The 61,267-nt window shown below is 36.3% G+C and overlaps 1 protein-coding gene across 1 annotated transcript; it reads right to left on the minus strand.

Annotated features, from left to right (window-relative positions):
- Window positions 1-3,037: 3,037 nt before the first annotated feature.
- HSPA4L (heat shock protein family A (Hsp70) member 4 like) lies at window positions 3,038-55,297 on the minus strand. Its single transcript, XM_026014305.2, has 19 exons — window positions 54,560-55,297; window positions 41,861-41,918; window positions 40,153-40,293; window positions 37,630-37,752; window positions 33,346-33,445; window positions 32,827-32,960; window positions 30,834-31,078; window positions 30,614-30,690; window positions 29,623-29,774; window positions 29,076-29,182; window positions 26,019-26,152; window positions 23,936-24,135; window positions 18,039-18,137; window positions 16,689-16,826; window positions 13,450-13,575; window positions 12,824-12,931; window positions 10,501-10,620; window positions 6,389-6,550; window positions 3,038-4,343 (listed from the first exon to the last, which is right to left on the minus strand). Exons 1-19 carry the CDS (start codon window positions 54,664-54,666, stop codon window positions 4,152-4,154), a joined length of 2,523 nt encoding a protein of 840 aa, XP_025870090.1. The 5' UTR covers window positions 54,667-55,297; the 3' UTR covers window positions 3,038-4,151.
- Window positions 55,298-61,267: the final 5,970 nt, after the last annotated feature.

The raw sequence follows: 61,267 nt of genomic DNA on the forward strand, positions 1-61,267 counted from the left end.
CATTTCTATCTACAGTTTATACACATAAAAGAAAGACATACTGAATTTCACTTATCTTTGTACAGGATGGGTTATTTTTAGGTATCAATATGCTTAATAATCACCCTGTGACTTAGAACATGACAGTAAAACAAAGATTATACTGTTAATTTTTGTTATGGTTATGGACTTTGACCTGCTTGACAGGCTGAGTCAAGTGTTCATGATTCAATTATTAGTTTTTTTTCTTTGACTTGGATGTTCCCAGTCACTTATAACAACATATTTTAACAGATGTGCTTTTTCTTTTAGTACTTCTAATAATATGCTAGAAGTATCCTTGGGGATCTGGAAGACGAAAGAACCGTTACCACCTATTAGGTAACCTGACTGCTGCCATAGACATTTAAGTTTTCTTCTCCTAAACAGTTCCAGTTTAACATTCTAAGAATTCCAGGTGCCCTTTGGGTAAAACAAATACCCTTGAATTTAGTAAAAAAAAAAAAAAAAAAAAGTTTAAACATCTGGTTGTTTTATAAACCCAAAGCTGTTTTCTTAGGAAACCGGAGTATATAGAAGAACACTGATTTTAGTACATTTTAGAGATGTGAAAGCAAAATAGCTGAAGTCTTTTGTTTTGGTTAAGAGTTTTGGTCTTTTTGATTTGCATTACATTTGTCACTTTTGTATCAAAAGATAAAGAATTATATGCTTCCTGGGAACTTTTAAAATAAGACCTTGGATTAAATAAGACCTTGACAAAAAAACAAAAGGTAATTTTAAACCTTTTTCTTTTTTGATCGAAAAGTCTTCTGAAATTGACTGCTTTAAGATTAGAGTTTGCTAAATGATAGTTATAAAACACTGTAGAGTAAGAGGATAATAAAATATTAGAGGCACACTTTATAAGCATCCTCACTACTTCTGTCATTTGAAAAGTTATCAGTGGCTAACTTATCAATGCCATCAGATTTTAAGTATTCATACAATTAAATTATGCCTGTCATTAAATTTTATAGGATCAAATATCACAAAGCCAAATTCCACTTAAAACTTCCAGAGTTTAACCGCAAAATAATATGTACCTTAGACTTGAAGTTTTTGGTTGTAAATTTCTAGAAGGTGAGAGAGATGAAGTTCTATTTCTCATGTCATTTAATAGTCCCTTAAATGGTATGTAAGATCAATGCCAAGGTTTTAGTTGTTGTGAACTACTAAATATCAGCTATTAAAAACAAAACAAAATCCTGATGGGAAGGTTTATAGGTTTATCATTATAACTAAAATTTATGAAAATGAAGGAATGGTTCTATTTATTTTGGGTCAAACTGAAGTCAGGTTACTGGATTACTATATTTGAATGCTCATTGTCTTTTAAATCTTGATAATCTTTCAAAACAGTTCAAGATGTGCTAACTTGGATAAAATGCTTTAACACTTATCATTATATTGACAATTGAGCCCCAAAATTCATTTTAATATGGGCTTCTATCTAGGAAATAATCCTAAATGCACTAAAAATTGGCCAAGAAACTCTAAGAAATCTTTATTGCTTCTTAATGAAAGTCCAATTAAATTATACTCTTAAACTAAGATTATCTGTTTATTCCAAAAGCCCAATTCTTTGGTGTGCTGTTTCTAATTGTTTTAAAACGTAAGAATTCTGTATATTGCTAAGGACCTGAAACATCACAAACTTATTTAGCAATCTTTTTTTTTTTTTATAATCACAGTATGGGGTATCAGGAGTTGGATTCTGAAATCAAGTAATTTCTATTTTTCCAAAGTGTAGTAATCATCTTAGATATTTTTTACATATTCGGTTCATATTTGATCTTAAGAAAACATTCTAATTTTCTGTCTTTTAAAATAACTTCTAAAATAGTGGGCTTTTTATTTTGAAGAAAAGTTTTCTCATCTAGTCTTGCATATATTTCAGTGCAGATCAAAATTAAACTGAACCATATCTTCTACCCAAAACTGTATTAAGGAGAATGAATTTTCCTTTATTAACATATTCAATAAATAACCACATCATAAGGTTAAAGGGCTTTTGAAAATATCATTTTAGCTGAATGAGTAGGGAAAGTATACAAACTATCTTTGGATGTACTTAAGTAAAATGTTCTATAACTGCAAAAACTGGAATGTTATATATCTGACTAAAACACAGAACTATATAAACTAAAGAGAAGGAACAGAATATGTCAGGCATAATTAGACAATTCAGATGCAGAAAGGGTTATTTCCTCATTTGTTCACAATAAATTTTGGAACTATATAGCTCCTAACGAAGTGGGTAATTTTCTTGTTAACTCAAAAAAAGCTATAAACTCCCAATGTGTAGTATTGAAATATTCCTAACTTTGATGCACTTCCTGAAATGAACCTTTTTGTTCAACTTTTGAAGGAAAGTAACTGATGCTTCAAAGAAAACAAAAAGTACTTCATTACTAATGGATATGATTAGTTCACTTTTAGAGTATTCAGACAAGGTTAAATTTAAAGACTAGAAGACATTAAAAATATATTGGGTCTATAGGATTTTTTAATCCAAAAAATGGACATCTCCCTCAAAAGGGATGAATAAAAATCCCTGCAAATGCACCGCTCCATACTCTCCCCTTTCAGTGCAGACTACATTGTAGAAACAAAATCTCTCTTAAGAGAACTATTTGTGAGATATAATGACTATCCCTAAAGATACTCAACTCTCAATTTTTACTACTTAAGAAAAGTCAATAGTAATTGTTCTTAATATAAAGGTTTAGCTTTGGGGAAAAGTGAGCCTTTCAAAATTTTAACTTAGGTTTAATCTAGTTGATTGGCATGGAACACAAGTGCCCATGGCATTATCTATGCTTCTTGTAGGTTTGGAAAGTCATTTCAGTCTGCTCCCTTACTTAAATAGTTCCAAGCCTCTGAACTGAACAATGTGAACAAATCTGGTGATGAAGCACAGACTAAGTCCTTAAAATATCTTAATTTCACAGTCCCTTGTCCCATAAAATATATATAAGAAGCACCAAAACTGGAGCCAAGATCTGAACAGGTGATGTAACAGCAGGAACTATAATTTAATCACATCATATCATATTACACTTATGTAACATTCTATATTTTGCCTGTTGATATGTAACATAGTTAAGTTTATTACAAGCATTATTTCCTAAGACTTACGGTATAAGTACTTCTTTTCAAGTATTACCGCGTATTTAATAGTGTTTACCTATTTCTTAACATTAAGTAAATCAGTGATAAATGTATATAATGCGATACACATTGTGCCATTTCTCCCTACCCTGTGTTAAGATATTAACAAAATCAATTAAGAAAACCAAAACAACTATTGAAATTGAAACAAGGCTATCAACATCACAGATGCGTGTCGGAGTAGGTCAACAGCATTTCCCCCTTAACATGAAGGTATTTTCATCAAAAATGCTTCTTATCTTTAGGCTAGTATTACTTTAGCAGCAGCTGGTCTTCAGGACAAGTAGATCAGAAGTTTCAAGTGAAAATGACACTGAATTACTCTGAGAAAACATCAATCCACATTACTAATAAAAGATGCAAACTGCTGGTGTCACCGTAACATAAAAATTGTGTTTTCCCTTTTTTAACATGTGATTTAGTTCATTTATGTGATGACAACACTTTGAAGTTCTCATGGCACACCAATGAGATTATCTGTTTTAATATTTAAATTATAACTACAATAACTAGAAAAAAGTCAGTGCCTCAGTGGCTTTAAACCACATCAATCTCAATGTTTTTCAAAATGATGATGCAATTAAATCTATGCTTCTGCAACAATAGTGCAATACAGTATCCTCTCCTGAATACAGGAGTTGAGGTTTATCCAAGTAGAAGCTTTAAATAAGGTAGATTGTTGCCAAATACATATCAGTCTTGCATGTTTGATACAACATGTATTAGGAAAGCTAAAACTGACTTGTAAATCTATACTCAGCTAAAGCTTCACATAAGCAGCAATGGAAATGAACAGAGGTGCACTCAATATAAAACACTTTTCAAAACTACTGCAAAAAACAAATGACAAAAAGTGGTTAAGAACAACTGAACATATGTTGTGTGTACCACATGTAAAAGGAAGAATGGACCTTGTGGTTGCTTGCACTGTTTGAATTATGTGAAGGTGAAATTAAGACTTAGTCCACTTCCATCTCTCCAGAAGATTTAGTATGCTGGGAGCTGTCTTTTGTTGTATCTGGTTTAGTTTCAGTCCCACTCTGTCCATCCATTGGTCCATTGTGTTCACTATTAGCTTTTGCTTTGTCTTCAGCAACCTCTACTTTCGGTTTGGGCTTGTAAATGATGGGGTTACAAAAATTATCCAGGTCCTAAAGACATGAAGAAAAGTGATTATATTAAAAATACCACAAAACAGGTTACCATTAACTTTCTAAATTTCCACATTACTGTGACATTCCTGAACTTATGTTAGCTCAGTTAGATAACCAAGTTTCTTCAAATACGTCAATGAAGCATCACTTCTGGGTTAGTGCATGTTAGTGTTGACAGGGAACTCTTAAATCTTTAATAATAATACTTTGTATCTAATCTTCCTAAAAACTGGTTCCTTATAATGACAGTTTTCTTGGGCAGAAATAAGTTTTAATTTATTCCTTTAAATTATGCCATCAAAAAACACCTACTTTATAAATTGATATTTACATGAAAACAGCTTTAATAAGTGGAATTGTAGAACTACGTTGAAGGAAAATGTGAATTCATGAATGTGAATGTAATTTAATAATTTAAAGTAAATACAATGTATTTTTTTCTATCTTGGCTTATTTCTTTTTAACAAGGAAATAAAAGACCATTAAAATCCGTCAAGACCAGTGTCAAGAGATTGGCATAGGGATGGAAAGATAAGGAGTTAACATCCTGGGGGGATGTTTTAGTGGCAAACTGCTCTTACCACACCCTATATCTCATTTGATTAGGAGCAAACTATTACAGCTTCTTTGCAAAACCTTCTTGAAAGGAATATACTTTTATTTGATTAAAAAAAAAAACAACCCCAAAACCCTGAAAATACACCGAACTAGATTTTTTAAAAAAGCACCTGAAATTTCATCTTCTAGATTAACATTAACATTTTGGTGAGTATTCTTGTAGATATATGTCCATGCAGACACATACCTGCAAACCTACGAATCTATGAAGATACTTCCTAGATTTATTTATACAGCGAGAGAGCTGTACATTTAGATTCTGTAATCTTTCCTTTTTCACTCAGTATGTTGTACAAATCTATCTAAATAGATCTCTGTATCTAAAATTATGTAATGGTTGCAAAGTGTTGTATGGATGCTTCAATTTATCTAGTTTCTTACTGATAGGTTATTTGTTTATTGCAATTTTTTGCTAATTAATAAGCAAGGGTATTTATGTGCCTATACTTATCTAATGTTCAATTTATGATGAATTCCTAGAATTGTGATCTCTGGGTTAATGTGTACTTTATTTATTTTATTTATTTATTTTTTTAAAAGATTTTATTTATTCATGAGAGAGAGAAAGAGAGAGAGAGAGGCAGAGACACAGGCAGAGGGAGAAGCAGGCCCCATGCAGGGAGCCCGATGCGGGACTCGATCCCGGGTCTCCAGGGTCATACCCTGGGCTGAAGGCGGCGCTAAACCGCTGAGCCACCCGGGCTGCCCTGTGTACTTTCTTTAAATTTCTATACATATACAGACACAAAATATAATAAATTCAACTAAGTTGCTCAGGGAGAGCATCCATTTCTTCCCACCCTTGACAACTTAGGACAAAGACAATGTAAACACATAACCATGAATCAGATGAAAAAAAAAATGGGTGAGAAGAACCTGAGGAGGATGAACACCTTTTCATGTATTTATAGGACATGTATACCTTTTGTCCATTGCTTATCCAATGTCTTTATTCATTTTTCTACTTAGATGCTGATCTTTATTATTGTTCGTCTCCATATTTTTCATGGTGTTTTTTTCCTATGATAATCTTTAGACTGGGAAGTTTATCTCAGAAATAACTTTACCACAGAATTTTACAGTTTTCAAATAATGTCAAACATCTACACTGCAAAGTTTTACAACGGAGACTTAGAAGTCTTATCTAGTCTAGAAGTATGACATATTTAGCAGTAAGAAATTGTCATATTGCTTTATTTCATTCCATATTACACTTAAAATGTAAAAAACCAGCCTTGTGTATGTGACTAAATCAAGGAACAGGATGTCCCACCTAGAATCTTTTTTTTTTTTGCAAAATTAAAAATTAGCCTTAAATTTGTTTCTCTGAGTTTTTTTGAAAGTTGAATATTTCCCAAAGTATGGCTCCCATTAAAAATATTTAATGCTTGAACACATTAAACAGAATTTTATAAGTTACTTACCTTTGACTTTGCAACTATTTCTGAAACTTTCACCACAGGATCTTGAGTGAGACTTAGTTTGTTCTGTGCATTCATCTTACTGTTCAGCCAACTCATGGCTTCACTAATGTATTTTTCAACTTTTTCCACATCAGCAGGATCCAGATGATCATATCTTTCATCCTATTAAGTAACAGATTTATTTCAGTAAGCATCAATTAATAATTTCCTTTTAAGAGATTTAGATTCTTACTGAATGCATGCCTCACACGTACCCACGGAAATAAGCCACATACAAATTGCATAGAATTGAAGACTGGGAGAAAGAAAAAAATCAGTTCTCGATTTTTAAAAAGAAAGGTTTTCTGAAGAAGTCAGGTTTGCCAAGAAATGCCTAATGGACAATATTCAGGAGAACAGTTCTTAGCCAAGAAAGAAGCTGCATGGAATTGAATTTGTTAGAAAATAGAGAGAAATAAGGGAAGAAGGCATACTGCAAGCTAGACAGAAAATTCTCAATATACAGCAGAACAATATGGTAAGTTAAGGAGAATTACAGAGTAAGGTTCTGTCTGAAAAACTAACTGCAGCCACAACATACAGGAAACAATCTAAGGAGTCATGGTTTAGGATGGAAGTCACACAACCAGAATGATATGGCAATGCACCTACAGAAAGAGGATATCCTGATGGGTCACCTGCTGGATTACAGACTGGACATGGAAAATAAAGGGAAATGGAATGAAAGAGTACTCCAAAGCCAAGGAACCGGGAGAATGCGGTGTTTTAAAACTGCAAAGCTTAATCCCATATGCTTCCTTCTGCTTGTAGGATTACATATATGCATACTTGATCTTGAACTCAGTTTCTGGGTCTCCACATTTTCTTGAATCCCCTCCTACTTCATGGATCACATCTTAAATTCCTTCTCATTCATCCTTTTATATGCATGCTTTCAAAAAATGTAGCCTGAACCTCTTCCCTTAACTCCCAACTCTATATCCATCTTTCAATTTGAATTTCTATTTATAAAGACTGAAATGACCACCTACATTTCAAAGTCCTGATTATACCCCCACCTACTCTTCTCAGTTCCCCCCATCTTAGTAAATGGCTGATTTTATCCTCCCAGGCCATATCTCTAGAGTCATTTTTGACTCCTTGGTCACATTTACATAAAAATCTGTCACCAGATCTTACTAGGTCTGCCTTTAAAATATGAGCAAATATCTGACCCCTTCAATATCCAAGGTTCAAGCTTCTATCATTTATTATTCTAATATCCCAATTAATGTGTTTCTGTATCCTTTAAAAAAGTCAAATTATATCAGTTCTTTTTTTTTTTAAGATTTTATTTATTTATTCATGAGAGACAGAGACACAGGCAGAGGGAGAAGCAGGCTCCGTGCAGGGAACCCAACGTGGGACTCAAAACCGGGTCTCCAGGATCAGGCCCTGGGCTGAAGGCAGCGCTAAACCACTGAGCCACCCAGGCTGCCCCAAATTATATCAGTTCTATGGTCAAAAACCTCCAATGGATATCTCAAAGCCAAACTTCTACAACAGCCTAGTAGGCACTAGGCCCTTTACGATATGGCAACTGCTAATCCCGTTCCCATTGTTTTAAGCTACTCTGGCCTCCTTACTGTTCCTCCAACACATTCTCCCCTAGAGGTTTTTTTTTTTTTTTTTTTTTTTTAAATTTTTTCTTTATTTATGATAGTCACAGAGAGAGAGAGGGAGAGAGGCAGAGACACAGGCAGAGGGAGAAGCAGGCTCCATGCACCGGGAACCCGACGTGGGATTCGATCCCGGGTCTCCAGGATCGCGCCCTGGGCCAAAGGCAGGCGCCAAACCACTGTGCCACCCAGGGATCCCCTCCCCTAGAGGTTTTGTAACCACTTTCCCTTTTCTTTTATACTTAGGTTGTCTTGAGCCCTCACCTCCTTAATTCTTTCCTCACAGTATATCATCTTATTAGTCTGCCCTTCTGACAAATCTCCTCCACATTTGGTGACTTTTTCAATAGCCCTTTATCTCTATCTGACTACTTTATTATTATTTTTTTTTCTATCTGACTAATTTATTTACTGCCTACCTTTCCCTATTGCAGCATATTAGAAATGGGTTCAATGTCTTCTTTGATGCTTGTAGTTCGAGCACCTTGAACTGATGACAGCCTGGCACATAAGAAGAACTCAAAATCTTTGAATATAATTGAAGTCTTGTCTTGCTTTGGGTATCTAAAATCTGCACACTCGAAGACTACTAAAATCTGGGGAACAGGGCCATGTAATTGTATGTGGATCTCTAATGCCAGATTTCAAATATTCTTGTTTTCATTTGTCTGCTTCCTTCTTACCTTTCCATTATCCTTATATTCTCTCTTTGTACCTGTATGGACAATTTGGACACTGACAGTAGCGGGCATATTCACAGTCAGTACCTGGATTCTTTTCAGTTGGCTGGATTATGATCTTTACAAAATTCAAAATCTATTTGTAAAGTAAGTAACCTCTTTCCACATTGTGTAGCAAAAAGTAGTATAGCAGTTAGGAGTCTATATGTTAACTTCACACTGTTCAGGAATCCGAATTCCATCATTTACAACCAGTATAATCCTTGACAAGTACCTTAAGCACTGCAGTTTTCTTATATTCCTTGTGAGAATAAAGTGAGATAATCCATGAAATGTGTTTATATTCACTGTTTTATAAACAGTTTATTTTTTATTTTTTTTAAAGATTTTATTTATTTATTCATGAGAGACACACAGAGAGAGAGAGAGAGAGAGAGAGGCAGAGACACAGGCAGAGGGAGAAGCAGGCTCCATGCAGGGAGCCCGATGTGGGACTCGATCCCGGGACTCCAGGATCACGCCCCGGGCCAAAGGCAGATGCTTAACTGCTGAGCCACCCGGGCTGCCCTATAAACAGTTTTTAAGTTATTATGAAGATAACATGCCTGAATCTGGTGTTAGCCTCTCCTGTTTACTGATTTTAACACCAGTGGTAAAAACTGGAGAAATTATAGTGAATATTTAACGTAAGGGTCAGCAAACTTGTCCTGCAGGCCAAATCCAACTAGCTACTTTTTTTTTTTTTAAGGTTTTATTTATTTATAAGGGAAGGGGGAGAGAGAGAATCTCAGGCCGACTCGGAGCCTGTAAAGCCTAAAATATTTACTATTTGTTCATTTAAAGAAAAAGTCTGCTACTCTCAGGTTTAGAGGGAAAAAATGATAAGCTTAATTTTGTCAAATCTTACTGTTATGTCCAAAAGGAGAGATCATTTATATAAATATTTGAGGCTTAAAAACAGTGGAAAAGTTAAGGGTATAGATTTTAGTTTGTATATATGAGAGAATATAGGGTACAGGAGATTACAAATGTCCACTGGACTGGAGAACAAAGAGCAACCAAAAGCAAAAGAGGCCAAAGAACAAAATAAAGCCTAACAGAGTCCTGTCTCAAAGGAGGCCTGTGATAATACAAAGTCCAAGAAAACTTTTTTCACTGTGTCAATAATGAAATCCCTAAGAAAAAAATGGATTTAGTCACTGGATGAAAGTGTGATTTTAAGGAATTTTAAGATATTAAATTCACATAACTGTGTATTTTAAGGAAGTACCCTTTAACAATCATTTTCCAATAAAAAAAAAACAGGTTTTTTTGAGAGAGAGCACGTGGAATTTTAAGATATTAAATTCACATTAACTGTGTATTTTAAGGAAGTACCCTTTAACAATGATTTTCCAATAAAAAAAAAAAAACACAGGTTTTTTTTGAGAGAGAAAGAGCACGTGCCCATAAGCCAGAGGAGAGTGGAAGGCAGAGGCCAAAGGGGGAGAAAGGATCCCAAGCAGGCACCAAGTTCAGCATGGAGTCCAGCACAGGGCTCGATTCCAGGACCCTAAGACCATGACCTGAGGCGAAATCAAGAGTCACACTCAAATGATTGAACCACCCAGGCGCCCTTCCAATAAAAAAAAGTTTTAAGTTTGGTACACGAGGTTTCTGGAATTTGGTGGCACAACTACTATAGCTTTATAGCTGAGAACTTGCAGATTGACCCAGCACTACCATGTAACTATACACATGCCATCATCAGCAGTGGGCCTTGTGTCTTCTGTACCTTGTTTCTGTATGCTTCTATCACTTTCATAACAAGCTGAATCTTTTTTCCCAAGTCGTTTAAAGCTTTTGGTCTCTCTTCATGTTCCGTGTACCTCATCTGAATAGGCTGGCCGTATTTCTGTTACGAAATTTTTTTAAAAGAAAAAAGTGATTAACAGAAAACAATTTTTAACAAAAGACAACTTTTATTGGACCTTTACATGATGATGAATAGGAAAGAAAGCTGGCCAGATAAAAATAGGCCTCTCCTCTGTTTCCTTACATGAAAGTAAATTCCAGTAGTTATTTCCTTATGCAATCCTGAGATGCCTAACTAATGATTTGTATCTCTCATTTATTAAGACTATTTCTTGATTCCTGTCAAACACAAAGGCAACACTTTTAATTTCTTCAAAGTTAGGTGTTAAAAACTTACAGAAGTATTAAATAAGACCATAAGGACAATTTGGTACAGAATTCATGTATTTGAAACTTGGTTTCAAATATTTCTGTGTATAACTCTGGAAACAACATGATTACTGGGATTTCTGGATATACAGCTTCTGTAACTCTGAGGAGGGGATGCATTAGAACAATGAATACCTATTTTCTCTTATATTCTTTATACATTAAAAAAAAATCAGCTTTTTAGAATTTTAGATTTTCAGATAAGTTATAAAGGAAATAATAGAGCATCAAGTACCCCTCTCATTGCTATCCTCTAATGTTAACATCTTATTACATACACTTGTCAAAACTAAGAAATCAACACTGACACAGTACTATTAACTGAACTCCAGACCTCATGTGGACTTCATAATTTTCTGTTCCAGGATACCAAATTGCATTTAGTTTATTTACATCATATTTTTATTGTATTATATGTATTTTAAAGATTGTATTTATTTGATAGACCACAAAAGCAGGCGGAATGGCAGGCAGCGGGAGAGGGAGAAGCAGGGAGCTCTATACGATATTTGACCCTAGACCCTTGGGATTATGACCTGAGCCAAAGGCAGATGCTTGACTGAGCGAGCCACCTAGGCACTCCTTTTTGTAAATGTTTTTGAAAGAGGACCAAGGACTGTATTTTTTAACAGCCAACAACAACCACAACACAAAAGCCTGTGGGAACTTCTGTAACATTCACTTATGTGGTTACTTATATATTTGGGGTGAAATAATCTGAAGAGCTGCTGGGCTTTTCAGTTATTTCTACTGACCCCAGCTACCTGGCTGCTCCTAATGCCCAAAATATATACATTCTCTTAGGGACATGGGGAATAACACCACCTCCAAGATAAAATGTGATAAAACCTAGTTTCGTTATCATAAGTTTAGGTTTTCTAGTTGCTTTCTAATTATTCCATTTGGAAGTAATTTACTGGCATAAAGGCAATTTTAACCTTTGCAAGATATTAACACTTTTGCTTGTAAGTAACTTTTCTTACATTCCCTGCCTCCCCCAAGTCCTAAAGCTGCCTTTTTCCATAGTCTAGGAATCATTATCAATGTCATCTGTTTTTCCCTTGCTAGTCAGAATGGCTCAATGACCAGCAGCATCAGAATTTCTTGGAGGCTTGTTAAAAATGCAGATTAATGGGCCTACCACCTTCAGATATATATATTGAATCCTAGTCTGCATTTCAGCAAGAGCTCCTGGTAATTCATGTGAACATTAAAGTATTGCTATGATCTACATTAAGAAGAAAAGAAATTTCCTATCATCCTTGTAATCTGAACTTAGAAGTATTTTTTTCAAAGTAGACAAGCAGAAAGAAAAGAGTAATAATGGTCCTTTTTAAAAATCATACCATTGACCTAGAAAAGGAGACTTGGTGGCCAGATCTATTTCTTTGTGGAAGGATATTTAAGAGCAGGAAAACTATTTTTGAATTTCTTCACTGGTCAGGTGTCCATTACAGTTGCAATGTGAAAATACAAAAGGGCTGTATATTACTCTTCAAAATCTTAACAGTGAAGGGGGAGAGAAGCAGAGAAAGGGTGTATACTCTAATGGATAAGAAGGGATCAGGTTCACAAATCACTTCTTAATGACATTTCAGAAATACATGGCTAATGTAAAAGTAGTAACGCTCTAATCATCTGCTACGTATTCATATCTGAAAATCCTAACAAATATGAGTATACATTTGATTTCAATCTCATGTAGAATTACTGACCTCTAAAAATGCTTTTAAGATCAGAAAATAATTCTTTCTACATATATCTTTCTTTAGTATTTTGCAATATATTTATTAAAAATAGACTGCTTTTAAAGCATAATTTTTAGGAAAACTTAATGTTTTATTCAAAACTAACATGCACTTTAAAGAATTTACCTTTAGTTCCTGAAGCTTATCCACATAAATTTGTTTAGGTTGGTCCTCTCCTTCTTCATAAAGCCAATTTTCTGTGTCTTCCAATATTGCAGACAGTTTACTCAAGTCCTAATTATACATTTAAGAGACACTGACTGAAAAATGCTCTCCTTAGAAATAAAAGTTATCAAAGGAATGTTTTTCAAGTATAAAAGAGTAAATTTCAGATTTTCTGGTTTTGTATTCATAAACATGTTTTTCACCATAGTTCTACAATTAAGAGAAATAACTAAGAACCATTCCTAAAATGGCTCAAGGAGATTGGCAACAGTAACACATTTGGTATGTTTATTTACATAATTTGTATTAACATTGTCAAACAAGATTTTTTCAGTCGTTTTTTCAATATTCAATGTTTTTCCAATATTTTCAATATTTCAAACAAGAGAGAGTGGACTGGGAGGGGGCAGAGGGAGAGAGAGGGGAGGGAGGGGCAGAGGGAGAGAGAGAGAAGCAGACTCCCTATTGAGCATGGAGCCCATGAGATCATGACCTGAGCCAAAATCAAGGGTCAGATGCTTAACTGACTGAACCACCCAGGTGCCCCTCAAATAGTTCTAATAAAAAATTATAAAATTTAGACTTACTTCTTGAGTGATGAATTTTTCATAGACTGTGCCCAGCTTGTCTCTAAAATCATATACATATTCTTCAACAGCATTCTTAGCATCATTTCTTTCTTTCTCTAATTTATCTTGCATTATCATCTTCCCCTATTCAAAATGTTTAGATTAGTTGCTATTAAGACTATGCAGGAGAGTCATCAGGGAAATGCATATCAAAACCACAATGAGATATCACCTTATAACTGTAAAAATGGCTAGAATCAAGAAGACAAGAAATAACAAGTGTTGGTGAAGGTATGGAGAAAACCCCTCATGCAGTGTTGGTGGGAATGTAAATTGGTGCAGCCACTGTGGAAAACAGTATGGAGGTGGATCTAATAATTCCACTATTGGGTATTTTTCCAAAGAAAACAAAAATAATTAGATGTATTCACCCCCATGTTTATTGCAGCATGATTTACAATAGCCAAGAAACAGACACAATCCAAGTATCCACTGATAGATGAATGGATAAAGAGGGTGTGGGCCGTGTGTGGGTAATGGAGTATTAGTCATTATAAAGGATGAAATCTTGCTAATTGCAACAGTATAATGGACCTATGCTAAGTGAAACAAGTTAGACAGAAACAAATACCATGATTTCACTTATATGTGATCTAAAAAACAAAACAAATGAATAAACAAAGAGCAAAGATAGGCCCATAAATAGAAGGGATGATTGCCAGAGGGGAGATGGGTGGGCGGATGGGCAAAATAGGTGAAAAGGAGTGGAGAAACTGGAGATACAGGCTTAAAGTTATGGAATGAATAAGTCATGGGGATAAAAGGTACAGCATAGGGAATACAGTCAATGGTATGATAACAGTGCATAGTGAGAGATGAGAGCCACACTTGTGAGCATACCATGATGTATATATAGACTGGTTTATTGCTATGTTGTGTATCTGAAACTAAAGTAACATCGTGTATCAACTAGACCTCAGTTAAAAAATAATAATAATATGCATTAGGGAAATGCAAACCCAAACCCCTTCATACCTACTAGAATGACTATAATCAAAGACATGGATCATAAGAAATGGACAGTGTTAGGATGTGAAGAATTTTTAACCCTTGAAACACTGCTAATTGGGAATGTAAAATGCTATAGCTGTTATGTAAAACAATTTGTTGGTTCCTCAAAAAGCTACACAAAGAATTACAATATGACCGGCAATTTCACTTATAGGTATATAATCAAAGGAATTCAAAACAGCTATTTGTATGCTAATGCTCACAAAAGCATTATTCACAATTGCCAAAAGGTAAAAACGAATGGTTAAATAAAATGTATATATCCAGTGCAATATTATTCTATTATAAAAAGGTATAGAGTTCTGATACATGTTACAATACACATGAACTTTGAAAATACGATGCTAAGTGTACAAAACCAGACAACAAAGGACAAATATTTTATGATTACATTCATATGATTTATCTAGAATAGACAAATCCACAGAGACAGAAAGTGACCAGAGTTTATTGGGGGGAGAAGGGAAGAATAGTAAGTTATTAATGATTAAAGACTCTCTGGGGTTATGAAGAAGTTTTGGAAATAGGCAGTGGTGACAATTGCACAAAATTGTGAATTTAATAATGCCGCTGAATTGTTGTACACTTCAATGAAATAGTAAATTTCAGGTTATATACATTTTATTACAGTTTTAAATATTAGTAATGTGTAATATTACAAAGGCACTGAACTGTACACTTTATATGGGTGAACTGTAGGTTATGTGAATTGTATCTCAATAAAGCTATTTTGAAAACCCCACATAGACCATGTCATTGTACATACCAGGATTCAATTCCCTGGCTCCCCATTTACTAGTTTTGAGATCACAGGAAGGTCACTGAACCTCTAAGCCTCAGTTTTCTTATCCTAAAACAGAATACAACTAGCTATCTCTTAGGGCTGTTAGTAAGATGGACATATTTCACATAAAATTTTAGTATTGTGGCTAGCACATAACTCATCCCGAATAAATATTAGCTCTGGGAGAAGATATAATATAGTGGTTGTGATCTTGAGCTTTGAAACAGACTACCCAGATCCAACTCAAAGGTACTCTCTGGTCATGGATGATTTAGTCCACCTGTTCCTGTTTCCTCATCTGTAAAACATAAACCTCTAACAGTACTTATACCTCACAGGTTTGTTTTGAGGATTAAATGAGACATCAAAGTCTCATGTAAAGAGGCTAGAAAATATGATTATTGTTATAATTAAAGCAAAGAAAGAATCTGAGGATTGTAATACCCAAAATTTTCACTTTAACAGAAACATAATGTTTTAAACAGAAGACTACAGTGCACTGACATTTGGAATCTAAAATAGTGAGACATTTAAAACCTTAAGAAAGATTTTATACACAAAGTTTGCTACAGCAGCACTTGTCTACAATTTATTTTGGCATATTTGGGGAAATTAGTCTCAAAACAAATTCTGAATTACTCAGGTCTTCAGGAATGCTTGCTTTGCCTAAAATGCAGCAATGCATTTTATTAGTTAATAAATAGACAAAAAACTGTAAAGTCAAAATCTCTTGAAGAATTCCAAGAATAACGCACACACACCTATGGGAGAATATGGGGAACTTCAAAGAAAATTGACCTTCTTTAACGACAGCCAAGCCTGTAAAAATAACCACTGCTTAAATAAAACTTTTAAAAATAAAATTACTTTTTACACAACTGCTAGTCAAGCAACAAAACTCTTCCTCAAGAGACTGTAAAATTAAACACACAGACATGTAAAGAAAATTTCAAGAATGACAACAGATCTTAAGAAGTACTAAACCTAAGTCAGACAAACATTTTGAATAGAGCCTTATCTTTAAGAACAACACATTAGAAGAGGGGAGCTGTTAATACTTCACCTTAGACTGTGTTGGGTGTTAGCGTTAAACTCAGAGTAACAAGGGGGTAAGAATCAATAGTATTAGAATGGTCTTTCTTTATAGTGGAGAAAACGCATGTTTTTTCACATAGCTCTGATAAAAGCTACACTGTACATGACATTAATATAGCTCAGTATTTTGTCCAAAATAAAGTAGTTCAATGATTTATTTAATAATTCCTTAAGTTATGGACTAGTTCCCAAAATTGGCGGCGGTGGGGGGAGGGGGTGGGGGTGGTAGTGGTGAATAATCATTGACTTCTACAAAAATTTCAGAATACACTACCACTTATTTTAACATCACCTGAGATTTACATACCTCATTTTCAATGTAGCTGTTGAGAAGATCTTGGCCCAACTGTCTACACAGGCTGCTCTGAATAGGCAGATCAATACTCTTGACTTTTCCTTTTTTAATGGTCTGGTTTAATCGATCTTGTTTGTCTGAGGGAGCTGACTGCAGAGAGAAATCCAAGAGAAGTATAAATTTCTAAAGGCAGTCTGAAAATAGATTTAAGTGATTTCAAGATGAAACAAAAAAAAAATCAAAACTATTACCATCTATTTTACTTAATACTATTTTAATATGGGTAGTATTTTATACTCTGTGTACACTAAATCTTTTAATATAAAAACTACTGGGATGGAAATGCAAATTAAAGCCACAATGAGATGCCACTTCAAACCCATTAGGGACAACAATAACGAAAAAAAAAAAAAAAAAAGGAAAATAACAAGAGTTGGTAAGGAAATGGAGAAACTGGAACCCTCATAAATTGCTGACAAGATTATAAAATGTTGAAACCATCCTGGAAAACAGCCGGGCAGTTCCTGGGTGGTGAAACGCTGTAAAAATTATTGTAATAATAGTTGCAAAACTCTGTATTAAAAACCATTGAATTGTACACTTAAAATTGGTGGACTATATGGTGTGTAAACTGTATTTCAAGCTGTTAAACAATTAAAGCCAAAAATATCAAATAAAATTAAAAATCCAGAAAAATAGGTTTCAATTTTTAAGTTATTGGAGAGCCTAGGATTTGAAACTGAATTTTTATAACCTCTGAAGAAAATCTGTACTTCTAACCAATATAGATTCAATTCTGTTCAGGTTAGAAAAACCTGTTGAAGATGGTATTTAGAGCAGGAGCCACATTCATCTAGGTCATTGGGTTGGGGTCTCTCCCTTTTATTGGCAAGGACTGTCTCAATAAAATAATGACTTTCAATGAAAGAGTTATCCTTTAAAGTTTTACTTTCAAAAATATTTTTGCACAAAGGAAAATGTTTTATGATATGCAGCAAAATGCTTAGTTAATTTTGAGATGAAAGAAAAAAATTTACTGTCAATTTAAGTTTTCTTCACTTAGCTTATTCCATTTCCTATTTTTCTGGGATTACATTGTTTTTGATGAAACAAAAAATTACTGAAAAATGCATTTTTTTTCCTACCAAGGAGATAATTTTACTTATATTATTAGGGTTCATTCTTTTTAAAAATCCTCTATAATTCCCTGAATTGTATTTATTCTGGTTATAGGTTTCTATACTTTTCCACATTACTAAGATTTAAAATATCAACTCTATTAAAAGCATGCAATATAAAGTAAATATATTACTCAAAACATCAATCTCTAAAAGACACAATCATAAAAATAGTAAAACATACCTTTGTTTTGGTTCCTGTATGATCGATTTCCTCTTCTGGGGTATGTTCAGCATGGCATTTTTGCTGCCCTCCTTCTTCTTGGTCAACTTGCATTTTATCCTGGATAGAAAATACGTAATTGCAAATATTTGTACAGTGTCTTCCTTTTTTTTTTTTTAATAAGCAGCATCTTAGTGTTAAAAACTGCTTTGTAATATGTGAACATAGTACAGTAGAAGGTTTTCTTTTTTTTTCTTTTTTTAAAAAACTTTACTCTTTTTTTTTTTTTTAAGATTTATTTATTTATTTATGATAGTCACAGACAGAGAGAGAGAGAGAGAGGCAGAGATACAGGCAGAGGGAGAAGCAGGCTCCATGCACCGGGAGCCCGACGTGGGACTCGATCCCGAGTCTCCAGGATCGCGCCTTGCGCCAAAGGCAGGCGCTAAACCGCTGAGCCACCCAGGGATCCCAGAAGGTTGTTTTTCAAATGAGAATACCAATAAACAGATTAAGGAAAAGAAAAAGATCTATTTGATGCTATGTGAATAAATGGTTTCATTCAGCTGTGGCCAAATAACTGCAAAAAAAAAAAAAAAAAAAAAGGAAAACTGTTCTCAAGTTAAATTCAACAACCTAAATTCACAAGGATAAGCTTATGAAAAAAAATAACATTAAATTTGACAAATGTTTATAAAGAACTTAATGTGGGAAAATAAGATACAAAATATGTGTATTACATAAATTCGGTATTTTTTAAATGTAGTAAAATACTCAGTACATCCAAACTTTCAAAGCAGATGTCTCTGTATTATTAAAATGTAAACTTCAAAGATTTTTTAATGTCTACAGGACAAACTTTCAATCAATAAGACTATTAAAATAGATTCTACTTGGTAAATAATCACAAGTAATAGATTTTCCTGGTCTTTCTTAACCCTATTTATGACCATCCTCCTAAAAAGAAGCAAGCTTGGAATTCAGCAATCAGTATAATTTGTCTTCTAATATATTCAGATTATAATATATAAAATATAAACTACCTTGGAGGCTATCATGAATAGTACTTATTTGTGCCAGAGAGAAAAATAAGTTAGACGATAATTTACACCAGTGTTCTTTGTAGTTAAAGGGTCAATTATTTCCAGGATGCCTGGGTAGCTCAGTTGGGTAAGCAGCTGACTCTCGGTTTTGGCTCAGATCATGCTCTCAGGCTCCTGGGATGGAGTCCTGCGTTGGGCTCCACCCTCAGTGGGAAGTCTGCTGGAGGATTCTCTCTCTCCTTCTGCCCCTCTCCCTGCACGCTAATACATAAATAAATCTTTGAAAATATTTTTTAAAAAAACAAGTGTTTCTGATATTCCACTCCTCACCACCTCCATAACCAACTTCCAAATGTACAATTTCCCCTACCTAATTGAAAAGAGGTGAAAAAAGTAATATAGTGGTGAGTTAGTGTAATGAAGAAGGCACACAATTCTATTTCATGTAAGACTAAGAAAAAAATGCTGCCAATTAAGTAGCCAAAATCAGTTAGCATTTTTAACTTTATACTTATTGAAAGAGCTCTTCTATTGTGTTTATATCTCTAAAAGATAAACATATAAAGTGGTTAAGGTATTTCTAAAACTTCACATTCATAATCCAACTCTTTTAAATCAGTTAATGAAGTATTTTTCTACACAATATTGTCCGCTGTGCCATCAATAGCATTAGTTACCCAGCATTTGTTTAAAAATTGCTCTAGTATGGTCTCTAATATTTTCTTATAAGCCACTGATACCTATTCTTCAAGTGTTTTCTTTATCGTACTAAGGAGTCAGTAGATTGTTTTCAGACAACCATGACTCAAAGCCCTTCCATGAATGGTCTTTAATTTGTTGACAGAAATGTCAAGGTGCCATTGCCTAGTCATGCCACTGGGAATAGCAACCAAATTCACACATGTACAGGTGATGAGAAGTGTATCATGATAATTGCCATCAGCAACAGTGAGTAGAGGATATGATCATCTGCAAGACGTGCCCTGATTTCAGATATATTAAAAGTGGAAAGCTGTACAGCTTACAACTTATTTGAGAGTAACTTGAAATGACTTAAGAAGGTTCATACAAATATCCACAGTGGGGAAATTGAAGAAGTGCTTCTAGACTCTGGCTTCTCTAATAGATTTTAAATTCCATGAGGGTTGAGATCATTTTTTTGTTCCCTGCTATATCCAAATACACATTCTAGTGCTTACAGTTACTTGCTAAATAAAAAGCAATTAAGAATCCACAGGTGCCTGGGTGGTGCAGTTGGTTAAGTGTCTGACTCTTGGTTTCAGCTCATGTCATGATCTCAGGGTCATGAAACTGAGCCCCACCGTGGGCTCTGTGCTCAGTGTATAATCTGCTTGATATTCTCTCCCGCACCCGCCCTTCTAGGTCATGCTTTCTCTTTAAAATAGGTAAGCAGGGCAGCCCTGGTGGCCCAGTGGTTTAGTGCCACCTTCAGCCTGGGGTGCGATCCTGGAGACCTGGGATCGAGCCCCACTTCAGGCTCCCTGCATGGAGCCTGTTTCTCCCTCTGCTTGTCTCTCTCTCTGTGTGTGTCTCTCATGAATAAATAAGATCTTTAAAAAAAATTAGTAAGTAAATCTTTAAAAAAACCAAAAGAATAAAATCCAGAATCATTATCATGACCTACATAAAGACTTTACTGGATTTGTCCCTTGACCTACCTTATTTTTTTTCGTGACACTCTCCCCACCTTCTCCACTCCTGTATCTCATACATCAGCTACCCTTGTACTTGTTTAAAAAAAGGTGGGGGGCGGCTTTTTGCCTCAGGGACTTTATACTTGTTATTCACTCTCTTCAGACAACTACAAACCCACTCCTTACCTTCAAACTGCTTTTTCTTTTTTAGATTTTATTTATTTATTCATGAGAGACAGAGAGAGACAGAAAGAGAGGCAGAGACACAGGCAGAGGGAGAAGCAGGCCCCATGCAGGGAGCCTGATGCGGGACTTAATCCCAGGTCTCCAGGGTCATGCCCTGGGGCTGAAGGCGGCACTAAACCGCTGAGTCACCTGGGCTGCCCCAAACTGCTTTTTCATCTTTCAGGCTGGCTTACCTGTTCCTTCCTCACAAGTGGCTTTCCTCATCACTATCACATAGTGTCCACTATGCATCCCCCCTCAATTTCCTGTATATTTATATAGTATCTTGTTTCTTCTAGCCTGTCCTTTCCCACTAGAATGTAAGTTACAGATAGATAGGGACCTTTTCTTCCTTGGCTATCACTATATCATATCCTCAGTGCCTAAAACAGTACCTGGTACATGTAATTGGATATTTTGAAAAAATAAAAGGATAAACCACAAATAGTAAAATCCAAGTATATTAGTACAATGAATAGCATATAGTCTTTCTGATCTCTGGTTTTGTGATAAAGCCTAAGCTGTGATAACTTCTTAGTATGACCATACATTAATATATATACCTAGAAGTATCAATTTAATTTTGAGATCTACTTTAAAGAAAAATCAACATTCTGTTTTGATTTTTTTTCAGGAAAATCAAAGCTATCTTAATTTTTAATGAAAAAAAGAGGCTCATAAAATAATGTTTCATAAATCGACTCAGGTAAAAGACAAAAAAAAAAAAAAAAGACTCCTGCTGCTTACTGGATTTATGTCAGAGCCAACAGTGTCAGGCAGGCAGGAAAAAGTAAAAAGAACTTAGTACCACTTACTTTACCTTCTCCTCTAAAACTGAAAGCAGTTATCTTCCAAAGTCTACTCTGATTTGGTTCTCATTTTTTGGAAGGAAGGGAGAAATGACTTATAATGGTACATAAGCCCTATGCTTTTAAACTTCTAGATACAGAATTTGGTAAACAAATTCCAGAGAGAACCATTAAGAAATAGAGCATACAGGATACTTTCTACACAGGATACTCAACCATCACCCCTTGTTAGCAATGATTTGGAAATAAACTACAATTTATTCAATACCTATTGTATCAACTATGGTAGGGATTTAAAAAGAAATAATATATTTGGAGTATGCTAGCCAAAAATGCCAAGGATATGATGCATGATGTTAACCTTTCTTTTTTCCTTGATTATATATGTTGGAGACGGAATATTTAGGAACATCTTACTTATCTAGAAAAAATACCTTATATGGGAACACCAACTAATTGTAATGTTCCTATAAGCCAAAACACTTATGGTAAGCAAATAAGGCTATGAGTGGCCAAAAGCAGATGTCATAACCTCATACTCTTTATTCATAGATGAATCCCTCAAGTCCACATCCAGGTCATTCTCAAGGACACACTAAGTGAATTTCAAGCCCAGACAAAATAAAAGCAGAAAATAAGAAATGCTAGAGGTGGCAGAAAAATGGGTGCCATATTACTGTTTTTAGTGCTCAGGATTCAGTATATAGAGAAAACTAAAGGTCTCAACAGAGACTTTTAAGAAAAAGAGGTAAGAAAATTGAAATGGTTATGAAGAATTCATCCTAAAGGCATACACAGCACTCTCAATATTAGTAAAAATAAATCTTAACAGATTGAATTTACATGTCTGACAAATTATGAACAATTAAGAAAACCAACTTTTCAAAAAAAAAAAACTTTTCACCTATTATTTTTCCATTAATTATAAAAAATTGACTATCTTTACTAACAGATTAGGACATTTCTTTTCTCAATTCAAGGAAGGATGTAATAGCAAAATAGTACATGGGAAAATGGAAGGAAATGCCAAATTCCTTAATTTCTCCATTTTTTTGAAGTTTTCTTTTTTGTCTGTTTTTATTAATAATTATTCTAAAATCTTCATTGATCAGAGCAGAATTCTGATCAATGAAGATTTTAGAATAATTATTAATAAAAACAGAATTCTACTCTAAAGGAGTACTTTAGAGAGCAGTAGAATTCTGATCAATGAAGATTTTAGAATAATTATTAATAAAAACAGACAAAAAAGAAAACTTCAAAACAATGGAGAAATTGTCTTGAAATTTAACAAAAAATATTTTTAAAGATTCATTCATCTTTGAGAGAGAGTGAGCGCACAAGCAGGAAGAGGGAGAGAATATTAAGCAGACTCCATGCTGAGCTTGATCTCACAGTCCTGAGAGCACAACCCAATCTAAAACCAAGAGCTGGATGCTCAACTGATTACCACCCAGACACCCCCAAAATCCATTCTTAATACACACAAATACACAAAAAAATCTAGGGTGGGTCTCCAATTATGATCAGAACAAAAAAAGAATCTAACATAGGCCATTAAAAACAACTTATAAATAGTACATATAAAAAGATGAAACCTTTGTGAATATATCACGTTCTCCTATGATTCCCGCATCTATAGTATAGCAAGAATAAATATAGTGTAAGGGTCACGTAACTCCTTCCTAAAGAAATAAACTGTCAAAATTTTGTACTAATGTTACTGAGTGTACAGCACACTATTGTGTTCAAATACCAACCAGATATCCCCTAAGCCCAGATAGATTCTTTATTAAGGATGTACTTTATCAATCTAAGAAAAGGTATATGTACAGTTCAAAATGTATCAATCTGAACTCTTTAAAGCTAGAAAGCTAGAAAGCTAAAAAGCTAGCCATAATACAGTTTTTAATGGAAATAAAAAAGAATTCAGGAAGAGGACTCTAAACACATGTTTCATATAAGGCTAATAAAGATACAAAGTATCTAAAGAGTTTAAAATGTGAAAGAAGTCAGCATTTAAAATTATACTTTAAAAAATCATTCTTTGATGTTTCATCAAAAAAGTTTATACTGATTCCTACAATAAAATCTCCTCAGAGATTTTTTTCAACTAATAAGGTATCAGTTATGATTAAGAAACAATGTACTTATTAGAGGAACCTTGCAATAGGTCTTCTACATACCACATCATCCTTGCCTTCATTCTTAAATGAAGTTTCTGTCTCCATAGGAGCATCACTGTGATCCCCTTCTACATTTTGCTTCTCAATTACTGATGCACTGGCCACACTGAAGATTCCATGAATGTTAACACGAACTTTAACCTTCACTTTGGAACTATCACCATCAGCCTGAGGCAAAACATTCTGAATAGTGAAGCTCCCTTAAGGAAAAAAGTGCTTTCATTAGTACATGGATTTCTGATTAACCTATTCAAATTCATTCATTCAATAATTTATTATCTTTTAGATGAAGACAAATAATCATGAAACTATCACATCCAGATTATTGTGACCCTAGATCACCTTTTTTTTATGTTAATAAACCTAATATTAAGATTTAGACAGGTTAAGCAGCCTGCCCCAAATCATCAATACTAGGACAAAGGTAAGCTGGAATTTCAACAAAGGACAGTTTGACTTAAGGCAATATAGCTTTTAAGTATTTTATAATATTGCTATTCTAAAACCAAAATAACAAAATTCTACTTCTGAGTTTGAAAACAAAATGGACATTATCCTTTTGCTGTAAGTTTTGCAAATCATAATCATCTTGGTAATTCACAAACACAGCAACTTAAAAAAATTTCACCCTATAGCAAAATTGCAAAGTTATTCAGTCACTAATACCTACAGAGATCATATTAACTTTCACTTGAAGAAACTGTTTTATTTTCAGTATTTTTAAAAGATTTTTAAAAAAGATTTTTTTAAAAAAATTTTATTTATTTATTCATGAGACACACACACACACACACAGAGGTAGAGACATAGGCAGAGAGAGAAGCAGGGTCCATGCAGGGAAACCGAAGCAGGACTCAATCCTGGGACTCCAGGATTACGCCCTGGGCTGAAGGCAGATGCTCAACCAAGCCACCAGGCATCCCAAGATTTTATTTTTAAGTAATCTCTATACCCAACATGGGGTTTGAACTCAGAACCCTGAGTTTAAGAGTCACATACTCTTCCAACTGAGCCAATTGAGTGCCCCTCTATTTTATTTTAAAAATCCATAATATATAATGATATCCATAATAGAGAACACTAGGCAGAAAAACTGAGAGTAAAAATTTGGTTGACCTTTATTATAGGTTGAATTGTGATCCTCACCCCCAAATTAATATGGAGTCCTATTCTCAAGTACCTCAGAAGGTGACCTTATTTGTTTGGTAGACAGTGTCTTAGCAGAAAAATTAAAATGAGGTCATCAGGATGGGCTCTAATCCAATGGCTGGTGTCCTTATTTGGAGACAGATACACATATAGGAAGAATGTCATGTGAACAGGAAGATGGCCATGTACCAACCAAGGAGAGAACCTGGAACAGATCTCTCCTCAAAGCTCTCAGAAGGAATCTTGTCAACACTTTGATTTCATACTTCTAGCTTCTAGAACTGGAGACAAATTCTGTTTAAGCCACTCAGTTTGTGGTTCTTTATTACGGAAGACCTGGCAAACTAGTTACACCTTCCATAATTTTCTACTGCTTTAAGTAACGTATTTGAAACAGTCATATTGCTCCCTTTTTAGTCTATCAATAAAAGCAATACGTATAGAAAACTTAAGAATCGTAAATTATTCCTTCACTTTTAAATATAAAATTATACTTTGTTTTGTGTATCTAAAAAGATTATCCAGCTAAAACAGATATTACAGTCCCCAATTCTCATTTTTGTATTAATCCAATGATATGCATTCTGGTTGTTGCCAGGGAACCAAAGTTTAAAGTCAGAATATATAGTCAGTCTGGCAGCACAATTTCAACTTACTGATTAAGGATTTTTCCATAAAAAAACGACCCTCGCCCCCTTTCAGGCAAATTTCAGAGCATTTTAAATAGAGAAGTCAAAATGAATTAAAAATACTCAAACCTACTGCTATTCCAGAATAAACTCTGAGCACTACAAAAGTGCATGTTTAGAAAAAAGTATGAGTATCTTTCAGTGTCAGCTTAGCTGAAATATCAATTTATTTATTTCCTTGATTCAAATACTGATATATTTACAAAAAGCAAAAGTTTCTGAGATTTTTTTGTGTGTTCTCTTACCAATTCTTGGATCAGGATAAGGCACTTCATGTAAATTAGTATAAAATGCTTCTAGTTCAAATGGTTCCTTCTTGTGGAAAGTAATGACTTTTGAAAATGGGGCAGGATGGTTCTTACAGAATACTTCACATTCCCTAAAATGGAGTGGGAAACAGTTAAAAACAAATAGGAAGTTGTCTATGAATCTCATTATAGAATCCATGTCATTCCCAATTCAAAAGCAGCAATTTGAAGAGCTCTATCCACAAATGTAAAGAAAAAGAATTACTGGTTTTATTATGAACATGCAATTTGATAGGTTTACAGCTCAAAGTTTTTAGAATGTCTGTCATAGTAACAGATAATTCTATCCTACTAAAAAAAGGGAAAATAATCAGGATTAGGTATAAGGCCAATATAAAGGGATTAGTTTTTTGCTCACCTATGTGTATCAAATACTATACATTAGTTTCCAAAACACTTGTCATATATAACCCTTTTTACTCTAGATCCTTTAAAAAAAACCTTTATTTGGGAATAATTTCAAACTTATAGAAAGAAGCAAAAATAAAAATAGAATAAGGAACATCTGTATATCTTTTTTTTTTAAGATTTACTTATTTATTTATGATAGACATAGAGAGAGAGAGAGAGAGAGGCAGAGACACAGGAGGAGGGAGAAGCAGGCTCCATGCTGGGAGCCCGACGTGGGACTCGATCCCGGGACTCCAGGACCGCGCCCTGGGCCAAAGCAGGCGCTAAACCGCTGAGCCACCCAGGGATCCCCACATCTGTGTATCTTAACTAGATTTACTGTCAGCATTTTATTCCATTTGTTTCATCATTTAAGTGTACAGACTCTGTGGATGTGTACATTTTTTTCTAAACCATTGGAGGGTGTTACATACATTCTGGTCCTTTATGCCTAAGTACTTCAATGTGTATTTCCTAACAGGGATATTCTTTAATATAACCACAGTACTGTCAACTGTATAAGTTTACACTGATACTTTAACATACAATCCACATTGTCCTTTTTTCAATTGATGTAATACTGTCCTTTATAGTATTTCCTCCTCTTCAGCACAGAAAGATTTAAAACCTACATAACGGGCAGCCCTAGTGGCGCAGTGGTTTATAGTGCCGCCTGCAGCCTGGGGCATGATCCTGGAGACCCGGGATTGAGTCCCGCATCGGGCTTCCTGCATGGGGCCTGCTTCTCCTCTGCCTGTGTCTCTGCCTCTCTCTCGCTCTCTCTGAATGAATAAGTCTTTTAAAAAAATTAAAAAAAAAAAAAAAACCTACATAACAATTCCCATTCTTACTTAAATACTGTAACAGAAATGGCTTATAACTATTGTTTACAGTGGCCCAGAAACTCACTCTATAATACTATTACCATCACCCTATTCATTATGCAAGGTTTGAAAATCTCACATTCATGGACCCTCCCCTCTATCTTGTTTTTTAAGAACCTACAATATTTTTTACTTTCTTGTTGTAATCACTAGGATAGGTTTTTCAATTTAACCCCTCCTCTCAATGTTTCTTATAATTTTTTTCTGGATCACTGTATCTCTAACTGAAATTAACTTTAATTATTTAAAAAGTTTATTTAAGTTAATCTCTACACACAACATGGGGCTCAAACTCATAAGCCCAAGATCAAGGGTCTCATGCCCTTCTGAGCCAGTCAGGCACCCCTGAAAGAACAGCATTTCTTGCCTCAAAACTGACATTAATACATGCCACTTACATGCTCTGCAAAACATTCAGGTCAGATAATCTATATTTTTGGAATTTGTACGAAAATTTTAGTTTTTCAGGGGTGTGGATGTAAAAAGCAGAGAACAAAATTTTATTTTATTTTTTTAAAGATTTTATTTATTTATTTATTTATTTATTTATTTATTTATTTATTTATTTATTATTTATTCATGAGAGACAGAGAGAGACAGAGAGGCAGAGACACAGGCAGAGGGAGAAGCAGGCTCCATGCAGGGAGCCAGACATGGGACTTGATTCTGAGTCTCCAGGATCACACCCTGGGCTGAAGGCGGTGCTAAACCTGAGCCACCCAGGCTGCCCAAGAACAAAATTTTAAAAGAAACTTCAAAACCTAAATATAGGTTTACCTTATTGTACAAGTTATTCTGAAAAGTCATCAAATGTATTATTTGAAACACAAATTTTTGGCAGGGAAGCAACAAGCTATTTAAATCTTTAGCAGTTATGGAAAAAGAATGTAAATGTCAATGAAAGCATGAAAATATTGTAGCTTACAATAGTCAGAAATGCAAATCTAATAACAAAGTACTTATTTTCACTTTCAGAATGTTATCTCTAAAAGAATAGAAGAAAATGAGCTACAACAAATAATCAAGCAATGTTAAAAGGAATATAAATTAGTATAATCCTTTTAGTGAAAAATGTGGCAGTACTGGTTAAAATAATGATCATATCCTTTGGGTCAATTTCAGTTCTATACAGTTGTCTTACAGATATACCAAACACAACTAAACAAGGAGATGTGTCGGAGGACTTTCCTAATAGCACTGCTTGAATCAGAAAAATTGGGCTTTAGGGTGTATTGGTTAAATTAATTAGGGCAAAAGTGCTGAGAAAAAAGTCACTTGACATGGAAAGTTAATATATAACATTTTAAAACGCAAGTTGCACTGGGGACACTCAGACAATTACGTATGTACTTAAAAAGTGCATGCTTTTATTTTTGGATATTCAAAAAAATGGAGCAATATAAGCACAGCTGTTAACAATGGTTACCTTTGTAAAATGAGCTAAGTAGGAGGTGGGTATAGCAGATGCAGGTTTTTAAAGTTTTTATATTTCCATATTGTGATTTTTATTTGAAAATATTGATTTACCTTATAATAAAATACTAGTTAAAAATATGCCACCACGGTTTAAAGATTATGTAATATTTTATAGTTCCTTTTTTCTAATGTTTTACTTAAAAGTATTTGAGACTTTTAGAAGTGTAAATTCCTCTAAGTTCAGAAAGTAGGTTCAATTGGTTATTCACAATAAGCTCTAACCAAGGCTTCAAAAGTAACTTACCCAGTTCCATCTTCAAAAGAGGTCTTCCATCTTAATGTGATTGAATAGGGAACAAGGTCTGTTATAGAAAATTCACGCACTTTAAATGCTGGTGAGAGAATCGCACACTGAAAATAAGATGTATACCATATTTAAATCAACAAACGCAAAACATACTGGTTACCCTGACTGAACCGCTTATCAAAGTCTTGTAATAAAGTTACATTCTAAAATTACTGTCTTTTGGTAACAGCTAGTTTAAAGTGTCAAGAGTACTCTATGCCCTTACAAAAATATATTTTTAAATCTCAAAAAATAATTTTAAGTGGAAATAATTATAAGAATCCATAAAGTAAATGTTCTTTCACTAAGCACATATTGTCCCTATGACACTTTAAAAACAAATTAGAAAGACACAAGATTTATTTATCAGGAATAATTTCAATTTATTTTTAGCCTATTGACAACTGGTTGGAACAGAGAATATTAAAAGGTCACTTTAAGCCTATCACCACATTTCTGGCAAAGTATACACTGTTAAACAAAAAAAAAGGATTATTAATCATACCTGTAATGCACATCCTCTTGCAACAGCTTCATCAGCATTTAATGTGGTACTTATGTCTTTAAGAAAGAATTTAGTGATTTGTTCTTTCACTGCAGGAATTCGTGTTGCTCCCCCTACAATTTCTATACTACTTATGTCTTCACGTTGCAAGTCTGGAAAGCAAGATGTTTGGGGTTTTTTTGGTTTTTGTTTTTTTTTTAAAGATTTATTTATTTAGTTATTCATAGAGACAGAGACAGAGAGAGAGAGAGACAGGCAGAGACACAGGCAGAGGGAGAAGCAGGCTCCATGCACCGGGAGCCCGATGTGGGATTCGATCCCAGGTCTCCAGGATCATGTCCTGGGCTGAAGGTGGTGCTAAACCGCTGAGCCGGCAAAATGTTTTTAATTGAGAAAAATTAGATAGTCTATAAAAATGTGAACAAAAGACTTTGGAAAGTACTTTTTTTTTTTAAAGTTAATTTCTCTTTTTGCTAAAACAACACTAAATAAAAAGAAGATAAAAACAAATTTTGGAAAAATGCAAAACTTAATATTAACTAGGTATCAGGCATTGCACTTAGTCCAGATGACAGAGTAACAATAAGAACAGACAAGTACCTCATGGACTCTTCAAAGTCCTTCAATTTTCTAACTTTCACCTCACAAATAACCAAGAAGTATTAATTGATTACCAAAAACCTTAACAAAAAGCGATCATGTCCCATTTCTACTTTATTTTCATCATAGACTTTATAGTATACTTATATGTAAAAAACACTTCCGAATATAATATAGTTTTATGATGTAAACAATAACATGAGCCAGGAGCTGTTCTCATAAACCCAGATTCATAGTGCCCTTACTCTTATGAAAGAAGTTATAATCTCCCTAAAATGAAAAATATTCAAAAGACATATGAAATTTTTGTTGCTTTTACCATTTCCTACCCCATTCAAGTGAGTTAACGTCATGACACAATTTTGATGGTTAGTCTAGTGATTACACTTACTAGCTTGTTCCATTACTGCTTTTAATGGTGGCTCGACCCTGGTGAATAGGGAAGCACACAATTGTTCAAATTGAGCTCTGTGGGAAAAATGAAGTAAAATTCATCATTTTGGGATGTAAAACTCAAATATATCTTCTAAAGTAACACAGTGAAAAAAAATCAGACATGATCTAAATGTAAAATAAGCCAACACTTCTTAAACTGAAAACATACATGGTACCTGTTCATTTTACTAGAAACATCAAGGTCATTCATGAAACACTCAATGTTCAGTGGAAGATCTGATGCATTTGCGCTCATTAGCTTCTTCAGTTTTTCACATTCCTGATATAAACGCAACAAAGCCCGAGAATTTTCTTTCACATTTATCTTATATTTGGTCTTGAACTCCTCACAGAAGTAGTCTACTAAAGCCTCATCAAAGTTCCTGCCACCCAAATATGGATCAAAGGTGGTAGCCAAGACCTGTTTAAAAAAACAAACAAACAAACAAAAAAAGACTTTCAGAAACACAAATGCTTTTGAAAAGACAAAAACCAAAAACACCTTTTTAAAATTAATGTCAAAGGCAAAGAACTTGTCAGAAATCACTGGGGTGTCAAAACTTGCTGTGGGTTATACTAATTATCACTTACATTTAGCCAACTTACTTAGCCACTCTGAGTTATCTGCTTTGGGTTACAGATCTATAATATATCATAATCATTCTATTTCTGAAATAACTGAGTTTCAATTAAAACTTCATTATCTTATATCCACTGGTTCTACAATAGCACTGAACAAGTAGACCAAAAACCAAGTTCAAGACAGCAAAGAAACAGTCCTGAGCATGTAACCAAAACACAAGAGCCAAGAAAAGCCAATCCAAAGATGAAATCTAAATACTACAATTGGTCAATTTACAGGTCAGGAATTAGGCCTTCTGATTACTATTTTAAAAAAATAAAAAGCAAGCTATTTTTATAAAAATACAGAATAAATAAAAGAATACATGAAAGACCACAAAATAAAGAATAAAGAGAAGAAGAATTTAACATAATAAACTTATTGGGCAATGAGCCCCAGCTAGTGGATAGATGGAAGAGGAGCAGATAAGTCACAGAATTTCAACACTATAGCTCTTGAAAACAAAAGAGCAAGATATCTAATCTCCCAGGATAGAGGGCACAAATGACTACTTACACTAGAAAAAAAAAAAAAAAAAAACAAACCCTACAGTTAGGGATGGTTCATCAGGTTTTTGTTTTTTTTTTTTTTCACAAGGATGTGTGATGAAACAGTAAACCCTACAGAAGGTGGTAAATGTAATCTGATTGGGATGTTATCCCACAGACTAGTATGGGAAATCCATGGATCAACTTCTTGCTAGATCTAGGACTACCGAAAATTAAGTGCAAAATTGTGTTGGCATGTGACTAGTGCAAAAATGTATCCTTCTGGACAGCAGAGCCACATATATGGCTACTCTAAAGTATCTACTAAAAAGGAAGAAAGGAAAATGTTCTTAGTGTACTATACTAAATAGCAAAGATTAAACCAATTTACAGAAAACTACTCTATACTCATTATGAGTCATTTCCCTTGAGTTTTCTGATTACAAGCATGTTATTATAAACTGTGAGATAAAAGGCTCTAAAAGGTCCACTGGATAACCCAAAGTATTTCATCTTTTAAGCAAATTCTACAAGTAACTAATGGAGAAAGAGAGAGTACATATGTATGGATATATAAGATGATCAAAGTAAAAATGAATATAAAGTGAAATACAAACTATTAAGATAAGCACACAGACAATCTTAAATAATGCCGCATTGCAGAAAATTATGACAGGAACCCCTGGATAGTAAGGTCTATAAAAATAAAGGGAATCATTTTAGGAAATGTTTTCTAAGTATATTTATGGACAATAATGTACTTAATGCTCCCTGATAGGTGACCTAACACCTTGACAATAGCTAATACATATTACAGTCTTATATGGCATTCCAATCATTTTATATTCATTAACCCATCTGTCCTAAAAAAAATTCTGAGGTAATTACTGATATTATCTTCAGGTGGGGAGCCCGAGATTTGAGGAGGTTATGTAACCTGCTCAGGGTTATAGCTTTTAAGTGGCAGAGCCAACATTTAAATCCAGGCACTAAAGTTTTTCTATATAGTCTTACATGCTCTTAACCACTAAACATCCATATAGCAAATAATTCACTTACTTTAAGTTTTCCTTTGTTAAAAGCACAAACTGAGACCTGGTAGGCAGAATGTCCCATATCAATAAATATTACATTTCTTGGTTTCTCATCTAATGGGGGAAGATCCTGTTTATAAATTCCATATGCTAGAGCAACTGTGTAAGAACAAAGAAATAACGTTAATATCAGGATAGCAGTCACCTGGAAAACAAAAAGTAAGTCATTTTGATACTGCACTATATAAAGTAATATCAATTATTAGTTTCAAAGTAAATTAACTTTTCATAATTTGGTTACTGTTTTTAATTTTATTTTTTCTCTACCCATCTAGAACTTAAATCTTATAGCAAATGTAAGACATGTTTAACTTGTAGCAAAATACTATACTCCAAAACAAAAGGTTACAGGAGCCAGTACATAATGAAAAAAGATAAAATGCTTTATATTAATTAAAAATTTTTCATAAAATACTTTATTTTATAAAAATTAAAAACTAGAGCAATTCTTCTGACAGTGATTTTCAAACTGCAAAGTGCTCACCTGCAGTAGTTTCATTCATCAGCCTTAAACAATTTAAACCTGCAACCTGTGCTGCAGCCATCACAGATCTTCTCTCAGCATCAGTGAAAAAGCTAGGAATCTGTTAATTTAAAACAGTAAGGAAATATATTGGTTTAATAGATTTTAAACATTTCATCAATTAAAAATGTAAAAAACTACTCTAAAACTTATGTAGGGCAATATAACTACTCTAAAATTTACGCAAGTTAAAGATTGGTGTCCTAATTAAATAAGCAAGAAAAAAATTCTTTGTTTTGGCAATTTCTATACCATAAAGTGTTGACCTAAGTATGAACACAAACTTAAAACAATTAAGAAGATGGAATAATACTGCAGGATTTCCAAAATATGTTCATCCAAATCCTTCTTTGTATTGGGTTTGCTCTATGAAAAAAATGTTTGTTCACATTTAATAATGAAAAATGGAAACCCCAAGACTTAAAATGAGATTAAATATATCTTGGTAGGGATGCCTGGGTGGCTCAGCAGTTGAGCGTCTGCCTTTAGCTCAGGGTGTGATCCGGGTCCCTGGGATGGAGTCCCACATCAGATTCCCTGCATGGAGCCTGCTTCTCCCTCTGCCTGTCTGTGTCTCTCATGAATAAATAAATAAATCTTAAAAAAATATATATATATATAATGAATCCTTTGTAGCTGTTAGAAATAATCAGGCAGATCTGAACTATCATGAACAGTATATTACATTAGAAAAAAGGACATAGGGCAGCCCAGGTGGCTCAGCGGTTTAGCACTGCCTTCAGTCCAGGGCCTGATCCTGGAGACCAGAGATCAACTCCCATGTCGGGCTCCCTGCATGGAGCCTGCTTCTCCCTCTGCCTGTCTCTGTCTCTCATGAATAAGTAAATAAAATCTTTAAAAAAAAAAAAAAGAAAAAGAAAAAAGGACATAATGTAGCATGATTGTATATGTATAAGCTACCAAGGAGAATACTCAGAGGTTTATAATGGCTGTTATCTCAAAGGGAGGGGAGAACTATATATTGCAGGGGACTTATGAGGAGCATGTACTTTTCTTAAAATCACCAAATACATTAACTGAGACTTCAACTTATAGTTAAGATTTACATATACTTAGTTCTGTCAAATTAAGAAGCACTTTGATTTGTGTGTACAGATTTCTGAGAAGCTAATTCAGTAGGGACGCCTGGGTGGCTCAGTTGGTTAAGCATCTGACTTTGGCTCAGGTCATGATCTCAGGGTCCTGGGATGGAGCCCTGAATCAGGCTCCACACTCAGCAGGGAGTCTGCTTCTCCTGCTTCTCCCCCCGCTCTCTCTCTCTCTCAAATAAATAAATAAAATCTTAAAAGAAGCTAATTAAGTATATTCATGTACAAAATGACTTCAGGCTCTTCCAATTTAGTTCCAAGACAACTTCCAAAGTTGTCTCCAATTGTATTACTTTTTAAAGCAAGAAATTTCATTTAACAGATATTAACAATTGGAGAAGAACTTGAATTTTGATATACTTGTTTATCCTTATTATCCTTCTGACAAAAATCTAAATTATAATATAGATGTCATTTAATACTCATTGAGCACTTATGTACCAGGTACTTTTCTAACCACTTTAGGATAAAATAGTGCATAAAACAGAGAAAATACTTCCCCTTGTAAACAGGTCACAACGGGTCTACTGCACTAACTACAAAGTAAATAATGGCAGAGAAGTTCATAATGCTCTCTGACACTAATTTCTGATGTGAATGTACCATCAAGTATAGTTAATAGGGATGGATTTGAATTTAACATGGGTTTTATTTTTTATTTTTATTTTTTTAAATTTTTTATTTATTTATGATAGTCACAGAGAGAGAGAGAGAGGCAGAGACACAGGCGGAGGGAGAAGCAGGCTCCATGCACCGGGAGCCTGATGTGGGATTCGATCCCGGGTCTCCAGGATCGTACCCTGGGCCAAAGGCAGGCGCCAAACCGCTGCGCCACCCAGGGATCCCCTAAGATGGGTTTTAAAACTCACCCCACTTTGATGTACACTTTCAAGTGGCAGTATAGTGGAAGAGTTGTAAGTAGGGGTTTGGGAATGAACTATTGGGTTTGATTTCTGGCTTACCACTTATTAGCTCTGTTGATTTTAGCAATTTATTTAACTTCCTTTTGTCTGTTTTGTAATCTACGAAACTGGAATTAAAAATATCCTACCTTTATGGGTGGTTCCGAGGATTAAATGAGTTATACATATTAAATGCCAGTAACAGTGTCTGGCCAATTATAAACTCTTTTATTAAATGATTAGAAAACGTGGGCAGCCCTGGTGGCGCAGCGGTTTGGCGCCGCGCCAAACCATGGATCCTGGAGACCCATGATCAAGTCCCACATCGGGCTCCCTGCATGGAGCCTGCTTCTCCCTCTCCCTGTGTCTCTGCCTCTCTCTCTATGTGTCTATGAATAAATAAATAAAATCTTAAAAAAAATGATCAGAAAACAAAATATTAAAGTTCTCTTATTCTCTCATTTAAAAAATTCTAAATATCTATAAAATACTCATTACTAAAGTCACTGAAGAGTTCATAATCTGATTCTATTTTTCTGATGACACAAGACCTTTTTTTAAGACTTGAATTTAGGGAAGTTTAATAGTGTTAGAAATATATTCACATTTAGGTGACAACATGTAACTTAAAAAAGTTATCAATATATAATGAGATCTCAAAGGATAGAGTAAATGATGAAATGTTTTAAGAATTTTTTTTAAGGGGATCCCTGGGTGGCTCAGCGGTTTAGTGCCTGCCTTTGGCCCAGGGCATGATCCTGAGGACCCGGGATCGAGTCCTGCATCAGGCTCCCTGCATGGAGCCTGCTTCTCCCTCTGCCTGTGTCTCTGCCTCTCTCTCTCTATGTCCATCATGAATAAATAAAAAATCTTTAAAAAAAAAAGAATTTTTTAAAAGAATTTATTTATTCATGAGAGACAGAGAGAGAGAGAAAGACAAAGAGAGAGAGGCAGGCGCAGAGACCCAGGCAGAGGGAGAAGTAGGCTCCATGCAAGGAGCCTTATGTGGGACTCGATCCCAGATCCCAGGATCACACCCTGAGCCAAAGGCAAGATGTTCAACCAGCCTCTGAGCATCTGCCTGAGCCACCCAGGCGTCCTTGTTTTAAGAATCCTTAAAGAAAGATATTTTCTTTCTGAAAAATGCTGCATGATCTTAATTATATGTGGAATCTACAAAAGTTGAATTCATAGAAGCGGAGTAGAGTGGTGGTTACCAGGAGCAAGGAAGTGGGGGAAATGGGAAACATTGGCCAAAAACTACAAAGTTTCAGTTATGTAGGATGAATAAATTCTAGAAGTCTAATGTATAGCATATAGTGTCTAAAGTTAGTAATACTATATTATATACTGGAAATTTGCTAAGAAAGTAGATCTCAGGTGTTCTTGCCACCAAAAAAAAAAAAAAAAAAAACAACAGTACATGAGAAGATGTTAATTAGCTTAACTGCTGCAATCATTTCACTATGTATATGTATGTCAGAACATCATGCTCCATACCTTATATGTAAACAATTTTTTTTTTAAAGAAGGCACAATGGGATTCTGGAGAGTGATAAATATGTTTGTAAACATATTTATCAATAGTGATTGATGATGGTTATGTCAAAATTTCTGAAAGTATAACATGCTAAATATATCCATGTTTTCATTTTAAAAAGGATTTTTTTCTTTCTGATACAGAATATACATAATCTCAAATTACCAAATGGGAATTTTCAGCTTTGTCATAAAATGTTAAAGTCCCTACAAATAGGAAGTTAAGGGCAACCAGGAAACTGGCAGGCATTGCAGTCCCTACTCATATTCATTTTTTTTTTTTTAAAGATTCACAGATTATCACAACTGACTATGGGAAACTAACTCAATCCTAAACTTTACCAAATAAAGTTGTTTTTTTTTTAAACCTAAAAATAAAAATGGGTTTACATTATTTACTTAAATAAGAACAGAAAGAATAAAGGAAAAGGAAGAAAAATATTTAACAGATCACTGATATATTGGAAATTGTGATTTAAAAGTATAAATTACTGGGACACCTGGGTGGCTCAGTTTGTTAAGCATCTGCCTTTGGCTCAGGTCATGATCCCAGGGTCCTGGAATGGATCCCCACACTGGGCTCCCTGCTTAGCAGGAGCCTGCTTTTCCTTCTCCATCATTCCCCCTACTTGTGCTCTCTGGCTCTGTCAAATAAAGTCTTGAAAAAAAAAATTCATTATTGAAGTAAAACTTACTGAAATCACACAGTCGGCCACTGGTTTCTTCAAAGCATTTTCTGAAGTCTCTTTAAGTTTGGCCAACAGCATTCCAGTAACTTGCTCAATTGCAAAAGGTCTCTCTTCTTCTAGGTACCGCACCTAAAACCAAAAGTTCAGATATTTATTAAGAGTCATTTATTCGTCCAACATGTATTTTGTATTTACTCTAAACATGACAGACAACAGTGAAAAAGGCTGTATTTTCTTTTTTTTTTTTTTTTTTTTTTTAATTTTTATTTATTTATGATAGTCACAGAGAGAGAGAGAGAGAGGCAGAGACACAGGCAGAGGGAGAAGCAGGCTCCATGCACCGGGAGCCTGACGTGGGATTCGATCCCGGATCTCCAGGATCGCGCCCTGGGTCAAAGGCAGGCGCCAAACCGCTGCGCCACCCAGGGATCCCAAGGCTGTATTTTCTTAAGAAGGTTATATTCTGAAAAGATTATTCTAGTATTATACCCTCTCATTTCTAAAGTTCAAGTGCCTTACACATAGTAATGTAACCAAATTGTTCTCAAAAATATCTTCTTGCATTAGATCTCTGCCTTTCACAAAAGCAATTTTTATCATTCACTTTCCAAGCACATAACAAAGGAGAAAAAGGTCAATTAATCTTTTGAAAGTTAGAACTTTTCTGGGTTTGACATGAAAGCTTTAGTCACACAGTTTTAGGAAAAGCAAATGAGAACATCAGGAAAGAAAAAAAATTTCTTGGGGCAGCCCTGGTGGTGCAGTGGTTTAGCACCGCCTGCAGCCTGGGGTATGATCCTGGATACCCGGGATCAAGTCCTACATCAGGCTCCCTGCTCCTCCCTCTGTCTGTGTCTCTGCCTCTCTCTCTATGTCTCTATGAATAAATAAAATCTTAAAAAAATTTATTATTAAAGAAAATACGTACAGTATGTATTATTCCAAGGTTTCTGGGAGATAATCATAAATTAAATATTAGAGATGTATATATAAAATTTCAAAATTATGTTTAGACCAAATAACTACTTTATTTTATTTTATTTTATTATTTTTTTTTAAATATTTTTTTTCTTTATTTATTTATGATAGTCACACACAGAGAGAGAGAGAGAGAGGCAGAGACACAGGCAGAGGGAGAAGCAGGCTCCATGCACCGGGAGCCCGACATGGGATTCGATCCCGGGTCTCCAGGATCGCGCCCTGGGCCAAAGGCAGGCGCCAAACCACTGCGCCACCCAGGGATCCCCACTACTTTATTTTAAAGTCAGGTTTAAGAATAGGTTGCATTTAAGCACACAAAAGGGAACTTTACAATGCTTCTTGATGAAGGAATACTGGAAGATGTGTGGTTTAAGTAATCAAAACTCTTTTATAACAACCAATAAACTTGTGAGCAATACAGTTACCCTGGAACCCATATAATAATTATATTTAGTTTACTGAGGAAAAAATTATGTCTTCTGTGTCCTCAGTGGAAAAAATTTTATTCTATAACACTAAATTTTGGAAGAGCTTCTCTCAAGCAGCACAATGTATGTGTGTACAAGTGTATAAATGTGGCCATGTTTACCTGTATAAAGTACATATCAGTACCTCACTCCACTTTATAGCTAAACAGTATTCCATTGTACAGTACCACATTTTAATTATCCATTCATCAGCTGATGAACATTTGGATTGTTCCTACTTTTTGGCTATTATGAACAATCATGTACAAGTTTTTGTGTGTACATATCATTCAATTCTCTGGTGTATATAACTAAGAGTCAATTTTCTGGGTCATATGGTAACTATGTGTTTTGAGGTATTCTGTCAGTTTCTGAGAAATCAACAAACCTGTTTTTGTTAACCAATGCATAACTTACTGTCTCAGGATATAGAACTAAAAATCAAGAATCCATCTCTTACTTGGAAGAAGAGTTTGCTTTAATAATATGGAAGCCTAGAAATATGAACAAACAAAATACTTGGAAGAGTTTGCTTTTATATCTCAGGATATAGAACTAAAAATCAAGAATCCATCTCTTACTTGGAAGAAGAGTTTGCTTTAATATATTTATGGGGTCTATTTTTCTAAATCACTTATGCCTCTGCCTTTATCACTTGAATATAGTTCACCTCTACAAGTTCTCCAAAAAATCATTTTTCCTTGACAAGAAAAGTATTGGTTAGATTTTAAAAATTACCTAACCAGAATTTTTTTTAAGATTTTATTTATTTATTCTTGACAGACAGAGAGAAAGAGAGGCAGAGACACAGGCAGAGGGAGAAGTAGGCTCCACGCAAGGAGCCCGATGCAGGACTTGATCCCAGGACTGTGGGATCTTGCTCCGAGCCAAAGGCAGATACTCAACCCCTGAGCCACCCAGGCATCCCTAACTAGAATTTTTTTTGCACTCACTAAAGCTTACTACAAAAACCAAATCTTGGTACAGATGTACTGTGTCCAGAGGAAAAAAGTTAAATTACAAATAGGCAATATTAGATTTGGTTTTTTGAATTTAAATGTTTGTACCCTGGGAAGCTTACCTTAACTCCTGCACTTCCATTTGGCATCTTCTGCAGTTCATAAGGAAGCCTGATCCTTTCAGTTTGCACGATAGGATCATCAAATGATCTCCCGTGAAGCTTTTTGAAGCCATGAATTGTATTTCTTACATTCGTGACTATCTGTTGGCAATCAACACTTTTATTTATCAATACTTAATGAATGCAAAATAAACACTACATAATATTTTAATAAGACCACCAAATCTCTTTATCCTACACATTTAAGTTTAGAATTACACACAATCATTTGTCTAGTTTCCAGCTGATAGTAAAATTATACAATATGAATGCATGCATCTTATCTATTGCCCGTCATATTCTCTTCCTATTCTAGGAATGTAGAATCAAAATTATTGTTTTCAAAAAACAAAGAACAAAAGTGTAAAAATTTTTAAATACAGTGAAAAATCTATCTACAACTCATTTCTGGTTTTCCTTAACACTTTTGTTCTAATGAATTAATACATTTGAATTTCTCTTCCTTCCACTTTATTTATATTACAACACTCTTCCTTATTGCCCCCTTTTTCTTTTTTTCCTCTTAATATCTAGTTCTTTGTGAAATTTCTCATGTACTGAGAATGAAATTTCTCACTGTGGAGAATTGATCCTAGGCTAGTAAATTTAAACTATTTCTGTATAGCATAATGCAAAGTTCAGGTGTCTAAATTTGCAAATGGCTTGTATTTTAAGCAAAGTAATTTTTTCTTTAACTAGAACATGAAGTTCAAATGATAGGGTTTTACTGGGATCCAGTTGTTGCCCTCTTATAGTTAAAGCCAAATAGATCTTGCTCTTCAATTATGAGATGAAAGCTATGGGGATGCTGAATTACCACACTGATCTCTTTAGGAGGAGTAACTTTAGTTTGCTTTCTTCAGAAATTCTGTTATCTATAATACACTTAGAAGATCACACATAATAAGAGGTGTAAACTTTAGTGAAGAAGTCATTTTGGCACAAACTCAACATCTGTTTATGAAAGTGGAAGAGAAGATAAATGTTTTCATATACAGGCCAATTAGAAGACAACCTTGATAAAAGTCTTAAGCAAAAATGCCTTGATAAATGAGTCAATTATTTCTACAAAGTCATGAGGAAAAAAAGCCCAATTAAACAAAATTATTTTATGAGGAAAAGACAACCCAGGTACACATTAAAATGTAAGAAGTAATTGTTAAAGGCTTTTGGTTCAGGAAAATAAAGTCCAAGGAAAATGAACCTCTAACAAGGAATGTTCAATGTAAATGTTCTACTTCTAAGCACCTTGGAAGCCTAGAAATATGAACAGAAATATGAATACTTAAAGAGATTCCATGTAAAGTAGCCATACTGGGTTACTCTGGAAATTAATTTTCCATCTTTCCCACCTTCTTTTACAAAGACATTGCTTACTTGTTGAAGTGTATATTCTAGATCAGATACCTCATAGAAAAGTGACCATATAGGGGAAAAGTGGTGTCATATGGTAGCAATACCCTAACTTCACAATGAAAAAGACTTTTTAAAAAAATAAAATTTAAGAAATATTTTGCAACCCCTCAATGAAAATACTGTCTATTAAAACACAAAGATACTCAGGTCTGTAAATTTTCCTTTTTTCTCTTAACTACTTAAAGTGGGAGCTTAGTTACCAAGATTCCATTAATTCTTCCTGTAAGTCAAAACATCTACATTAACAATTTACCTGGCTCTTAGCTGCATTTCCAATGGCTCGAGTTCTTGATCCCAAAGATATACAGGCTCTAAATAGGAGAAAAACACAAAGTTTGTTCCCATGGTATGTTTATATTAATATGAAAAAAATGAATTAAGTGTATTAATATAATCATGTATAGTCTAAAAAATTGATTAACACCAGGATTTTGCATATTTTTGTTTCATAAGTAATAGAACAGTTAGAATTTTTAGAATAAATATTGCTAAGAGCTGGTAATGTTCTGTTGGCCTCCAAAATTGTTTTTCAAATTCTGTTCGTCTAGAACCTACTAAAAAAATTAATCAAAAAAAAAAATTAACTGTGTTCAGTAAGACCAGCCTGCATGGATCTAAATCCAGGCTCTGTAATCTTGTAGAAATTACCTAACCATTATTTGTTTCAGTTTCCTATCTGGAAGAAAGTGATGATAATACCTACTCACAGGTTTATGTGAGGATTAAATGAGTGAATATTAAGTAAATGCTTTGAACACTATGATTGCTATTTTTTATTACTGCATTTAGATATAATTCTGCTTATAAAAGATAAGTGGAGCAACATTTTCATTCAAATATCATTTCTTTTTTTTTTATTTTTATTTATTTATGATAGTCACACACACATAGAGAGAGAGAGAGGCAGAGACACAGGCAGAGGGAGAAGCAGGCTCCATGCACCGGGAGCCCGATGTGGGATTCGATCCCGGGTCTCCAGGATCGCGCCCTGGGCCAAAGGCAGGTGCTAAACCGCTGTGCCACCCAGGGATCCCTCAAATATCATTTCATGTTGTAATTCAAGAAAGTGCTTCCTCAACCAATAACTACCAATAACTATTTACAAACTCTGTGTGTATACTAGCTACAATCACTGTTGTTGGAAAATCTACAGTCTACTGGAAAAACAAACAAACAACATACAGGACTATGAACATATGGACTCTGGATACTAGTGAAAAAGAATAATCACTTTAATATGAAAAGGCTTTAAGTGGAAGAGGTGATTTCTGAATTAAGATCTGAAAGAAGGGATCCCTGGGTGGCGCAGCGGTTCGGCGCCTGCCTTTGGCCCAGGGCGCGATCCTGGAGACCCAGGATCGAATCCCACGTCGGGCTCCCGGTGCATGGAGCCTGCTTCTCCCTCTGCCTGTGTCTCTGCCTCTCTCTCTCTCTCTGTGACTATCATAAATAAATAAAAAAAAAAATTAAAAAAAAAAAAAGATCTGAGAGAAGAAAAAAAAAAGATCTGAAAGAAGAGAAAAAATTTTAATACACATCTATTTGTTGGAAAGGATAGTCCTGGTATGTAGGTATACATCTATTTTCAATATGTTAACCAGAGTGATCCTCTTGAAGACTAGGGTCATGAAATTCCCCTACTGAAAGCCCTTTAATGGTGTCTTGTCTCACAAAAAAAAACAAAACAACAAAAAAAAAAAACTTAAGTCTCTCCAATAGCCAATAAAATCCTTCCTGGTCTGGTCGTTGGCTGCTCTACCCTGTAACTTCCATCTAGGCACACTGATGTCCTTGCTATTTCTTTTCTTTTTTTTTTTTTTAATTTTTTTTATTTATTTATGATAGTCACAGAGAGAGAGAGAGAGGCAGAGACACAGGCAGAGGGAGAAGCAGACTCCATGCACTGGGAGCCCGATGTGGGATTCGATCCCGGGTCTCCAGGATCGCGCCCTGGGCCAAAGGCAGGCGCCAAACTGCTGCGCCACCCAGGGATCCCTGTCCTTGCTATTTCAAGAATAAGGCAAGCACACTTCTTCCTCAGGGCTTCTTCTTTTTTTTTTTTTTTTAAACTTTTAAAAAAATTTTTATTTATTTATGAAAAAACTTTTTTTAAAATTTTTATTTATTTATGATAGTCACACACACACACACAGAGAGAGAGAGAGAGAGAGAGAGAGAGAGAGAGGCAGAGACATAGGCAGAGGGAGAAGCAGGCTCCATGCACCGGGAGCCCGACATGGGACTCGATCCCGGGTCTCCAGGATCGCGCCCTGGGCCAAAGGCAGGTGCTAAACTGCTGCGCCACCCAGGGATCCCCTCAGGGCTTCTGTATATACTATTCTCTATCTCCGGAACACTTCTAAATATATCCACATGGCTTACACTCACTTTCATGTCTCTGTTCAAACGTCAGCTTATCATCAACACCTTTTCTATCTTAAACAACATTTTTTGCTCCTCCCAACATATACATCTCCTACTACTTACACCTAATTTTATTTTCCTGCATAATGCATCACCATCTGATACAATTTACTGACTGTATCTCCACACCAGAGCATGAATTCCTATGAGGGCAGAGATGTGTACTCTATTCCCTTCCATCCGCACTATCCAATATGGTGGCCACTAGCCACATGTGGCCAGTAAAATTTAACCAAAATAAAGAATTGAGTTCCTCAGCATTATTCAGATTTCAAGGGCTTAATAGCCGTATGTAGCCAGTTGGTATACAGAGAACAGAATATACATAGAACATAAGAGATATACAGAATAGAAAGTTCTTTTGGGCAGTATTGGTCTAGATCATTATCTGGTAATACAGCAAAGGTACCTATTGAATGAAAAGAAAGATGGCTCCTAAGGATAAGGCTGATTTGGAGAGTAGGAGGAATAGAACTTGGCTAGTTTCACTTGACATTTTGATAGTATAAGGATCAGATTATACAGGGCCTCAAATGACAGGTTATAAATCTAAATTTATTTCAGTAAGTAAAGGGAACTCATTAAAGGCTTTTGGATAAAGAAGAGAACATTCCATGCTTATATAGAAGATGAACTGAAGAAAGATCCCAGAACAATGCCTTTTCTTTCTTTTTTTTAAAAAGATTTTTATTATTTATTTATTCAAGAGAGACAGAGAGAGAGAGAGAGGCAGAGACACAGGCAGAGGGAGAAGCAGGCTCCTCGCAGGGATTCTAGGATCATTTCGGCCCTGGGCCGAAAGCAGGTGCTCAACCGCTGAGCCACCCAGGTGTCCTGCCTTTTCTTTTTAATAGACTTCATACCCAGCATGGAGCCTAACTTGGGGCTTGAACTCAAAACCTGGAGATCAAAACCTGAGCTAAAATTTATCATCAGACACTTAACTGACTGAACCACCCAGGCACCCCTCAAAACAGTGTTTTTTAAGGGATGAACAAGACACTGTCATATTGGGGACCACTGTATTTGCAAGGAATTAAATTCATTTAGTTAATTTAACAGATTTTGATTGAATAATAATTATATCCGGCATGCTGTTACTAGAGGTATAGTGAGGGGAAAAAGATATGGTTTGGGCTTTCTTGGAACTTACAGTGCTATAGGCTCACATAAATGAAAAGTAAACTAGGTGCTACAGTAGAGGGTATACATGGTGTTATAATATGGAGTAGATAATAGAACTGACCTACAGGAGGATGATCAGGAAAAACTTACTGGAGGAAGTGATGAGACTTTAGGGTGAGTAGATGAGTAAATGATGATGAGAATGGCATTAAAGGATATTTGGCAGAGATCATTTTAACCAGTGTGAACTGATAGGACTAAGGCTAGAAGTCATCAGTAATCTATATCAGGATGATAGCTGAGACAGGTGAAGGAATTAAGAGATATTTAGAAATAAAACTCAAAGGACTCAGTGACAGATTAGATCTTCACTGTCCAATATAGTAGCTACCAGCCACATGTGATGATTAAGCATATAGAATGTGGCTAGTATGAACTGAGATGTATTCATTTTAAGTGTGAAACATACCCCAGATTTTTAAGATTTGTGTGTGTGTGTGTGTGTGTGTGTGTAAGACAGAGAGACAGAGAGACAGAGAGAGGCAGAGACACAGGCAGAGGGAGAAGCGGGCTCCATGCAGGGAGCCCAATGTGGGACTTGATCCGGGGACTCCAGGATCATGCCCTGGGCTGAAGGCAGGTGCTAAACCACTGAGCCACCCAGGGATCCCTGGATTTTGAAGATTTAACATTTAAAAAGGAATATAAAATAGCTTACTGATTTTAAAATAAATAAGATTTTGGATATGTTGAGTTGAATCAAATACATTAAAATTAATCTCACCTGTTTCTTATCTTTTTAACATAACTACTAAAACATTTATGCATGTTGCTAACATATTTTTCCCAAAGAGTGCTGGAATAGACAAGAGGAAGAGGCAAGTGCCATGACTAATGTCTAGGCTTTCAATTTGCATAAAAGGGTAAAGTGGTGTTATTTAATGAGACATAGAACACTGTAAGACAGGTTTGAGGATGGACCATCACAGTGCTAATCAGGACATGTTGAGACTGAGGTACGTTTGAGACATCCAAGCAGATCATCTCTTCCAAATAACTCCCTGATTCATTATACTCCCTGCCAGAGTAGATATTTGCATACCTAATATGGTTATCAATGTAGATGGTTGGCATTCCAACCTAAAGTTCATCAGAGAAAATATGGATTTGCTATCTCTTAGCCTACACTTTATTAAAACCTGTCCTTCTCCCAACTCCATTACTTGTGCACACTTATGAATACTTTTAATTTTTTTAGTACTAGGCTACCATCACTTGAGTACATAGAAAATCTTATTCTTAGGTTGATTCTCAAGAAGTTAACTTCTGTTAGAACACTAGAGCCAAATAATATTGATTCATCTATCCTTAAGTGCTAGATTCTTTGTAACATGCTGAACAATTGTATCATTTCACAGAGAAAGCTTAACAGTTATCTATCTTTATTAGATATTCTCTGAAGTTAAAAGTCGACAACTCAAACAATTTAGTGTTATAGCTTGGAAATACCCAATTACAATACACAGGAAATCTTCCTCATATAGCTAAATGGCTTCAAACTCCTTCCTTTAATATTCTTTCAAAAAGATTCTGGAATCCAACTATTAAATAATTACTTTCTAAGTACCTTCAGAATAATCAAAATACCTAAGCATCTCTCAAAACTTTTACCTGACTTTGCTAACACCAAGGGAAATAAACACATTATACTGTACTTTTAGGCTGACATAAAAGTTTTTATAAAAAGGATATTCAATAATTGACCCAAATGTACACTGCATAATCCATTTGTCTTATACTTTCCATACTTTATTTCAAATAATATTTAGAAATTCCATTTTATACCTAAAAACAAAAGAAAGGGTTTACAATGCAGTTTAAATCTGTAATTTCCAATCTGATATTGCTGCCACAGTGGTAATCCCAGATTGTCAGAGAATGCCACAAAAATTCTAAACAAACAAAACTTCTATATGTTCTATGTCACTGTCGGTAGAGGAAGGGTATAAAAATCAAACGACAGGTATTAGCTTTAGAAAGCTATATTCTGGGGCACCTGGGTGACTCAGTCGGTTAAGCATCTGACTCCTGATTTTGGCTCAAGTCATGATCTCAGTCTTCCATGTTGTACTCCGCCCTCAGTGGGGAGTCCACTTAAGATTCTCACTTGCCCCTACCTCTTGCTGTATGCACACACTCTTTCTCAAAAAAACAAAAAAACAAACAAAAAAAACCCCTGTATTTGTATTTTCCCTTAAAACTTATTTTCAAAAAAAAATTTTTTTTTGTAAGACAAGCACTATCAGGTTGGAGAAAACACTATTGCCAAAACTATGAGATTTCTCACCTAACAGGTCAGTACTCTTTAAATTTGTTCACTTCTTTGTCAGTCTCCACTAAGGATTCAAAGCCTCTTGATTTTACCACTTTCATTTTAAAAATAACCCTATTTAAAAATTTTTCAGCTTTCCCTTTCCAGTTTCCATAAGATCACAATTACTATTTATAACCTCTTGTGTTATCAAGTCAATACTAATTATAACTGAATTAACGATGATATGAGAGGGCAATCAACTGGTTTAAACCAGGGGGTGAACGATGCCAGGAGCACTCCCCCCACTCCTTATCCCCAGAGTGACAACCAAAAATGTATCTTTAGATATTGTCACATGTGCCCTAAGGGGCAAAATCTCCAACTGAGAACCACTGCCTTATATATAGCATCACTTTCCAAATACTGTTCTATGGACTATTCCTTGGAGATTCAAATAAGTTGGGGAAAACATTCTTTCCTGGGAGTGTTTCAATGCCTATAAACAATGGATCTGAAAAGTTCTGAAGTAAAGAAAATATATGGTTATTATTTCTCAAGGTTAACTATCTGGAAAAAAATTGCCCTACAAGAAGTGGGGGGAGGAATGTTCTCAAGAAGACTTATGGTTGCCATTTGCTTTCTAGCTTGCTACTTAGAAAAATAAGACTTTTTTTTTCTTTAAGATTTGAGAGAGAGAAGAGAGAGAATGTGTGCATGCACGAGGGAGGGGCAGAACAAATCCTCAAGTACCCAGATGAGAGTGGAGCTGGACAGAGGGTTCCATCCTAGGGCTCTGAGAACAGGACCTGAGCCAAAATCAAGAATCAGCCACTTAACTGACTGAGCCACCCAGGCGTTCCCAAAAATAAGACTTCTTTTAGGCATATATGATTTAGTAATAATAAAAACTTTCCAGTCTTTCAGTATGGACAATGGATAAAACTTTTTAACACATAAAAAATAAAAATCTCTTTTAAGACTTTCTAAACGCTTTTAATAAACATGCCTAATTCATAAATTGGTTCACAACTTGAAACTATTAACAGAAATCACACACAGTTGAACCTTGAAAAATGAGGGAGTTAGGGGTGATGAATCCTTGCAGAGAAGAAAATCCACGTATAATTTTTGACTTCACACGTAACTACTAATAGCCTACTGCGGACCAGAAGCCTTACTGAGAACAGTTGATCAACACATATTTTGTGTTATACCTATTGTATGCTGTGTTCTTATGTTAAGCTAGACAAAAAGAAGTGTTAAGAGAAACATACTAACAGTAGTGTACTGTATTTATAAAAGAAAAAAAATCCACATGTAAGTGGACCCGCACAGTTCAAACCCATGTTGTGCAAGAATCAACTGTACATAGGTAGACACATATAAAAAGCTGCTTAGTTATATTAATTTAGACGTATTTAACTGATACATTATTTGAAAAGCTGGTTATTTTAAAATTCAACAGGTCAAATTCCAGTAACAATGCACAATAATTTTAAAGTTCTTTTGATTATGACTGCCTAGACAAGGGGTCTGCAAATTGCCATTTGCCACCTATTTATATAAAAGCTTTATCAGAACACAGCTATGTATTAATTTTTGTAGTGACCACATACTAAAGACTACCAAAAGCATGTTAAACACCTTAAACTCACAATAGATAATATGTAACTTGTACTTATCATTCCCTTGTCTTCTAGAAACTTTTCAGAATTTCTCACCCACAAATTCAAGGCAATAACTAAAGATCAATTGTGTTTAAAAAATAAAGATTTTATTTTATCACAGAAAATATTCATACTAAAATATTTTATACTCCTAGCTTTGGCCATGCTAATGTGTGAGCCTTTTCACTCCTCTCAGCACAATTAAAAAAAGCAGCAAAAGTATTCATTGAATCTTTGTTTTTGTCAATAGCAAAATAATAATTTGAAATGGCCACTAATAGTGCATCTTTCAATGGAATACTGTTCAACCATTTAAATAAATGAGATCAATTAGGTCAGAAAGGCTAAAATCAACACAAGAAACAACAGGTGTTGGCGAAAATGTGGAGAAAGGGGAGCCGTCTTGTTCTGTTGGTAGGAATGCAAACTGGTGCAGCCACGCTGGAGAACAGTATTGAAGATCCTTAAAAAGTTAAAAATAGAACTACCCTATGATCCAGCAACTGCTGGATTTACCCAAAGGAGCTATAGGGTATTATGCTAAGCGAAATAAGTCAGAGAAAGACAAATACCGTATTTCACTTGTATATGGAATTTAAGAAACAAAACAAAATGAGTATAGGGAAATAAAGAAAAAGAGGCAAACCAAGAAACAGACTCTTAACTACAGAGAACAAACTGATGGTTACCAAAGGGGAGGTGGGTGGGAGGTAGGTTAAATCAGGTGATCAGGATTATGGAGTGTACTTGTGATGAGCACTGGGTGCTGTATATAAGTGCTGAATCACTAAAATGTATACATTAAACTAATATTACAATGTGTGTTAACTGAAATTTAAATTAAAAAAATAAAATTTAAAAATGAAGTAAATTAGAACCATACCCACAAGTTTAAGATGTCCACAATATATTTTGAAAAAAAGTTACAAAATATATATAACGTAATTCTACTTTCGTTAAAACAAATAGGAAAACATCCAAGTTATGACACGTACACTTGCATAAAACTAGAAACACACACATTAAAGTCTACAAGGTGGTTGGGAAGGGCCAGAGATTTACTTTCCCATTTGTATTTAAAATATTTTAAATCAAAGTTTAACAAAAGCTCATAATAAAATACACAAAGCCAATTCATACGGTACAAAGAATATTCAACTAAAATGTAAAAGCCTCCTCTCCTACCCTCCAACTGCTATTACCATAAAAACTGCTCCTACCCAACTATAGCCACTATTAACCTCCAGAGTTGGCATTTCCTATGTATAAAAAGGTTTGTTTTTAATACCCCAAAATAAGTGATTTCTACCTGTGTGCACTGAAGAGGACATCCCAATGTAATGTATAAATAATCTATTCCCATATTTTCAGATTTTTCAAACACAGGTAAAGAAATAGGGAAAAATGAACACAGAAAACCAGAGAACTGAATACTAAGTCTGATCATACAGAACTTTGATAAAATACACCTAAGAAAAATCTCTTGAAATACATTCACTTAGAAAACCCATTTTCCTTATTGTAAAATATGTTCATAGAAATTCAAAACATTACAGACTACGTATTATAAGCACACCTCCCCTAATCTACCTACAAGAAATATGCAGTTTGTAGTTTATAGCCTTCCACACTGCTTTCCTCCATAAAGTTATACTAACCTGTTTTGTTTTGGTATGTATTTTTATGAATTTTTTTCATGTTCTTAAAATAACTTAAAAGCATATTAAAACATTTTAAAATAGTATTTCTTGGAAACTAGTAAAAAAAACCAGATGAATTTATTGATTTTTAAAATAGTATTTCTTGGAAACTAGTAAAAAAAAAAAAAAAAACCAGATGAATTTATTGATACTAGAGCAAAGATGCTTCTCAGCCAGATAATTTGTTCCTTTGATTGTTATATCCTTATTAACCTAATGTGGATATATCATCCTTATACCAATGGATAATGGAAGGACATTGGGGTTCTGGGGTAAAAGAGGCCTGAAATTGAATCAGTTTAATCGCTTACAAGTTCTTGGTCAAAACGCTGAAGTTTGCTTTAAGCTTCTGAAAAAAGCTAGTATTACCCAACTCACAGAACTGATGTAGTATGTATAACAACGAAGCACAACACTCGTCACATAGCAATCACTATGATCAACAAAAGCAGCATGTTTTAGCTGATCACATGCTTTAGTCTAACACTGAAAGAAGGTTCTTGGCTACAGTTTTCTTTTCCCATGTATGAAACTAATCACTTTAATATAATTAAGCCTGGGATGGAAATTCCAATCCCCACATCTATACTTAAGTGAAGAATAGGAACTTATCCAAAAATGTGCCTACTCAGTTTTCTAAGAATTTATTTGAAGGAATTAAGGGTCAAAATTAAGTTACTAAGGCAGTTATTGCAGTATGGCTTATAAAAAATGTAAACCACCTGACTATCCAAGAAGGGATGGGATTAAACAATGAAACTAATGGTATAAAAGAATGTATTACATAGAGGCTACCAAACAGACTATAAATATAAAGTATAATCTATCACTGAAACACAGAGAAAACCACCTGGAAGTTTTATTTCTGGATGGAGAATTAAGTTTTTACTTTCATCTTTTAATGTGCCTACATTAAATAATGAACATGTACAATTCTTTTAAATAAGAAAATGTTCTGAAATTAATTTTTTTCCTCTTCAGCTTATGCATTTTTTTAAATAATAAATTTATTTTTTATTGGTGTTCAATTTGCCAACATACAGAATAACACCCAGTGCTCATCTCGTCAAGTGCCCTCCTCAGTGCCCGTCACCCATTCACCCCCACCCCCCCAGCTTATGCATGTTCATTTCCTTCTCCCTCTTCCATTTATGCATGAGAGGAGAAGAGCAGCTAGGACAAGCCTTCCAACTTTACGGAAGGGAAATCTGAAGAATAGGTTAAATTGCTTGTTCTTGGTCCCTTAACTGTAAGCCCAAAACTTAAGCCAGTATCTTTTCATTAAATAGTCCTTGGTTTATACACCAGAGCTTCCCATGTATAATCAAGTATGTTAAGGAATGAAACATTAAAAAGTATAAATGCCAAAGCCAACTAAATGGAACATTTCCTTCCTCTTTCCACAAGGTCTTTTTACCAAGTATTGGGAAATACCTAGGTCTTATTGCCTTGATGTCAGTCACTGGAACAGGGAAAAAAAGTTTTGAAAGCTAGTTAAAATATGTATCATTAAATACTGTGGTATATTAGAAAGGTTACAAGTTCTCTAATAGTTACACTTTTTCCAAGATTAGAAAGGTTACTAGTTCTCTAATAGTAACACTTTTTCCAAGATATGCATTCTATAAACAAAGGTCCAGGGATCTGGAAAAGCTGTTTTCACTCAATAATTTAAGCTCCACAAAATACAGTGTAAGAACCGACTACAGTGAAGCAATAAAAGATCCTACAATAAATAACAGTACACATCCACGAAAAGGAGGGCAGAGTTGCTGATGCAAGCTAAGTAAGAATACAACACTCCCACTTTAGCAGTTTTCTAATTTGGATTAAGTTCATTAAATCTAGGTATTAGTGGCTACATACAGATCAGAAATATATTCGGTCTCAGCCACAGAGAATTAGCCAACGTGCGTAGAATTAGCCAAAGTGTGTAGGAATGGTAACAGAGACTTCTAGAACATGAAAATGAGAAGCCTAATTTTTAAAGAACTCTCTGTAAGTCTGGCCAGGTTCTTTAAAGAGTCATGGACTCACTACTAAGACTTCTGAGCCCGGAAATGCAGTATCGGTCATACAGTTCTGTTTCTGATCTTTTCGGATAAGGCTTTAAGGATTAGAGGAATGTCCATCCTACCCCTCTTTTTTTTTTTCCATGGGTTAAGTCCCTGAAGGCAGAGACTGCCTCCATTAACCTCTGTTCTGCTGAAAGAGGACAATGGAATTTACCGGTTCTTTTCTGGCAGCCTGTATCTTGTGGGGGCTTCAAACAGATCTTGCAGACAAAGTCATAAAAACAGTTCACAATTACTGCTTCAGCCTTTCATTGTGTATAAAGGCTGGAAAAAGACCTGAAGCAAAACTTCTAACAGTACTATGACGATTAACTGACCCCTGCTCGTATTTGAGAATTTAAACATGCAAAATTTCAACAGAATGTACGTATCTAGAAAAAGGTGTTATAAAACCTTCCAGAATATTCTTTGAAAGAAACCAAAGCACAGACTGCTTCAAGTAAGTTACTCAACATCTCAACATCTTTTAAAATTATTCATAAACTCGTAGTAATTTTATAATTTGGCCTAACACTGATCTTAAAATTAAGTTTCATATTTATGTAATTATATTTTGGGCCATCTAAAGCTCAAAACGAGATGTTTCGTTACTTGTCCACAGCAAGTTAAGCCACGAACAGTTGTTCACAAAATAACCGGTAACAGGAGCTCACAATAAAAGGCTAGTTTATCATAAACCTGTCTTAATTACTCTTTGTCTACTCATTCTCTGCCAACAAACTTCCCAGACCAGAGAAACAATGGAACGTGTGGAAACATGTTTCCATGACATAATGCCACTCCTGAGTCTTTCATTAAGTGTTCATAAAAGAATCACTCCACAGTCATGTTTATACAGGGCAGCGGCCTCTGATGCTTCTATAATTCATTCTGCAGAAATTCGCTTTTGCTAGGGTCTGGCTGCACCACTTTCCATTAATGGACGTACATTACCAGTACAATACAGGAGGCCAACAACTCCCATCCCCGACTCCTTCCCTAGTAATGCATCATTCATATACGCCACTGGAAACCAGTCCCATTACCTCGAATTTTCAAGGACACTGGGGTAAAACCCCGGACACCTCAACAATTTATCCCCCCGCCACCCCACCCCCCAAAAAAGGCTTTCGGACCAGATAAACCTGCGACTCATCTTCTGAGGTGTGCAGTCTACGCTCTCATTTCTTACTTTTCTGAAAGCTGTCACGCACAGAGAGATGGGCAAGGGAGGAAGGGCAAAAGGAAAAATTCTTCACTCAGCTGATGGGAGACACCCGCCCGCGACCGATAATCCCACGCAAGCTCCACGGGAGGTTAACCACACGTCTTTTTAGAGATTTGTTCAGGGTATCGAGGTGGTTCTGTCTGCACCGACTGCCCCCCACCCTCCGAAAACTAAAACAGGCCGGCCGGGGAACAGATGTGGGCGTGTGTGGGTCCAGAAAGGAGATGCGCAAACTATCAGAGTGGAGTCCCCCGTCCTTTAAGGAAAAGCAGCTTTGCAGGGCGACCAAGTCCGGCTCCCACCTGGGCCCGCCAACCAGCGGTCCCTAGAGACTGCAGCTGATGGACTGCACCTGTCATCACAAGGTTCGGCGCGCAGCGGCAGAAACCAGCAGGCAGGACCCGCGGAGGGTCGGGGTTGTGACCGACCAAGGCACTTACGGGGTACACCTGTCGCTGTACTCATTGGCGATGGTCTCGATGCCGCCGCTCCTTGCTACGGCGATGTAGCAGTTGAGAAAGCCGAGGTCAATGCCAACCACAGACATCCCGCCGCCCGGTGGTCGGGGTACTTGCGCTGGAGCCTCCCGCGCGGGAACCGCGTCCTTCTCTGAGCTGCTGCTCCAGGAATTGGGGCTCCTACGAGAAGCGAAGAGAGGTGACCCCAAGTCGCTACGCAGTCAATCTAGGGCAGCGCGTCCGGGAGCAGCGGAGGAGATGGAGGCCTCCGGCGCCGCTGCCTCCGCCGCCTCGCTCTCTCCCCACTGCGGCTCGACCGCCTCCAACCGGCAGTTACGGGGCTCTGCGCCTGCGCGCTCGGCCGCCGGGGAGGTGCGCGAGCGGCCGCTCTGCGCCCGAGGCCGCTCCACGCCTCGACTTCGGCCGCTTCCGTCAGTGCTCGGGCAACGGCTGCCCGACGAGCTGAGGGTTCGAGAAAGATCTGGAAGATGGAGGCGGCCGAGCCAGCCGCGGGGTGGGAGGGAGAGGCGGAGCGGGGAGGACCCGGGAGGAGAGGACGGCAGGCGAAGGCCGTTGGCTCGCCATCGCGCGGCGGCTGGGAGAAGTGCGGCCGGCTGAGGTGAGAGCGGCCGGGCGGGCGGGCGGCTGAGGTGAGAGGCGGGCGGCGGGCGGCCCCGCGCGCGCGCCGCGGTCGGGCTGTTTGGGGCCCCCCGGGGTCACGCGGGCACAGCGCCGGGCCGCCGCCGAGGCCGGCAGGCGCTGGGCTGGCCGCGTCCGCCCTCCCGCTCACGGGCCGCCCCGCTGCCGCCGCACCCACCCGCCGGCCTCGCCGCCCCGAGGGGCCCATGTGCCGCCTGCCGGGGCGCTCGCACTTTGACCGCGCGGTCCTGCCGCCCGCCCGCCCGCCGCGCCCGGCTCTGTGAGGTGGCGCCCATTGTGCCGCGTGGCGGCCTCGCCTCGCCTCGCCTCGCCTCGCCTCGCCTGCAGGGGCGCCGCCGTTCCCGGGGAAGGGAGCCCTGTGGGCCCGGTTCATATCACTGGCCGCAGTGCCCCGTGTGGAAGCCGGACACATTCCAGGGGTTCTGTTTTCTCCTTTACGAGGCCCTGCGACGCTGCACAACCAGCGTCGGGAGACGAGAGCACGCGGACAAGTTTCCCTCCGTGCGGCCTCACGTTAGAGGCAGCCTCGGGCGCTCCCGCTCACGCGCGGTCGGCCGCAGGCCGCGGGGCTGTGTCGCTGCGACCCTCCCGGGCCGCCTGTGCCTGCCTCCCGCCGCCGCCGCAGCGTGGCCCGGCCGCCGGCCTTCTCCTGACCCGCACCTGCTGTGTGCCCTGGAGCCGACCGAGGGTGTCCGCTTACCGAGTTGCGCCGTCCCGTTCCCCCTTGGTCACGTCTTCGTGGGCTTCCCGTTCCCTCTCTCCCAGCGCTTCCAGTGTCGCCCCGGCCGTCCCACCCGATTCTTTGTGTGTCTCCTGCCGCCTCTTTGTTTCCGCCTGAAAGTGGACTTCTTTACTACTCCCGTCGTCCGTGCTCGTTCTCTTCCTAAAAGAACTTAGACTTTTTGCTACCAGCAAAGCGGCAACAGCAGCGGCGGCGAACGTGATGATAGCCCCTGCGGCGGAGGCTAGGAGTGACGTGAAATCCATTCTCCGGGCTAACACCAAGGACCCTGGGCAGAATGGTAGGAGGCTCTGGACTCCAGACTTCCTGTCGTGAAGAACCTCATCTCTCTCCCCGCCTCACAAGCACCCAGGAAGACGCGGAGCTCCGGGTCGGTGCGGCCCTCGGTCCTCCGGCCCCTGGGACGGGGCCAGCCTGGGTGGAGGGGCCTCCCAGCAGGCAGTGCGTGAGCGGAGCAGGGATTGGGCACCGCCGCCCCCGCTGGAACCCTGGGCCCCCAGGCCTACTGGGCGTCTCGTGGCTTCTACCTTTCCTCCTCAGTTATCTCTGTCATCCTTTTGAGCCCGCCGCTCTCTAGATTTTTTTTTCCCCCCAGAATTATCCTGAATCTCTCCCAGGCCCATTTATTTATCTATGCTTATTGGCTGTAAAATTTGAGGGTGTGAGAATAATTTTTCTATTAAAGAACACTTAAGAATATTAAGAATAAAAAGAAACAGTTGGGGTCAGCAGCAAGGGGTTAGCATCACATTCTTTACAATTACTGGGAGGAAAACATAGTATCTAGTGGCTAAAAGCATGGCAAGCTTTGGGGTCACATAGACTTCGGTTGTAGTCCCAGGCTCACCCAATTTACAGCAGCATGACCTTTGCCAAATTACTTAATTCACCAAGTCCCAGGTTCAAAGTCTGTGAAAATGATGACAAATATACCTACTATACTCTATGATGAAATAATGTAAGCCTAACAATAGTGCCTAGTTAGGCACTGAAAAGGCCAAAACATGGTAGTTCTGTCTAACTGCTGCTAGAATATAGAAATTATATTTATTTACATTGAGCCATGTAAACAGCTACCTTGCTGCACTCTCATAAATACTAGTATTTGTAGAGTTTCTTCGGTTTTCTGTGCATAGAACCATAAGGCCTGAGAAATAACTAATTTCTTCTTTAATCCTTCCACTTCTTGTTTTTTCTCATGTTGCCCAAACTCCTGAATATGTTGAATATGAGCCGGAGGGATGAGCATCTTTGTCTTGTGCCTAACATTAAATACTTCTGTTTATGATGTAAGAAGTTAAAATTATCCTCTAGTTTGCTAAGTTTTTTCTAAGTGGACATTGAAACTTAACAAATGTTATTTGTCTATTGGAATGACCTTTTTCTTCTCCCTTAATCTATTAATGTGGTGAATACTAATAGATTTTTCTAATATCCTTGTGTTTCTGAGATAAACCAGTTAGGCCATGACATTCTGATTATTTTTAGATATATTGGATTTGGCTTTTGATTATTTTATTTAGAATGTTTACATTTATATTTATAAGTAAGATTAAATTTTCCTTTCTTTATTGATCTTCTTGATACCAGGATTATATAGACCTCATAGAAGTTGAGAAATTTCCTTTTTTCTCTTCGCTGGCAATGTTTTGGTAAAATAAGCCTATACACATCTTGACTTGGAGCTTATAAGATTTATGACCCTGATTAAGTTTCTTTAGTGGTTATAGTCTATGTTTTCTATTATTTCTTGAACCAATATTGATTTGTATTTTTAGTGACATTTTGTCATTTCATCTAAGTTTTCACATTTGTCGGCATAAAGTTGATTATTCACTTATGAGTTTTGAGACTCTTGGTAGTTACATATCCACGTTTTCATTCTTAATATTATTTATTTGAATCTTTTTTTCTTGCTTCCTATTACTAGTGCTTTGTTAGAAGAACAGCTTTTGGTTTTCTTGCCTTCTTTATTATGTCTTTGTTTTCTAATTCATCTGCTCTTTATTATTTCCTTCTATATTTTTATGTTTACTTTGTTCTTTTTCTAATCTCCGGAGTTTAACACCTAGCTCATTGGTTTTCAGTCTTTTTTTTTTTTTTAAGATTTATTTATTCATTCATTCAGAGAGAGAGAGAGGCAGAGGGAGAAGCGCGCTCCATGCAGGAAGCCCGACGCAGGACCCGATCCCGGTCTCCAGGATCACGCCCTGGGCTGCAGGCGGCGCTAAACCGCTGAGCCACCGGGGCTGCCCCAATCTTTGTTTTCTAATACATATATTTGTAGCCACAAATTTCCTTCTAGATACCATTTTAGCTGAATCTCTATCTGAATTTTTGAACAACTGAGCTAGGAGGCAATAGAGATAAAAATATCAGCATTATTACTGATAAAACTGGTATTACAGAAATATGTTTTATAGGCTTGTAATTCCTGCACCCTAGAATTAAGCAGGCTTATTTAGTTATAGTAAAACACCCAATTCCACACTGAGACCTATCCCTGTAAAAATCCTAGACCAGAATGTCTGTAGGCTCCCACGAGAAGTGATGAAGCTAAATTATTCCCAAATTCACCAAGTTAAGTCACTTTCCCCACCAAAAAAAAGTCTTTTAGCCAAAGCTTATTTAGGTTTACCAATATGTTTACCAATTTGTTGCTTATTGCATCCCACTCCTTCCTTCTGGGTTGTTTTCCTTTAGTAATTGTTTAAATAAAGGTCTCTGGATGCTAACCTGTTTGTTATTCTCTGAAAAATCTTTCTTTACCCTAATTTTTAAATAAGAATTTAGCCATGTGTGGAATTCTTGTCAGTTACCTTCCCTTATCTTTTGGTATCCATTACTATTGAGAGGACTAAATATTTATTTGAATATTACTATCCATTACTATTGAGAGGATTAAATGTTTATTTGAAAGTCATAGGTTTGTTTTTTTGTCTGATATTTGGTGGCTTAATTATGGTGTGCCTAGTTATGGATTTCTAAAAACGTATTTAGATAGTTTTGTTAACCTGAGAATTATTTTTTTTAAGCTTCTGGAGAGGTCTCAGACATTATTCATTTGATTATTGCTTCTCATACCTTCTTTTCAGTTTCTTTTGAATCTCCTATTAGAATGTGTTGGTCTCTTTATTCTAACCTCTATAACTCTTTGCCTCTTTTTGCCATCTGTTTTTAATCTCAAGGACTCTACCATTTTTAGATGTTCATTTTCAAACTTGTCTGTTTTTTTCATACTGTATGTTATCATTAGTTCTCTTCCTTTAAAAAAATCTATCATTTAAAATGTTCTAATTTTATAGTCTCTTTTATCACATTTTTAGTTCTTGAATGCTAATTTTGATTGTTTTAAATTTTAATTGTTTTACCTACCAACTCTGTCACACAGTGCTTTATTTCCTCATATGATTTATAATATTTTGACCATAAATTCATCTTAACTAAGGCTACTTTTATTGTGGGATTTTTGTGTACCCTGGGTCACAGTAGTATCCCAGAGACATTTTGTTATTTTTGTTAGAACCCTGAGGAGTCTCACTGGTCCTGGAACAGTTTTAATTTTTCAGTTTGAGAAACACTAAGGTAGATGGAGACTGACATAATCAGACTGAAAGTTTAAAAAATACTTTGGTGTCAATGTTAAGGATGGATTAGAGCAAGGTGAGAATGGATGCTCAAGGGTCACTTAGAAGACTATGGCAGCTGCCCTTCAAAATCTATTATCTTGGGGATGCCTGGTTGGCTCAGTGGTTGAGCATCTGCCTTTGGCTCAGGGCATGGTCTCAGAGTCCTGGGATCCAGTCCCACATTGGGCTCCCAGCAGGGAGCCTGCTTCTCCCTCTGCCCATGTTTCTGCTTATCTGTCTCTCTCATTAATAAACAATCTTTAAAAAAAATCTATTATTTTGTCTTATACACATGGCTGCTTAACTGCAGACTATATTTCTCACCCTCTGTATAACTAAGTATGGCCATGTGACTGAAATTTCACCAATGTGCATATTCAACATGTGCAACTTCCACCTTGCCTAATTAAAATCCCTTCCACCTGCTGATTTTTCCCTTTTCCTATGAGTGGGAACACAGATTAGCAAGAGACCCAACTTTTTTTTTTTTATTTAAAGATTTTTAAAATTTATTCATGAGAGACACCGAGAGAGAGGCAGAGACACAGGCAGAGGGAGAAGCAGGCTCCATGCAGGGAGCCCGCCGTGGTACTTGATCCCAGGACTCCAGGATCACACCCTGGACCGAAGGTGGCACCAAATTGCTGAGCCACCCAGGCTGCCCTTTGTTTTTGTTTTTTTTAAAGATTTTATTTATTAATGAGAGACAGAGAGAGAGAGAGACAGGCAGAGGGAGAAGCAGGCTCCATGCGGGGAGCCGAATGTGGGACTCCATCCTGGGATCCAGGATCATGCCCTGGGCCGAAGGCAGGCATTAAACCGCTGAGCCACCCAGGGATCCCCATAGAGACCCAACTTTGAGTATGCAAATGAGTACAATGCTCTAGGACAGGGGTTCTTTACCTATGGGATCCCCATTCCCCAAGGGATCCATAGACAGAATTAAGGTGGGATTGTCTTGAACTAAGCTTTAGCTAAAATTTAACATTTCTTTCAATTATGAACATAGACACAACTCACAGTAGCATTTTTTAAAAAGATTTTATTTTAGAGAAGTTTTGTTTTAATATTTGAGAGAGTGGGCGAAGAGACAGGGAGAGAGAGAAACTCATGCAGACTTCACACTGAGCATGAAGCCTGACAGGGCTCAATCCCACAACCGTTGAGATCATGACCTGAGCCGAAATCAAGAGCTGGACACTTAACCAAGTGAGCTACCCAGGAACCCCACAAATCACAGTACTATTAATAGTATGTGATTTTCTCCACCAATAGAAATCAGCTATTTTCATACCACATTATAATTACTGGATATATAATTTCAAACAAATTTATGGTCATTTTTACTGTGAAATTATAGTAATTAGACCACTACACCTTGTTATTGTTAAAAAGGATATATTACTATAACATAAATTTATAATCTTACATATTTTAGTAACCGTATTTCAAGTAGTTTCCTTTGTAATTCTATATTTTATTTTATGGGTTTAAAACTATTAAAGGGAGGGATTCACAGGCTCACAGGCTTTACTAAGTTGTCAAGGGTGTCCATGGCATGAAATGGAACCCCTGCTCTAAAAGATTAGAGCAAAAGACTGAAGGAAGGTGGGTCTCTGAAGGAGTTTATAGAGCATACCCTGATATCTTAGACTGCTT

The sequence above is a fragment of the Vulpes vulpes genome, chromosome 4 (genome assembly GCF_048418805.1).
Source record: "Vulpes vulpes isolate BD-2025 chromosome 4, VulVul3, whole genome shotgun sequence".
NCBI classification, from domain to species: Eukaryota; Metazoa; Chordata; class Mammalia; order Carnivora; family Canidae; genus Vulpes; species Vulpes vulpes.

Bases quoted from the DNA above. Each gene is read 5' to 3' on its own strand.
- HSPA4L (XM_026014305.2), bottom strand. From the start codon at position 54,666: ATGTCTGTGGTTGGCATTGACCTCGGCTTTCTCAACTGCTACATCGCC. The intron at 32,961-33,345 runs GTGAGCACTTTG...GTTCTTACACAG, and splicing joins GATGAATGAAACTACTGCAG to TTGCTCTAGCATATGGAATT. The intron at 18,138-23,935 runs GTATGTAGAAGA...TTTTCTATCCAG, and splicing joins ATGAAGGCAAGGATGATGTG to GATAAAATGCAAGTTGACCA.